The 72,089-nt window shown below is 40.1% G+C and overlaps 3 protein-coding genes across 7 annotated transcripts in view; 1 reads left to right on the top strand and 2 right to left on the bottom strand.

Annotated features, from left to right (window-relative positions):
- The window catches only part of harbi1 (harbinger transposase derived 1), an 8,009-nt gene extending 838 nt beyond the window's left edge, over positions 1 to 7,171 (bottom strand). Inside the window, exons 1-4 of the mRNA XM_061985173.2 lie at positions 6,979 to 7,171; positions 6,706 to 6,908; positions 4,868 to 5,163; positions 4,625 to 4,800 (exon numbers count right to left, since the gene is read on the bottom strand). Coding sequence (XP_061841157.1) covers positions 4,625 to 4,800; positions 4,868 to 5,163; positions 6,706 to 6,908; positions 6,979 to 7,143 — 840 coding nt within the window. The 5' untranslated portion in view covers positions 7,144 to 7,171. The remainder of the gene's footprint in view (positions 1 to 4,624; positions 4,801 to 4,867; positions 5,164 to 6,705; positions 6,909 to 6,978) is intronic.
- atg13 (ATG13 autophagy related 13 homolog (S. cerevisiae)) lies at positions 6,775 to 24,697 on the top strand. 5 transcript variants are annotated; one of them, XM_061985166.2, is made up of 18 exons: positions 6,775 to 6,923; positions 6,988 to 7,106; positions 10,516 to 10,596; positions 12,521 to 12,601; positions 12,692 to 12,811; positions 12,943 to 12,989; positions 13,094 to 13,234; positions 14,991 to 15,031; positions 15,101 to 15,197; positions 15,298 to 15,405; positions 17,786 to 17,882; positions 17,974 to 18,072; positions 18,238 to 18,312; positions 19,236 to 19,345; positions 19,402 to 19,528; positions 23,538 to 23,612; positions 23,676 to 23,783; positions 23,852 to 24,697. In XM_061985166.2, exons 3-18 carry the CDS (start codon positions 10,528 to 10,530, stop codon positions 24,119 to 24,121), a joined length of 1,665 nt encoding a protein of 554 aa, XP_061841150.1. In that variant the 5' UTR covers positions 6,775 to 6,923; positions 6,988 to 7,106; positions 10,516 to 10,527; the 3' UTR covers positions 24,122 to 24,697. The 5 variants fall into 5 exon arrangements, with proteins under 5 accessions (XP_061841150.1, XP_061841149.1, XP_061841151.1 ...); XM_061985165.1 differs by lacking the exons at positions 6,775 to 6,923; positions 6,988 to 7,106 and adding an exon at positions 7,397 to 7,553; XM_061985167.1 differs by lacking the exons at positions 6,775 to 6,923; positions 6,988 to 7,106 and having other exon boundaries at positions 10,501 to 10,596; positions 23,718 to 23,783; positions 23,852 to 23,980; positions 24,044 to 24,697.
- Positions 24,698 to 31,293: 6,596 nt separating this feature from the next.
- kpnb3 (karyopherin (importin) beta 3) lies at positions 31,294 to 67,497 on the bottom strand. Its single transcript, XM_061985174.1, has 26 exons — positions 67,331 to 67,497; positions 58,190 to 58,270; positions 57,650 to 57,842; positions 57,468 to 57,570; positions 54,680 to 54,776; positions 54,479 to 54,583; positions 47,969 to 48,091; positions 47,759 to 47,879; positions 47,593 to 47,680; positions 46,437 to 46,543; positions 46,228 to 46,352; positions 46,063 to 46,152; positions 45,820 to 45,993; positions 45,529 to 45,747; positions 41,049 to 41,132; positions 40,842 to 40,974; positions 40,652 to 40,773; positions 40,481 to 40,577; positions 39,311 to 39,483; positions 39,108 to 39,219; positions 38,976 to 39,031; positions 38,773 to 38,895; positions 35,186 to 35,405; positions 34,888 to 35,116; positions 32,236 to 32,377; positions 31,294 to 32,164 (listed from the first exon to the last, which is right to left on the bottom strand). Exons 1-26 carry the CDS (start codon positions 67,406 to 67,408, stop codon positions 32,078 to 32,080), a joined length of 3,282 nt encoding a protein of 1,093 aa, XP_061841158.1. The 5' UTR covers positions 67,409 to 67,497; the 3' UTR covers positions 31,294 to 32,077.
- Positions 67,498 to 72,089: the final 4,592 nt, after the last annotated feature.

Raw genomic sequence — 72,089 nt, 5'->3', positions numbered from 1 at the left:
GATTGCGCAATATCTCTGTGTACAAACAATTAATTTGTTTATTTTGTGTCTCACAGGCAGCAATTTTGCGCTTGCTTGCATTGAAGAGATTGAGGAAGCTGGATTCGTACCTCTTCCAAAGCGCTCCTCCCCCATCCTTTCTCGCCTCCTGTGCAAAGGCGCAGATCACGAAAGGACCTTTGCCAATGTTAATTTACTGTCTAAGACTCAGGGGTTGCCTAGAGCAGTGCCGTGGGAGATTATCTAATTTCACCTATTTTGGTTAAAAATAGTTTTTGCAAACCAGTAATTCTAGTCTGCAAATGATGTGTTGTTGTTGAGTGTCGGTGCTGTCAAGAGCTCGGCAGAATAACCGTGTAATACTCTTCCATATCAGTAGGTGGCAGCCGGTAGCTAATTGCTTTGTATATGTCGGAAACAGCGGGAGGCAGTGTGCAGCTAAAAAGCTGTCTCATGCTTAAACCAAAAATAAACAAAAGGTGAGTGCACCTAAGAAAAGGCATTGAAGCTTAGGGAAGGCTATGCAGAACGGCACTAAAACTGAACTGGCTACAAAGTAAACAAAAACAGAATGCTGGACGACAGCAAAGACTTACTGTGGAGCAAAGACGGCGTCCACAATGTACACCTGAACATGACATGACAATCAACCATGTCCCCACAAATAAGTATAAAAAACAACTGATATATTCTTGATTGCTAAAACAAAGTAGATGCGGGAAATATCGCTCAAAAGGAAGACATGAAACTGCTACAGGAAAATACCAAAAAAAAGAGAAAAAGACACCAAAATAGGAGCGCAAGACAAGAGCTAAAACACTACACACAGGAAAACAGCAAAAGTCTCAAAATTAGTCAGATGTGACAGGTCATGACAGTACACCTACTTTGAGACAAGAGCTATATTGATGCATGGTTGGTTATGGTTTAAAGTCATATCCAACAATTGCGACGACTTTTTACTGTCAACTGAGTTTCGTTTTTTCATGATTTCTGCTGGTGGTGTGCCTCCGGATTTTTTCAACGCAAAAAATGTGCCTTGGCTCAAAAAAGGTTGAAAAACACTGGCCTAGGTAACTTATGGCTCTCGAGCCAGATGTGGCTCTTTTGATGACTGCATCTGTCTCTCAGATACATTTTAGCTGACATTGCTTAATACGATAACTACCGTATTTTTCGGACTATAAGTCGCAGTTTTTTTCATAGTTTGGCCGGGCTCTAGTGCGATTTATATATGTTTTTTTCCTTTTTTATTATGCATTTTGGGCAGGTGCGACTTATACTCCGGTGCGACTTATACTCCGAAAAATACAGTAACGAATAATTCCGCTGGTAATCCCAGTGTTCAAAATAACGCTCAAAATATAAAATATTCTCATGCATTTTAATCCATCCATCCATCCGTGTTCTACCGCACCTGTTCAAGAAGTCGCATTAATGGTAAGAAGTATTTTATTTATTATTGGTTAGCTTCAGAATAACAATGTTATTATATAGAAAAAGAGACTTATTATACTCTAAAAATGTTGGTTTTACTTAAAAATGCACGCATTTAGTTGTATTCAGTGTTAAAATATATGATATGGCGCTCACGGAAATACATTTTAAAATATTTGGCTTTCATGGCTCTCTCGGTCAAAAAGGTTCCCGACCCCTGTTCTAATTGGTATTATTTTTTTTAAATGTTTATTACAACATGGTTGGTAAAGTTAAGGACTTTTGTGATTTCTGATCATTTGTGAGGGCTTGTCGTCATCGTTTTGGCTTGTTCATCACCTCCTTGTTATGTTTGTTTGATATGCGATACTCTGTAGCCCAGGGGTGCCCATTACGTCGATCGCGAGCTACCGGTCGATCGCGGAGGGTGTGTCAGTGCTCGCCAGCCAGGGATAAACATTTTTTTAAAAAGACCTAAAAATGAGCGCTCATCAATCTTCACCAATACGTCACTTTATTGACATTCACGGCACTCGAGGGTCTTGTTAAAGTTAAAGTTAAAGTACCAATGATTGTCACACACACACTAGGTGTGGCGAAATTATTCTCTGCATTTGACCCATCACCCTTGATCACCCCCTGGGAGGTGAGGGGAGCAGTGGGCAGCAGCGGTAGCTGCGCCCGGGAATCATTTTGGTGATTTAACCCCCAATTCCAACCCTTGATGCTGAGTGCCAAGCAGGGAGGTAATGGGTCCCATTTTTATAGTCTTTGGTATGACTCGGCCGGGGTTTGAACTCCCAACCTACCGATCTCAGGACGGACACTCTAACCACTAGGCCACTGAGTAGGTCTTGTGAGATTATTAAGAAAAAAATAGTTTTTATTTCAACAGACTCTCACGCCGTACCTGCCGTCAAAAACTCTAAAGACCGACTGCACAGTTCCTATCTTTACAATAAAAGCGCTGCTTCATCCTGCCTGCGCTAACAAAATAAGAGTCTCAGAAAGCTGGCGGGCACAAGCGAGCAAGACACAGAGTTTGCCGTCAATATATTTCTTGCAAAGTGTGTAAAAACGAGTATGGAAGCTGGACAAATAAGATGCCAAAAAACCAACCACTTTCATGTGGTATTTTTTTCTCTCCATTTGAAAATGTGGACGTTATCATCACCACTGTCTGATTCCAATCAATGCAAGTCATCAGAATCAGGTAATACACCAACTTATTTTCTTGTCTTCATGAAAGAAAGGAATCTATATGTGTTAAACATGCTTGTATTATCATTAAACACCTTTAACTTGTTAACAAAAACATCTCTTTCATAAATAAATAAATATAAATGATATACATGAATGAGGTAGATCCCCTCGACTTGGTCAATTGAAAAGTAGCTCGCCTGCAGAAAAAGTGTGGGCATCCATGCTGTAGCCCTTTATATTGTGTTCAAAGTGTACAAACCTAAACTAAAATGTGGACTTTTGTCGAGGCTGGAACCCATTATTCATATTTACATTGTTTATTGAGAAATTTGCTTCACTAGACACATTTTTCGAATCACGAACCCCGTTCAAAAATCATTTACGTTTGTACAAACCCCGTTTCCATATGAGTTGGGAAATTGTGTTAGATGTAAATATAAACGGAATACAATGATTTGCAAATCCTTTTCAACCCATATTCAATTGAATATGCTACAAAGACAACATATTTGATGTTCAAACTGATAAACGTTTTTTTTTTGCAAATAATCATTAACTTTAGAATTTAATGCCAGCAACACGTGACAAAGAAGTTGGGAAAGGTGGCAATAAATGCTGATAAAGTTGAGGAATGCTCATCAAACACTTATTTAGAACATCCCACAGGTGAACAGGCAAATTGGGAAAAGGTGGGTGCCATGATTGGGTATAAAAGTAGATTCCATGAAATGCTCAGTCATTCACAAACAAGGATGGGGCGAGGGTCACCACTTTGTCAACAAATGTGCGAGCAAATTGTTGAACAGTTTAAGAAAAACCTTTCTCAACCAGCTATTGCAAGGAATTTAGGGATTTCACCATCTACGCTACGTAATATCATCAAAGGGTTCAGAGAATCTGGAGAAATCACTGCACGTAAGCAGCTAAGCCCGTGACCTTCGATCCCTCAGGCTGTACTGCATCAACAAGCGACATCAGTGTGTAAAGGATATCACCACATGGGCTCAGGAACACTTCAGAAAGCCACTGTCAGTAACTACAGTTGGTCGCTACATCTGTAAGTGCAAGTTAAAACTCTCCTATGCAAGGCGAAAACCGTTTATCAACAACACCCAGAAACGCTGTCGGCTTCGCTGGGCCTGAGCTCATCTAAGATGGACTGATACAAAGTGGAAAAGTGTTCTGTGATCTGACGAGTCCACATTTTAAATTTTTTTTGGAAACTGGACGTCGTGTCCTCCGGACCAAAGAGGAAAAGAACCATCCAGATTGTTACAGGCGCAAAGTTGAAAAGCCAACATCTGTGATGGTATGGGGGTGTATTAGTGCCCAAGGAATGGGTAACTTACACATCTGTGAAGGCGCCATTAATGCTGAAAGGTACATACAGGTTTTGGAGCAACATATGTTGCCATCCAAGCAACATTACCATGGACGCCCCTGCTTATTTCAGCAAGACAATGCCAAGCCACGTGTTACATCAACGTGGTTTCATAGTAAAAGAGTGCGGGTACTAGACTGGCCTGCCTGTAGTCCAGACCTGTCTCCCATTGAAAATGTGTGGCGCATTATGAAGCCTAAAATACCACAATGGAGACCCCCGAACTGTTGAAAACAACTTAAGCTGTACATCAAGCAAGAATGGGAAAGAATTCCACCTGAGAAGCTCAAAAAATGTGTCTCCTCAGTTCCCAAATGTTTACTGAGTGTTGTTAAAAGGAAAGGCCATGTAACACAGTGGTGAACATGCCCTTTCCCAACTACTTTGGCACGTGTTGCAGCCATGAAATTCTAAGTTAATTATTATTTGCACAAAAAAAAAAGTTTATGAGTTTGAACATCGAATATCTTGTCTTTGTAGTGCATTCAATTGAATATGGGTTGAAAAGGATTTGCAAATCATTGTATTCCGTTTATATTTACATCTAACACAATTTCCCAACTCATATGGAAACGGGGTTTGTAAATTGAGGCTCCACTGTACCTGCAAGTATCCTTTGGTGCCATCTAAACATCTGAATCTGGTCTGGATGGCTCTAAACGTTCTGTCCACTATTTCGTGAGTCGCTGCGTGAGCAAGGTTATATTCAAACTCTGCAGGGGTTTGTGGACACGCCACTGGAGTCATCAACCACGTCTTCAGGGGATAACGGCTGTCACCTAACAAAGAGAAACCCTTTAGCTTCAACATATCAGGGAATTTCAACTCCACACAAACCGTGATTACCCAGCAAATAACCCTCCTGGGTTTCCTGTAGTTGTTTGTAAAGGGCAGATCTCTCCAAAACCTCCACGCCTTTCAGCCCGCCGGGCCAGTGAGTCTCGGCGCTGAGCAACAAGCCCCTGGCATCACATACTATCTGACAGCCGATGGAGTGAAAGCCCTTCTTGTTCACGTACGACGAGTCTTCGCTGTTCGGAGCTTTGATGGAGACCTGAACGCAGTCCAGCACTCCCAGGACTCCTGTCAATCCCGCCACCCTCTGGAACTCCTGGAACGTCTGCTCTCTGATGGCAGTGTCTCTGTGCAGGAAACATTGTTGATTGCGCGATAAACACATTGAATGGCTCATTTTTATTTATGGACTGAAATTACTGCCAAAACTCCACAAACACACTAAAATGTTTTTACTCCTGCCCAGAGATTTGCAAGCAAAAAAAACAATTTCCCCCAAATTAAAACTTTTGGCAGTAAGCAACTCAGAACACCTTAAATGTTAACTTACAGGTTGAGCTTGTTTCCCCTCTCTTCTGACCGCCATTTTACTCCCCACCCTGCTGCTTCTTCTTTGTTATTTTTGGCGGATGTCGAATCATGTTTTTACTTGCACAGAATTGTTTTTATACTGGATAATGTTTTTTTTTACTTGCACAAATTTATTTTTATTTTACTTGTAAATCTTTTTTTATTAAATCGTTTTTAATTGAAGAATTTTATTTTATTTTTTTCAAATTGTTTATTTAATAGAAGAAGTTTATACTTGCAAATCGTTTTTTACCTGCAGAATTTTATTTTATACCTGCGAATTGCTTTTATAATTACAGAAAATTGTTTTCATACCTGTAAAATCGTTTTTTTACTTGCAAAAAACTGTTTTTTTTACTTGCAATAAACAGGTTTTTTTTAACTTGGAAATTGTTTTTTTAATTAACGAAAATTGTTTTTATACTTACGAATCGTTTTTTTTTTTTACTTCGAAATCTTTTTTTTTTACTATCAGAAAATAGTTTTAATACTTGCGAATCTTCTTTTTTTTTTACTTGCAAAAAACATTTTTTTTACTCTGAAATAGTTTTTTTTAATTAACGAGAAAAAAAAAAGTACACTTGTGGATCATTTTGTTACTTGCAGATTTTTTTTTATTTCCTTGCAAATTATTTCTTTAATTTAAGAAAAAATTTTTTTTATTTCTTTATGGCATATATTTTAGTTACTTGAAATCATTTTTTTAATTGAAGAAAATCATTTTTATCCCTGTGAATGGATATTTTACTTGCAATTCATGTTTTTACTTGCACAACATTGTTTTTTTTACTTGTAAATTGTTTTTTTAATTGAATATTTTTTTAAATATTTGTTTTTACTTTCAAATCGTTTTTAATTGAAGAAAATGTGTTTTATTTTGGCAAATAGTTTCTTTAATAGAAGACAATTGTTTTTATACTTGCAAATCGCTTTTATAATTACAGAAAATTGTTTTCATACTTGCAAATCGTTTTTTTACTTGCAAAAAACTTTTTTTTACCTTGGAAATTGTTTTTTTAATGAACAAAAATTGCTTTTATACTTACGAATCGTTTTTTTTACTTGCAAAAAATGTTTGTTTACTATCAGAAAATTGGTTTTATACTTGCAAATCGCTTTTTTATTTGAAAACATTTTTTTTAAGGTTTTTTTTAACTTGAAAATCGTTTTTTACTTGCAGAAAATATATATTTTTTTACCTACAAATTGTTGGGCGTGATTTAAAAATGTTTTGTGTGTTTGTGAAATTTTGGCAGTCATTTCACTCCATACTTATTATCCATCCATCCATTTCTACCGCTTGTCCCTTTTGATCAGACCTGTTAAATGTGATGAACTGGGAGGCTTTCTCAACCAGAGCACTGGTTACATTGGACACACATCTGGACATGGACGCCTGGCTGATTCCGATGGTATCGCCCATGGATGTTTGAAAAGAACCTGATGTATAGAAGCCCAAGGCGGCCAGAATCTGGACTTCGGGACTGATGGCTCTGGACCTCTGTGTGGGTCTACACAGGCACTGCAACACAACATAGTAAGGATTCAGTAAGACCTGGTTCCAAATCAAGTGTGACGTCACATTGTGTTACCTCTTTGAGCAACTCCACCAAATACAGGATAAAGTGTCTGGGGAAGCCAAATTGTGCGAGGAGGAATTCGTCAGAAACCAAGTCCAGGTTGAAGCGGTCCAGGGTCTTGTGGCCCCGACCATGCAACAGTAGGTCACAATCCAGAACGGCTATTGATATCGCCATGTTGTACGTACTCCAAATGTACCTTCACTGCCAGATCAACGTTTTTCAAGGAAACTAACTCACCGCACTTGCTCGCAGATTCGCCAAATAAATTCACCATGTTTTTTTTTAATCCAGACTACTATTTTGATGAAATGTCACTATTCTATATATTGCAAATGTATTTACATATGACACAATTATCTGTGTTTATTTTATTTCCAATGCGTGTGCATTAATAACGAAAGTGCCGTTGGGAAAGTGTTGCTAGCCAAACATGCTGAGATGGGGAAGATAAACAGAGCACAGCCTCTTTTGACGTTAACATTAGAATTGGGTGTATTAACGTTGATAGAAAGTGACATTAAATGTCATATTCGTTGACCTGATTTGTACTTCACCGGAGCTGCGTTGCTGACGGGGAATCTAATGTAAGGTTTTTTTGTTTTTGCAGCAGGGGTTAAAGTGCGTGGCGTCTAGCTAGCTAGCTAGCTAGCAAGCTTACATGCTAATAATTGATCATTTTTTACGGTAGAGAAACTATTGAACGTTTTTAATATATTCACGATGTCGCTGCCTTACAATGATAACTCAGCACGACTATTGTACATAATATTGTGCTGGTCAGTGGTTTGACGTTTCCTCCACATGTCAACGTGCAATCTAATGGTGACGTGGAGGCCTCATTTGCTATCTAACGACCACAAACGCTTCTGCTTTAAATATGTTTGCAGCAATAAACGTTATAATCCTTCTTTCCAGCATTGCATTACTGCTAAAATCCATGCATTGGCAAAGTCACTGTAAAGCGGCATATGTATCTATAAATTGTTTAATACTCTTTAACAAGTATTTCTTTTTTTTTTAAATGGTAAGATAGTACCAAGTATAAACTCCGGGATGTACAATATTGCACTGTTTTTCAACCTTTTTTGAGCCAAGGCACATTTTTTTCATAAAAAAAAATACGGCGGCACACCACCAGCAGAAAAGGTTAAAAAAAACGAAACTCCAGCAGGTTGTCGTGCCTTATTTTGAGTTTGTTGTTGTTTCCTGTGTGTAGTGCTTTAGTTCCTGTCTTGCGCTGTTATTTTGGTGACACTTCCTGTTTTGTTGGTGTTCACCTGTAGCAGCTTCACGCCTTCTTTTGAGTGCTATTGCCCACAATCAAGACTATTTACGCTCTCCTTCTTTGTGGGGACATTGTTGATTGTCATGTCATGTACAGATGTACTTTGTGGACGCCATCTCTGCTCCACACGCTGTAAGTTTTTGCTGTCGTCCAGCATTCTGTTTTTGTTTACTTTGTAGCCAGTTCAGTTTTACTTTTGTTTTGCTTCAGTGCCTTTTCCTAGCAGGACTTGCCTTTTGTTCATTTTTGGTTTAAGCGTTCCTGTCTTGCGCTGTTATTTCGGTTTTGTTGGTGTTCTCCTGTAGCAGCTTCACGCTTTCCTTTGAGTGCTATTGGCCGCACCTGCTTTGTTTTTCGCAATCAAGACTACCCTATTTTTCGGACTATAAGTCGCAGTTTTTTTCATAGTTTGGCCGGGGGTGCGACTTATACTCAGGAGCGACTTATGTGTGAAATTATTAACACATTACCATAAAATATAAAATAATATTATTTAGCTCATTCACGTAAGAGACTAGACGTATAAGATTTCATGGGATTTAGCGATTAGGAGTGACAGATTGTTTGGTAAACGTATAGCATGTTCTATATGTTTTAGTTATTTGAATGACTCTTACCATAATATGTTACGTTAACATACCATGCACGTTCTCAGTTGGTTATTTATGCCTCATATAACGTACACTTATTCAGCCTGTTGTTCACTATTCTTTATTTATTTTAAATTGCCTTTCAAATGTCTATTCTTGGTATTGGGTTTTATCAAATACATTTCCCCAAAAAATGCGACTTATACTCCAGTGCGACTTATATATGTTTTTTTCCTTCTTTATTATGCATTTTCGGCCGGAGCGACTTATACTCCGAAAAATACGGTATTTAAGTTGTGCGTACGCTATCCTTCTTCGTGGGGACATTGTTGATTGTCATGTCATGTACAGATGTACTTTGTGGATGCCGTCTCTGCTCCACACGCTGTAAGTTTTTGCTGTCGTCCAGCATTCTGTTTTTGTTTACTTTGTAGCCAGTTCAGTTTTACTTTTGTTTTGCATAGCCATCCCTATGCTTCAGTGCCTTTTCCTAGCGGGACTTGCTTTTTGTTCATTTTTAGTTTAAGCGTTAGATACCTTTTTACCTGCACGCTGTCTCCTGCTGTGCTCTGCATATTGGGATCACGACAAACCATCCTTGACCCGTTCCGACTTCTACGAAGCAATGAACTACCTGCTGCCACCTACTGATATTGAGTATTACATGGTTACTCTGCCAAACTCTACACAGCACAGGCACTAGACAACGACACATTGTTATAATTATTGATTTGCAAAAAATTATTTTTTGGACCAATTAGATGAAGTTGCATAATTTCCCCCGGCACACCAGACAATATTGTGCCGTGTCACAGTGGTTGAAAAACACTGCACTAGTGCAACCATGTAATACTCCATATCAGTAGGTGGCAGCAGGTAGTTAATTGCTTTGTAGAAGTCGGAACGCTTCGAGGATGGTTTGTCGTGATCCGAATATGTAGAGTACGGCGGGAGACAGTGTACAGGTAAAAAGGTATGTAACGCTTCAACCAAAAATGAACAAAAGGCAAGTCCTGCTAGGAAAAGGCACTGAAGCATAGGGATGGCTATGCAAAACAAAAGTAAAACTGAACTGGCTACAAAATAAACAAAAACAGAATGCTGGACGACAGCAAAGACTTACAGCGTGTGGAGCAGAGACGGCGTCCACAAAGTACATCCGTACATGACATGACAATCAACAATGTCCCCACAAAGAAGGATAGCATAAATAGTCTTGATTGCAAAAAACAAAGCAGGTGTGGGCAATAGCACTCAAAGGAAGGTATGAAGCTGCTACAGGAGAACACCAACAAAACAGGAAGGGTCACCATAATAACAGCGCAAGACAGGAACTGAAGCACTACACACAGGAAACAACAACAAACTCAAAATAAGGCACGACAACCTGCTGGAGTTTCATTTTTTAACCTTTTCTGCTGGTGGTGTGCCTCCGTATTTTTTTAATGAAAAAAATGTGCCTTGGCTCAAAAAAGGTTGAAAAACACTGCATTGAACCTTTTTTTGTCAAATAGTATTTGAGTGGCTTTGTTGCATAAATTGAATACAACAATACAAGTGTTATCTTGCTACACGTTCAGATATTCATGTATATTAACTTTTTTTTACATTTTTTATAATAGCTCTTTTTCATGTGGTCTGAGCATCTTCGGTGTGTGCTCATGGTTACAGGCTCGTGTCAACATGGATAGTGACCTGAGCCTCCAGGATAAAAAGGACTTGGACAAGTTCATCAAGTTCTTTGCCTTGAAGGTGAGGAAGCAATGATATTCATCTTAAAGGGGTACTACATTCATTTGGGGGGAAATTTTGCCTATCATTCACAATCTAAATGTGAGACAAGCACACGTTTTCTTTTATTATGCATTCTAACGCGGGTTCGACCGATGTGTTTTTTTCAGGACGTATACTGATTATTAGTTGTCAAGGAGGCCGATGCGAGCCGATATTCATTTGCAGTAAAAATTATTTTGAACATGAATAATATATGTCAGTAAACAGCTGAATAAGGCTTTAAAAGGGAAACTGCACTTTGATTTTGAATCGTTCACAATCCCTATTATGAGAGACAAGAAGACAACATTTTTTTTCTTTTGGATTCTAATTTGTAAAAATCGTATCGCTCCACCTTCTGTGATCCTTACAGTGATTGTGGCCATTTTCACACTGAAGCAGGTGCGATTATGTCATCGTTAGTATGGCGGCAAAGAACAAATCTCTACCGTTACCAAATTCATATCGTTTCTACCATCATACTGTGTATGCCGCGCAGCCCTACCCAATACAGATTAAAAATAGGCCGATACCGATATACGCCAAAATGCCAAATATTGGTGCGGATAATCGGTCAATCTGTAATTTTAACACGTAAATAAATGTAAGCAACTCACAATGGAGCCAATGGGAGTAGTCGTATTCCACCTATTAAACGCTCTTAAAAACAACCAAAAACCTCCCAACATTTTATATACATGCTATGTACAGTGGTAAAAGACACGTTCCTAATAACATGTAATATTTACGCATTGTATTCATCTTAAGCATACTGTGGTGTATTTACTTTACAGACACATCAACAACGTTCACTTTTTCCTTCAACAAAACTAACACTACTAAGCATGGCAGACTTCATGAGAGACAACAATGACTACTTTAGGTCAAATGATTATCCAGAGTCTTATATTTTTGAGCCTGAATATAAGGAGAACAATTTAGAAGCTGTGGTAAACAGATGCAGCTTTGGTGGAACACTAAGCATCATGCTGCAGTATTGCCAAGTGCTAAACAGGAAATACAAACTATGAACATAACAAAATGATCATTTACTGTACAATGTCTGCTCTCACTGGGTTGCCAACTGATGGGATGTTCATAAGACCTCCTACAATCCTCTGCTTGCCTTCAATGGACTGAACTTTCACATTATCATGAATAATTTGCAATAACTGTGTCCACTTGGCATCCACTGCAGCCCGTCACCCAGGTTGTGGGTTCAGAACAGTAATGTCATTTTGGTTTGTGCAGCCCTTCAAGGCACCTGTGATTAAGGGCTATATAAATAATATTTGATTGATTGATTGATATATTATTGTGTAGATGAAGATTTAATCATAATTCACCTGTAGATAAATACAAATTTAAAAAAAAAGTGTCCGCAAACAAGCTTTTATTTGTGCCATCTGCGGGTCTTGGATGAATGTCAAAGGTTTAAGGCTAAAACCTACTATCCAAGTGAGAGGCATTATTAATAATCTCAAATTAACGTTCACCAGCTCAGAGGCGAGGCAGAAGCTCAACGGCTCTATGTCAGCACTGTAGCTGCATAAGCTAAATAGCTCTCTGTGATCACAGCACCACTAAAAGTAGTTTGGTTAATATTCAGGTCACAAGATGGAGTATCGTTGGTGGGTTTTGGATGTTTTTTGGAGGGCTTATGGGCGCAATAGAGTACTCCCATTGGCTGCATTGTTAGCCACTTAGTCCTTTCCGTATTTAATGACTTAATGACTTGTTTTTGTTCTTGTCTTACATAGGGATTGTTAATGATAAGCAAAGTTCCAAAAAAGTGCATTTCCCCTTTAAGTGACATTGTTGGGCAATTGGCGGGGAAACAAAAAAACAATCCCTTCCTCCACGTTTTATGTTTTAGTAAGTAACATTTTTTTCTTATTCATAGACCGTTCAGGTGATAGTCCAGGCTCGCCTTGGTGAGAAGATCTGCACTCGCTCTTCGTCATCTCCTACTGGTTCTGATTGGGTAAAACTTTGAGCATTGTTTTAAATGGTCATTGCTTTAATTTGAACAATTCAACATACTGCATAGATACTGAAAGGTACTTCTTTCCAGTTTAACTTAGCAATCAAAGACATCCCAGAGGTGACTCATGAAGCCAAGAAAGCACTGGCAGGTCAACTCCCAGGCGTAGGACACTCAATGTGCGTGGAGATCTCCCTCAAGACCTCAGAGGTAAAATTCTCAACATTTGTGGCGTCGATAAACCCACTGTGCCGTGTTTTTCTCTTATGTGAAATTTGAACATAAAGTGAAATCTGTAGCATTGATAAATAACTCATTGTCATCATCTACCTTTATTTTAGGGGGACTCGATGGAATTAGAGACTTGGTGCCTGGAGATGAATGAAAAGTGAGTTTTTTTGTTACAAATATGTTTGTAAGAAGATCAAGCTCGAATATGTTTGTAACATTTATTATGGTGATTGTATTCAAATGTGTTTATTTCTTTTGTAGGTGTGATAAAGACATAAAAGTGTCATACACCGTCTACAACCGACTGTCTGTCCTTCTGAAGTCTCTGCTGGCCATCACCAGAGTAACACCTGCCTATAAACTTTCCAGAAAACAGGGACATGACTATGTCATATTATACAGGTGAGTTACATTTGCATTTTATTTTAATATTTAAATCACTCAATATCAAGTAAGAATGAAACTCATAAAATTTAAATACCATGTTTTTCATCTCAGCAATTGAACTTCAAGTATTAAAACTAATATGTGATATAAACTCATTACATGAGATATGTCAAGCCTTTTATTTGTTATAATTTTGATGATCACAACTTACAGCTTTCGAAAACCCAAAATTTTCTGAGATTTTTAGTTCGAGGTTTTCACAAATTGTAAGCTAGTGGTTCTCAAACTTTTTTCACAAGGCATAACCTCAGAAAAAACTTGGCTCTCCAAGTACCACCATAATGACCAACATTAAAATGCAGTAGCGTAGTACACGTAAATATTCATTACTTTTTTTTTATTAACAAGTACATTTAATAATTTTGACCACAGTAACAGCGGGTTTGAATATAGGAAAATAAAACACTGTAATGGTACATGTACCACAGTTTGAGAATAACTGCCGTAAGCCATAAGAATCAAAATTATATCAAAAAACTATCATGGAAACCTCATGTCAGACACATTAAAACAAAATCTCCAAAAGCCTCTTAATTATAAACAAAGCAAAGCTATACCTCAATGAAAATGCACTCCGTACTCTATACTGCACCTTGGCACCCCCATACCTTACATACTGTGTTGAAGTATGGGGGAACACAATTAATCCTCTTATCATATTACAGAAAAGAGCAGTGAGGATCATTCACAATATACTCATAATCTGTTTAAGCAATCAAAGTTGCTCAAATTTGATGATCTTGTACATACATCAATAATCTTATATAAAGCATTTAACAAAGTATTACCGCCTAATCTAGGTTTTTTTTATAAGACGAGTGCAGGCTCATAACTTGAGAGGCTTTGGATATTTCTCATTGCCGAGAGCTCAAACCACGCGTAAACGTTTTTGTGTGTCTGTATGCGGAGTAAAACTATGGAACAAACTGGACTTACAATACAAGCAATACCAAACTATTAATCGATATAAACTATTATACAAACATCGGGTCTGGTTCAAATATAGAGATGAGAATCTTTCATTTGACCTGATGTTGTACTCTGTCTCAAAGTGTTATTAACATGTGCTCAATGTTTCCTTACCATTATTGCTATGCTGTCTATTACCATTGTTGGTATTTTGTCTATTACCATTGTTGGTATATTCATTCTTCCCACATTGTTGATACAAATTATTGTTAGTGTAATAATTATTGTTACATGTGGTAATGCCACTATGATACAACATTTGTATAATGCTTAAACAAAGAAACAGTGAAACTCAATGTATTAATCACTGAATTGAGAACTGGGGGTGGGATTGAATAAATTATCTTCTTCCCACTCCCTTTCAGGCAAAACTGGACCATCATGCTCACATACTGTACATTACCTTTTGTATTATACTAATTTATATTATTGCGTGTTGTCAACCTTGTACTTTTTTTTATGTCATTGCCTGAAATAAATGAATAAATGAAAGAAGAAAAAAAAAGAAAAAAGGTTAGAAATATCTTGAGTTGCATGTTATTAGCCTATGTTTTATGTTAGTTTTACCTTGTAAATCTAATTGCTGGAATTAACGAACCTTTGCACAATAAACACATTTTTTGACTTTCACTTGAACATAAATATAATTACATTTAGATCTACATCTGTATGTATAAGTCTTGAGTGTTTACTGTGTAAACAACCAGTCAGCTTATTGTTTCTGCATGTCTTTTGCGTCTAGGATCTACTTTGGGGAAGTTCAGATGAGCGGATTTGGAGAAGGTAGTTATGATTTTTCCGTGTAGTCTGTGCAGCAGTTGGTGAGCTTGTTAAATACCGATGTTTGTTTAGGTTTCCAGACGGTGCGTGTTGGTGTTGTGGGCACACCTGTTGGTACCATCACGCTTTCCTGTGCTTATCGCACCAACCTGGCTTTTATGTCCAACAGGTAACACACAAAGAGTATTTGCTGTTCAAATTCTAAATCATACAGTTGTCTTTATAGACTACACCTCATTGATTCCAACAAACATCTTGTTGGCTTGCAGGCAGTTTGAGCGATCTGCCCCTATCATGGGGATCATTGTGGACCACTTTGTGGATCCTCCCTGTGGTGGCCAGCGAGCTGCAAACATGGGTCAGCCTTGCAACTACAGGTACTGACATTAAACGGGCTTTGACTTGGGATGAATGATGAATCGCACACACATTAGTGCTGCATCCTTTGCTAGCTAGCTTGGCACGCTTACTGGCAAGTGTGTTAATGTAACCCAGGGTCTTGTAAAGATGATTGCGGACGTTCTGAAAGTTGAACATGAAGGAAAATAAACGCATTTAACATTTCAGTATTAAGGGGGAAATATTGCAATTACATTAATTTCCAAAATAAGGAGCAGGATTGCATAAGATCTGCTTCTTCTTACTCCCTTTTAGACATGTTTGAATGTGAAACTGTAAATATGTGATGTCATTATCACTTTCATTCAGCGCTAACTTATATTGTGGTTATTGTCATAAGTTTTCCTTGCTACTGATGATTGTCACAATCTTCTCCAGCTCTTCACCTCTGTTAGCTCTGTACACCTGTGTTCCTGTGTACTTGTACTTCTACTGGGTGTTAGCTCTGTACTAATGTGTTCCTGTGTACTTTTATTTCTACTGGGTATTAGCTCTGTACTCATGTGTTCCTGTTTACTTACTACTTCTACTGGGTATTAGCTCTGTACTAATGTGTTCCTGTGAACTTCTACTTCTACTGGGTATTAGCTCTGTACTCGTGTGTTCCTGTTTACTTACTACTTCTACTGGATATTAGCTCTGTACTCATGTGTTCCTGTGTACTTCTACTTCTACTGAGTATTAGCTCTGTACTCATGTGTTCCTGTTTACTTACTACTTCTATTGGGTATTAGCTCTGTACCGTATTTTCCGCACTATAAGGCGCACCTAAAAACCACAATTTTTCTCAAAAGCTGACAGTGCGCCTAATAACCCGGTGCGCTTTATTACGATTCATTTTCATAAAGTTTCGGTCTCGCAACTTCGGTAAACAGCCGCCATCTTTTTTCCCGGTAGAACAGGAAGCGCTTCTTCTTCTACGCAAGCAACCGCCAAGGAAAGCACCCGCCCCCATAGAACAGGAAGCGCTTCACCCGCCCCCATAGAAAAGGAAGCGCTTCACCCGCCCCCGGAAGAAGAAGAAAAAACGCGCGGATATCACCGTACGTTTCATTTCCTGTTTACATCTGTAAAGACCACAAAATGGCTCCTAATAAGCGATCCGGTTCATAAAAAGACGCAATCTCTCCATCCGCACACGGATTACTACCGTATTTCACAGCAACTGAACCGCACTGTGGAACGGGAGCACGTACGGTGAATATTCGCTCCACAGGGAATGAAGTCATCCTTCACTGTGGTTCTAGCTTGCCATGCTAACTTCCACTCATGGTGATATTCAAAAGGAAGACCTTGCCAAAAGAGACCTTTCCAGCCGGCGTCATCATAAAAGCTAACTCGAAGGGATGGATGGATGAAGAAAAGATGAGCGAGTGGTTAAGGGAAGTTTACGCGAAGAGGCCGGGTGGCTTTTTTCACACAGCTCCGAAGGCGAACACACCTTCACTAAGACGGGCAGACAGCCTCGGACGACATACGCCAACATCTGCCAGTGGATCGTAAATGCTTGGGCAGATATTTCGGTCACAACTGTGGTCCGAGCTTTCCGGAAGGCAGGATTCACAGAACAACAGCGACACTGACTCCCGATGACTTCTACGAGACGGAACCGGCCATTTTGGATCCCGTATTCGCCCAACTTTTCAATTCGGACACCGAAGACGAAGAATTCGAAGGATTTACGAATGAAGAATAACTTCAGAAGGTGAGCGCTATGTTTATTTTGTGTGTTGTGACATTAACGTTAAAGCAACATTATGTTGCTATTGTTCTACACCATTTTGAATTTTACTATGTTTGTGATTGCACATTTGCGTACATTTTGGGACAGAGTTGTTAGAACGCTGGTTTTCAATATATTATTAAAGTTTGACTGAACTATCTGACTGTTTTTTTGACATTCACTTTAGCGCAGCGTTTTTTTTGACATTCACTTTAGCGCAGCGTAGGCGCGGCTTTTAGTCCGGGGCGGCTTATTGGTGGACAAAATTATGAAATATGTAATTCATAGAAGGTGCGGCTAATAATCCGGTGCGCCTTATAGTGCGGAAAATACGGTACTTATGTGTTCCTGTGTACTAACCACTCCCAATGGGTATTAGCTCTGTATGTACACGTTTTCCTGCGTACTTACTTCCTTTACAGGGTATAACCGTGAGCTTGTTGATTAGACTGAACCATGCTGCCCCCTACATGTAGGCTGATGTATCGTTCTAACATGAATATAAGCATACGGACACACATATTGAACATTTCCCCGGCTTTTCACAACCCACTCTGATACGTCTCTGTACGCTCCCAGGTGGTCCTGGCCCACTATTTGAGAAACAAAACATTCTATTTTTTTTCTCCCACCAGACCACCAGATGATGATGATGATGGAGTCCAGTTCTCCGGCGTCCAGGATTCGCAGGAGGTCTGCACGACTTCCTTCTCCACTTCTCCTCCCTCTCAGGTAAAAATACACTCCTCAATTTCTTTACTCTCCCTTTGCCTCCGCTTTCTTACTTGCTTATTCTCCTTCCTGTCATCTGACTGCTGTACAGTGTGTCTGTACACTGAGTCCTTCTCCTTCCAAGCTGTCTAAAGCGCTCCCTCTGGACAGTCCACAGATCCCATTGGTTCCTGGACTTGTCACTCACACTGTGAGTCTACACTTGCTTATTTTCTTTTATTTGGCTTCTTTCTTAATTCTGCTGGTTGAATTCACAGAGGTATCTTGTTCTCTTCCTCCTCATTAGTTATCTAACACAACATCTCCATATTGACCCACAAATGAATTGAATGTACTATTTTGTGTGCACATGTAGCTGTACGCCTCCAGGTTGTGCTACCAGCCTCCTGGAACTCCTGACCTTTGTCGCACTGCTGCCAATTCAAACCAGGTAGTAATTCTTTCATTTACTAAGAAACCAGTGATGACCGAAGAGTTAAGTTACATTAAGGAACATCACAAAGTTACATTTGCACAATTGATTCAACATGTCCAAAAAGTACAAGAAATGATTATACTTTATTTAATCCTACATTTTCTCTGTGTCTAATTACTGACTATTTTTACAAGTTGACACTTTTATGTATTAATTTTTGTTGTTTGTGGTGTTATTAATTTGCTAAATATATAACATACTCCAAACCCTCTTATACACGCCAACATTACCCCCGTAGTCACACAGCTAAATGTATTTTACTTTCTACAAGAGCTAAGATGTTGGATATAAATATGTCCCAGTGAATATCTTCAACAATTAAGTATGAATGTCTTGAATAGAAATGTAAATGTCAGCCATAGTACAATCATAACACTGTATCGGTAAGCAGTATCACTAATAATCTAAATCCTGGTCAAATAGGAGCAGCACAGTCAGCACAGCAAATAGTTAATTGTTTGTCAAAAATTATAAACACATAAAAAAGTCACCTAATTATTTGTGTGTTTATCGAAATAATTAAAAAGGCTTCCAATATTAAAAAATATATATTTTCAGAACCATGTAATTTAATAACATGTTTTTTTCTCTAGTTTTTTTCATTCTAAAACATATCTCTTACCCAATATTTTACATGTTTATTGCATTAATTGTATTATTTACAATATGTAATATATACTATTCTAAAATGTGTTCCCTTATCATCCAAAGGAAAGAAAGGAAGGTGTTTGAAAAAATGTAATTGTGTAAAGTGTTCAGTGTAAAGGGAAAGACAGGAATACAAATGCAGATGCCTTCAAGTTACGTTACATATCTCGTCCACCAGAGGGCACTGCTTTGCTCCAGACGTGATACACTTGTAAACCTGTTTTCCTCAGACGTTGCATGCCGGGAAGGAGGATGGGGTGGTGTTGCATCCAGCAAAGCCTCACCGTGGTGCGGATGCCCACCTGACAGTAGAGACGATCGGCAACACGACTGGGAGCAGGTACTTGTCTTCATAAAGTTGATGTGTTCTCCCGTACTAACGGCATCTCTTCCCAGCGGCGACGACGACATCTTGTCCCATACCGGCGAGGGAAGGAGGAGCGCTTCTCCCTCCGACCCGCTCCAGTCTCTTAACGCGTTCACAAGGAAAGTGGGAGCGTTTGTCAATAAACCCAACGCACAGGTAATTACTGTTTTTTTTTTTTAATTTCAACGTACAACAGTAATTCCATTTTTGTTAGTTTGTAGTTCATAAAAAGGTTGTCCGTAGACCAAGCAATTTTTTTAGTTTGTTAGGGACCGTGCACAGAAAACATTAGACAGACAGAGATAGGGCTGGGTGTTAAAACAATGTCAATATATACCACGATAGACACGTAAAAATATGTTCGAGAGAAAAATTTGATATACACTGTATTTTACGGACTATAGAGCTCACCGGTATACAAGCCGCACCCACTAAATTTTAAAAGAAAAATATATTCTTCTATATATTAGCCGCACCGGACTAGAACCAACAGATGTACCGTATTTTTCGGAGTATAAGTCGCTCCGGAGTATAAGCCGCACCGGCCGAAAATGCATAATAAAGAAGGGAAAAAACATATATAAGTCGCACTGGAGTATAAGTCGCACTGGAGTATAAGTCGCATTTTTTGGGGAAATTTATTTGATAAAACCCAACACCAAGAATAGACATTTGAAAGGCAATTTAAAATAAATAAAGAATAGTGAACAACAGGCTGAATAAGTGTACGTTATATGAGGCATAAATAACCAACTGAGAACGTGCCTGGTATGTTAACGTAACATATTATGGTAAGAGTCATTCAAATAACTATAACATATAGAACATGCTATAGGTTTACCAAACAATCTGTCACTCCTAATCGCTAAATCCCATGAAATCTTATACGTCTAGTCTCTTACGTGAATGAGCTAAATAATATTATTTGATATTTTACGGTAATGTGTTAATAATTTCACACATAAGTCGCTCCTGAGTATAAGTCGCACCCCCGGCCAAACTCTGAAAAAAACTGCAACTTATAGTCCGAAAAATACGGTACTCCAAACTTTCTTTCTGCTGCACGATTGTCGTTTTCTGCTGCATATTTCCAGCTTGTAACCTGCAGTATATGATTTCCTTTTCGGTGCCATTTTTGTTCAGCCCTTCTCAGTTTTTATAAGTTACCGCCAATGTTGAAATGATCAATTTTCATAGGTACGGAAGTAGTAGCCGTTAGCATCTTTTTTTTCCACAATGCACTTCTGCCATGACCCGTCCCCGCCAAATTTTTATTGGTTGACGTGTGTGTGTGACGATTGCTGATATACGTCTAGTCTCTTACGTGAATTAGATAAATAATATTATTTGATATTTTACGGTAATGTGTTAATAATTTCACACATAAGTCGCTCCTGAGTATAAATCGCACCCCCGGCCAAACTATGAAAAAAACTGCTACTTATAATCCGAAAAATACGGTACCTTAATTGTATGTAAATATGTAAATTGTACGGCAGTAAAACGGCTGATCAAACAAAACAAAAGTCATCGTCATGGACCCACTAGCTGTGGAAACTAGCTCTGCGATCAGCTAAACAGACTCAATAACTCCACGGTGACGTTTTGGTGAATTTACAGAGAAATATGTGAAACTGAAACAATACAAAACAAAATGCCATTGTGAGCATATTAGCTAATGCTAACATCTCTAGCTTCATTACATTACGATAGCACGTAAAAATATGCATGAAAACACTCTTACAGACTTCACATCTGTGACGGTTTAGTAAGTATGAATTGTTTTAGGTATATTGTAAAATTGACAAATGTTGCTTGGAGTGATGAACAGAGAATACTTTCGATTAGAAACGCTATGGACCGTTCTACTTCCGGTTTAAAGCATTAAAACAGGAAATACATAATCAACCTGCAGTGAACAAACTCGTCCAGAAGATGGCACCATAGCACAAACACAGTTTCAGTGTTTCTGCGTGTGTTTAATGAAAACATTACGGCCGTTAGCGAAGAAAAATACTTAAATTAGCCGCACGGTTTTATAAGCTGCAGGGTTTGAAGCGTTGGAAAGAGTAGCGGCTTATAGTACTGAATTTACGGTATATTTTTTCTTCCTTGGAATAAAAACCGGAAGATGCAATGCAAGGTTGGTTGCATGCACAAAGGCACTCGCTCTCTAGTGACCAAGCAACGCAGGAAGTGAACACTGATCAGTGGGAGTGATGTGTTAGAGATGGAACATGTTAAAAACTAGATACTACCAAGTAGATTAAAATTTCAATTCATTTTCTACCACTTGTCCCTCATCATTTTGACTAAATAATAGAATGGGAAATGACACAATATGTTACTGCATGTGTCAGCAGCCAAATTAGACGCCTTTTTAACCTGTTTGCTTAAAAACAAGTTGTCTAGTATGTTAATTTTTTGTTGCTTAATTGTTCTTCAAATGCGATAAGAAACATGTTTAATGTATCATAAGAGTTTCTTTAGGTTTAAATAAAGCCAATAATAAAAAAATGTGGCTCCATTTATTTTGAAATACATTTTGGTACCAGTACCAAACTGTTGGTAGCAGGACATCACTACAAGAGACAAATACGTGATTACCAGTAACTATGCTGAAATTCAATAGTTTTTTCACCTTCGTTATCAAAGTGCTGCCACTCGCAACTTTCATTGACCCCATGGTGGCTTATCTCGCAGTCATACTTCATAATAAAAGCAGCACTGAGACTAACTCACCAGCGCGTGGTATTAGAATAGAATAAAATAGAAAGTACTTTATTGATCCATGGGGGGAATTCAGCACCCCAGTTCGCTCACAATAAACAATAAACACTTAGGTATTTTTTACATGTGAATAATATAAATACAATCTATTATACGGCATTATTCACATGTGAATAATATAAATATAGTCTATTATACATCATTATTTACATGTGAATTATATAAATACAGTCTATTATACAGCATTATAATAATACAAATAGTCTATTATACAGCATTATTCACATGTGAATAATTCTGTCAGTCTGTTATACAGCATTATAATAATATAAATACAGTCTATTATACAGCATTATAATAATATAAATAGTCTATTATACAGCATTATTCACATGTGAATAATTCTGTCAGTCTGTTATACAGCATTATAATAATATAAATACAATCTATTATACAGCATTATAATAATATAAATAGTCTATTATACAGCATTATTCACATGTGAATAATGCTGTCATTCTATTATACAGCATTATTCACATGTGAATAATGCTGAATAATAGACTGTATTTATATTATTCACATGTGAATAATGCTGTCAGTCTATTATACAGCATTATAATAATATAAATACAGTCTATTATACAGCATTATTCACATGTGAATAATGCTGTATAATAGACTGTATTTATATTATTCACATGTGAATAATGCTGTATAATAGACTATGTATATTATTCACATGTGAATAATGCTGTATAATAGACTGTATTTATATTATTCACATGTGAATAATGCTGTATAATAGATTATTTATATCATTCACATGTGAATAATGTTGTCAGTCTATTATACAGCATTATAATAATATAAATACAGTCTATTATACAGCATTATAATAATATAAATAGTCTATTATACAGCATTATTCATATGTGAATAATGCTGTCAGTCTATTATACAGCATTATAATATAAATACCGTCTATTATACAGCATTATAATAATATAAATAGTCTATTATACAACATTATTCACATGTGAATAATGCTGTCAGTCTATTATACAGCATTATAATAATATAAATACAGTCTATTATACAGCGTTATTCACATGTGATCAATGCTGTATAATAGACTATTTATATCATTCGCATGTGAATAATGCTGTATAATAGACTGTATTTATATTATTCACATGTAAAAAAATACCGAAGTGTTTATTGTTTATTGTGAGACAATTCTTTGTCTGAGCACTCGATTCTGCGGAATGATCTGTGGGCAAACGGATTCGTCTCCATGTTTAACTGCACTCCTAGGGAAAATGTTCAAAATGGATGAAATATAGCAGCACTGAAGAATGAATGAAAGATTTCACGTTGGCGAAAACGTTGAAAAGTGAAGAGGATTTCATCTAAGCCTTTTTGTTTTGTGCAGCTAACCGCCGCCATGGACTTGCCGTTTGCCGCGTTTGCTCCCAGAGGTTTGGACTCTGAGGACAACGACCCGATGGTCAGTGTGGATGCTGACGTGTTTCTTCACCAGCTGTATTCAGAAGTGTGTTTGCGTGTTTAGGTGCACCCTCCAGACTCTCCCACCTGCATGTCGCCCCTGCAGGCCAGCCTCCACTCGCAGGACTCCGAGGGCTCGGCGCAGCACGACGACTTCGTCATGGTGGACTTTGTACGTGCTCGCGTCCTTTTCATCGGCCGTGGCAGAATCTTTCTTCTCACGCCTTCTTTCACCCTCAGCGGCCGGCGTTCTCCAAGGACGACTTGTTGCCCATGGACCTGGGAACTTTCTACCGGGAGTTCCAAAACCCTCCCCAGCTGGCCAGCCTCTCGCTGCACATCAGCTCGCAGTCCATGGCCGACGATCTGGTAGGTTTCTCCTCGACGTCCTGCTGGACCCAACATGAAGTTGTTGTTGTTTTCTCCACGCAGGACTCGCTGCCAGAGAAACTGGCCATCTACGAGAAAAACATCGATGAGTTTGACGCTTTTGTGGATATGCTGCAGTAGAAGACGGCAACAAGACGTTGGAGTCGGAAACATTCGACAGACTAATTAACTTCAGTAACTGGCAAAGAATGATGTCAAGTGCGACGGTTAGTGACTGTAAATAATAGCAACACTGGTCCTGCTTCAAGTATTCACTTTTAAACACTCAAAGCCATTTCAACATGAAGAGTCTGCTGGCATGAACAAAAAAACTTGCACACATGCATTATATGCTGAGTCTAAAGTAAAAACACAAATAGTTCTCAGCTGGTCTGAGGATATCGCTTGCAAACAGCCCAAGACTTATTTGAAGTGTATGTAAAGTCTTGTAAATACACAGCCGCCCTAAAGGAAGTGTGTAGGTCGCTTTCCCCCTCAGTCCCACGCTTGTACACACAAAAACTGCTGTTTGTCGAGTCGTACGTCAATATTTTTACACTTCACATAGCTGCCAAACATTCAATCATTTGTAGGACTTTAAAACCATTAAATGTCAGTTCATGTGAAGCTTGTCATTATTTATTACAAAAGACACAAGGGTAGTTATTTTCCATATAATAAATTATTAGGGGGGGGGGGGGATATGTCACCTTTGTGTCAAAAAAGCAGCGTTGACTTCCATTAAAAATACTTTGTTTCATTCAAAAAGCATGTATCTTGTATTTCTGTTTGAATTAAAAAAGTGTTGTTTTTTTTAAAATTATTTTAACTAACAAACAGATTCAACCCTTTTTGATTATTCATAACGCATGCATGGAGTGTGTCTGTGCTTTCTTGTACTTCTACCCTTCTTGAGACAGGGAAAAGTGCCTTCCATATGAGGAGCGGTGAACAAGTTAAGACATAAATCATGCTCCCAATCAACGTCCCCTCTAAGGTGCGCGCCTGTGCAATTGCGCACTGCTCAAGCGTCCTCTGCGCACGGCAAATCTATGCCACGCACAAAATCAAATAAAAAAAATAAGCGCATAACAATTTTCGACACGACAGAGAAAACAGTTTTCGTCATCATTGTTCAAATATTGTAACGTCTGTCGAGGCGCTTTGAGGACATGAATTCCATCCATCACTTTACTGAGCAAAACTCTTTATTGTCGGCCATAAACACATCACCAAAACATTAGTAAAAAAAATATCTAGCAAAACTGGTCATTTTCTGCAATACAAACCAGACCAAAAGCAACTTTGTTATATCAACAGCAGCCACTTGCTCTTTCTCACTTGCGCCAACACATGCACATATGGCACTTAGTCAGTGATGCGTTTACAGCCACACAAAAAGTCGGACAACTCCAACACCACACATAAAGTGTCATTTTAGGTCGTTACACTATGATTTTCCAATCAAATGTGTGCTTATTCTAGTGTCATTTATTAGGAATCTTAATTTATAAATATGAATCATGAAATGCTGTTAGTATATTAAATAAATACTAATAAAAATAATTTTTTTATAAACAGTAAGTTGCAGGAATGTACACATGATCGATCCCCTGCTTACATCTCATTGTGCAACATGTGAATGTTTTAATGGGAACTAAATGCAATGTCTGAAAGGGGTACAAATTATTTCCAAAGCAGGACCTCCATCCAGACAAACAATACAAGTACACAGTTCATGAAAAACAATATTTGTTGTTATTGTCATTGTAAGTGGGCCTAAACACTTATATTAGAAAATAACCTCATGGAAATGACTGCTGTCATTTGATTATAATAATAAGAGAATGTTGTCTGTCTATCTGTGTTGGCCCTGCGATGAGTTGGCGACTTGTCCAGGGTGTACCCCGCCTTCCACCCGAATGCAGCTGAGATAGGCTCCAGCACCCCCAGCAACCCCGAAAGGGACAAGCGGTAGAAAATGGATGGAGATTGAACTTATTTAGTCAGGTTTGGGACAGGTGTGCTGCTGGTGTAGCCACAGTGTGCACGTCTGATGTTGCTCACATGTGCTCCACTGAATGCTCAGGGAGTTTTTGCGTTTGCTCACACACATGAAAAATTAGAGGGAACATTGGTCCCAATACAGAAAAGCATTGCATCTAATAGAGAATGTGTCATTTGCACCCCCTGGTGGTGAAATCTATCAAAATTAGGGTGGTCCCAAAAAGGAGGGATTTTTCAAATTGACTGTCGCTTTTAAAAGTGCTCCCCCGCTGGTCCACATATGAAATAAGTGTGTAAAAATTTGAAGTGCTCCCCCTCTGGCCAGCATATGTAATAACAAGTGTGTAAGAAATTGAAATGCGCCCTCTTTGGCCAAAACTAATATTTTTATAGAGACATACTTTAATAACTTGAAGTAAATGAAGATTAAAAACCATTTATTAAAAAAAAACAACTAAAAGCTTACCTTTTTTATATTTGCATAGTATGTATATATTATTAATGTTGTAAATACAAATCTTTATATATCTAGAAAGGGTGGTCCTAAAGAGGTAGGCCTTTTTCGGTCTCAAGAAGGCAACAAATACAAGAATGTGTGTGTGTGTGTGTGTGTGTGTGTGTGTGTGTGTGTGTGTGAGACACCATGCACTTATTGAAGGGGTCAATGTAAGTTTATCTTGAGCGATTCAAGTAAAGTCGTATTCTTCTTGCTCCTCTGTGGTTTTGCGCTACAACAACTGACATGAAAAGCTGTTTTAGAACCGTTAATGCGGCTGTTGCCAACTTGTTCACAATTACATTAAAAAAAAAAAAATCAAAAAAAAATCGGCTAGCTTGTGTTACCATAGAACAACATAACAGAACATGTAACAGAAAATATTAAAACTATATTTTTCACGATTACTAAGTTTGGGTAACAACTTTTTTTTTTTTTTTTTTAACCGGCCCGAATAAAATGATTGACGTCGCCCTGTCTCGTCAACACGTACGTGCAGAGAGCGCGTGCACATATACAAAAGCAGTGACGTCATTGTAGCATTAGCTCTCATTCCATGTATATGTCAACTATCCACATCGCTATTATTAGCCAACAACACCCAAAGCTAACGCGCGTGCATGTGTGACGTCATAGAAGCAAGATGAGGTCGGGATTTAATGCTAAAAAATTACATTGGAAAGTTAGCGTCTAAATGTTGTGAACAGCCCCTTTAATGAGTCATTGGCGGCACCTTTGACGGAATGAAAAAGGACAAAAGTGTACTTTCAGTAAACACGTGGCTTGCAGCTTGGTCACGTGATACAGTGGACAGTCCATATATGGGCATGTCCGCCCTTTAGCGGCCTGAAAGACTATTACTATATGAGTGAATGAACCATGGAGCTAAAGGGAAGATTCCCTAGTGTGTGAATGTTGTCTGTGTTGGCCCTGCGATGAGGTGGCGACTTGTCCAGGGTGTACCCCGCCCGTACTTGCCAACCTTGAGACCTCCGAATTCGGGAGATTGGGCCGGGGGGCGGGGTTAAGGAGTATATTTATAGCTAGAATTCCCTGACATTCAAGTATTTCTTTATATACATATATCTATATATAATAAAATAAATATATAGCTAGAATGCACTGAAAGTCAAGTATTTATTTTATTTATATATATCGGCGTGGCGCAGTGGAAGAGTGGCCGTGCGCGAGCCGAGGGTCCCTGGTTCAATCCCCACCTAGTACCAACCTTGTCATGTCCGTTGTGTCCTGAGCAAGACACTTCACCCTTGCTCCTGATGGCTGCTGGTTAGCGCCTTGCATGGCAGCTCCCTCCATCAGTGTGTGAATGTGTGTGTGAATGGGTAAATGTGGAAGTAGTGTCAAAGCGCTTTGAGTACCTTGAAGGTAGAAAAGCGCTATACAAGTACAACCCATTTATCATTTATTTATATACAGGTAAAAGCCAGTAAATTAGAATATTTTGAAAAACTTGATTTATTTCAGTAATTGCATTCAAAAGGTGTAACTTGTACATTATATTTATTCATTGCACACAGACTGATGCATTCAAATGTTTATTTCATTGAATTTTGATGATTTGAAGTGGCAACAAATGAAAATCCAAAATTCCGTGTCTCACAAAATTAGAATATTACTTAAGGCTAATACAAAAAAGGGATTTTTAGAAATGTTGGCCAACTGAAAAGTATGAAAATGAAAAATGTGAGCATGTACAATACTCAATACTTGGTTGGAGCTCCTTTTGCCTCAATTACTGCGTTAATGCGGCGTGGCATGGAGTCGAAGAGTTTCAGGTTGCTCTGATAGTGGCCTTCAACTCTTCTGCGTTTTTGGGTCTGGCATTCTGCATCTTCCTTTTCACAATACCCCACAGATTTTCTATGGGGCTAAGGTCAGGGGAGTTGGCGGGCCAATTTAGAACACAAATACCATGGTCCGTAAACCAGGCACGGGTAGATTTTGCGCTGTGTGCAGGCGCCAAGTCCTGTTGGAACTTGAAATCTCCATCTCCATAGAGCAGGTCAGCAGCAGGAAGCATGAAGTGCTCTAAAACTTGCTGGTAGACGGCTGCGTTGACCCTGGATCTCAGGAAACAGAGTGGACCGACACCAGCAGATGACATGGCACCCCAAACCATCACCCAACCATGCAAATTTTGCATTTCCTTTGGAAATCGAGGTCCCAGAGTCTGGAGGAAGACAGGAGAGGCACAGGATCCACGTTGCCTGAAGTCTAGTGTAAAGTTTCCACCATCAGTGATGGTTTGGGGTGCCATGTCATCTGCTGGTGTCGGTCCACTCTGTTTCCTGAGATCCAGGGTCAACGCAGCCGTCTACCAGCAAGTTTTAGAGCACTTCATGCTTCCTGCTGCTGACCTGCTCTATGGAGATGGAGATTTCAAGTTCCAACAGGACTTGGCGCCTGCACACAGCGCAAAATCTACCCGTGCCTGGTTTACGGACCATGGTATTTCTGTTCTAAATTGGCCCGCCAACTCCCCTGACCTTAGCCCCATAGAAAATCTGTGGGGTATTGTGAAAAGGAAGATGCAGAATGCCAGACCCAAAAACGCAGAAGAGTTGAAGGCCACTATCAGAGCAACCTGGGCTCTCATAACACCTGAGCAGTGCCAGAAACTCATCGACTCCATGCCACGCCGCATTAACGCAGTAATTGAGGCAAAAGGAGCTCCAACCAAGTATTGAGTATTGTACATGCTCATATTTTTCATTTTCATACTTTTCAGTTGGCCAACATTTCTAAAAATCCCTTTTTTGTATTAGCCTTAAGTAATATTCTAATTTTGTGACACACGGAATTTTGGATTTTCATTTGTTGCCACTTCAAATCATCAAAATTAAATGAAATAAACATTTGAATGCATCAGTCTGTGTGCAATGAATAAATATAATGTACAAGTTACACCTTTTGAATGCAATTACTGAAATAAATCAACTTTTTCAAAATATTCTAATTTACTGGCTTTTACCTGTATGTATATATATATATATATATATATATATATATATATATATATATATAAATAAATACTTGACTATTATACAGCATATATATATATATATACATATATATATATATATACTCAGTGGCCTAGTGGTTAGTGTCCGCCCTGAGATCGGTAGGTTGTGAGTTCAAACCCCGGCCGAGTCATACCAAAGACTATAAAAATGGGACCCATTACCTCCCTGCTTGGCACTCAGCATCAAGGGTTGGAATTGGGGGTTAAATCACCAAAAATGATTCCCGGGCGCGGCCACCGCTGCTGCCCACTGCTCCCCTCACCTCCCAGGGGGTGATCAAGGGTGATGGGTTAAATGCAGAGAATAATCTCGCCACACCTAGTGTGTGTGTGACAATCATTGGTACTTTAACTTTAACTTTATATATAAAAAATAAATACTTGACTTTCAGTGCATTCTAGCTATATATTTATTTTATTATATATATATATATATATATATATAAATAAAATACTTGAATTTCAGTGTTCATTTATTTACACATATACCCACACACACACACAACACTCTACTCATTGTTGTATTTGAAAGTGCAATGCTTTGCAGCCAGTAGCACAGCCTTTGCAGGAGCATAGGTATGGGCAGCATCTGTGAAATTTAATTTGCAGGAAAGGAGCGAGTTTAGGGTTGAATTGTCCATCCTTGTTCTATTCTCTGTCACTATCTTTCTAACCATGCTGAGCACCCTCTCTGAAGATGCATTGCTGGTTGAGGTGGGCGGGGTTGGGGTGTATATTGGAAGCACTAACCGGAAGAGTTAGTGCTGCAAGGGATTCTGGGTATTTGTTCTGTTGTATTTTTGTTGCGTTACGGTGCGAATGTTCTCCCGAAATGTGTTTGTCATTCTTGTTTGGTGTGGGTTCACAGTGTGGTGCATATTTGTAACGGTGTTAAAGTTGTTTATACGGCCACCCTCAGTGTGACCTGTATGGCTGTTGACCAAGTATGCATTGCATTTACTTGTGAGTGTGTAAAAGCCGTATATATTATGTGTCTGGGCCGGCACGCCGTTTGTATGGAGGAAAAGCGGCCATGACGACAGTTTGTAGAGGACGCTAAAGGCAGTGCCCTTAAGGCACGCCCCCGATATTGTCGTCTGGGTGGAAATCGGGAGATAAGGTTGCCCCGGGAGATTTTTGGGAGGGGCACTGAAATTCGGGAGTCTCCCGGGAAAATCGGGAGGGTTGGCAAGTATGGACCCCGCCTTCCGCCCGAATGCCGCTGGGATAGGCTTCAGCACCCGCCACCACCCTGAGAGGGACAACGAATGCCGCTGGGATAGGCTTCAGCACCCGCCACCACCCTGAGAGGGACAACGAATGCCGCTGGGATAGGCTTCAGCACCCGCCACCACCCTGAGAGGGACAAGCGGGAGAAAATGGATGGATGGATGTTCGCCAAATTGCAAAACTTTTTTCCATCCTCTTAAAAATAAATCAACTGGATGTAATTTTTTCTTTTTTTTTTTTTTTATACATGGTGCGGTGGATTTTATGCTTTAGGGCAGTTTTTGTGTGCAATTTAACATGACTGAACAATTCATCAGGTGATCAAGACAATGCATAAAGTAGGAAGAAAATAAACTGCAAAGCAGCTAAAATAGCCACTAAACAAAATGTAGAAAATGTCTGAGGCTGGCAAAAGGATTTAAATAATCTCTTCTGGATTGTCTGGTTGTAATAAGTCATGTCCACCAAGTGTATTACCGTCAAATGTAAAAGCCAAACAAGCTGCAAACTCTTCAATTAAAAAAAATAATAAACCTCTCAATGTTTTGCACTTTTATTGTTTGTAGTTTTTGAAACGCCATCACATCCCTGCCGCACGGTCAAGGTCACAGCATACAATCGCGCATATAATCGCACGCTCACGAACTCTACAAGTCTTTATCCTCCGACCATGATATTTTTTTTTACCCATCGCTACCTACAAGTGAGGCTTACTGGTTCAGACAAAAATCCTCTGATCGAATTGGAAGGCTATGGAAAAAAGCTGCTTAAAAGTCACCATTGAATCTTCCCCCCCCCCAGGAAGTATATTCACTAGTTAGCCACTTAAACATGCCGTTACTCCGCAAACATCTCCTCTGGCGGAGGCCATCTACCCTCAGGTTGGGAGCAAAAAAAAAAAAAAAAAAAGAAAAATGATAAAATTCACAGGAGACAGGCAGTGTTTGCCCAGTGTGCATCGTCACCTCATTCATGAATCATGTGTGCAGTCCAAAACCACGTCCTGTACCCTTCCTCCCAAAAATATCACCCCCTCCCATCCCAATTGGTGAGTTTGTGTCTCTTGACGGGACAAGTCACATTGAGGGGAATGGTTGGAAACAAACATCTAGCTAAGGGGGATGAGACTATGATGTCATCAGGGTCTCCTCCGTGTTTGCACCCTCCAGTCTGTTGAGTGTGGGATGTACATTGGGCCAGGCGGGTGGGAGAGGGGAGGGGGGGCCAGTGTCCATACGCACTCTGCAGGTCGAGAGGAGGAGTGTATGAAGTCAACTTTACTTCAGGGGCTTTGTGAAGGTCGGGGGTGTGACCAGAAGGTTCATGCAGCATTCAGTAGATCCTGTATGGCTTTCTGCTGACTCTCATTCAGTGTTGATATGCACTGGGACCACAGCCCCCCCGACACCTGTTGCACAACGACGACCACGTCACACATCGAGCAGTGGGTTAAGACGTGTAAGGTCACCTGACGCTCACCTGCACTTGACGGATGACGCTGGCCAGACGTTTGCTGCAGGCGTCTTCGCTCTTCACCGACTCGTTCACTACGCCGTCGGCGATGATGAGGAAGAGTCGGGGCAGGTTGGAGTTGTCTGGTCCGAGGACGATGGGATTGTTGCTGCGGGCGACAAACACTTGCAGTTCAGCACAAAGAACAGGGATCAGAGACATGGCTGGGCGAGAAAACTATCAATATATATATCGTGACCAGTGACGTGCAGTCAGGGGAGGCAGGTGAGGCGGGGCCTCACGTGCCATCATGGAAAGAAAAAAAATGTAAAAGGGAAAAAAATAAATTAAATTGTTATATGTATCCAGTGATTATACTATAAAGTTATTTTCCATTTAACTTCACCAGTTTTAGATTATTTTTATTCAAAATCGCTGAATTTTCACATTTGCCGTTCAAATACTGAGAAGAGACTTGCGGTGATCAGCAGCCAGTTGAGCCTCACCATGGATTACGCAATGACTCGGCTAACTGCTGGTCTGCTGTGCAGTGAGACCGTATTGCTATATGAACTATATTATAAATTTCCATAGTTTAGTTAGCTGAGGTATATAATGTACAGTGTATTTTGTCTACAACTGTATGTGTGTAACGTATTTCTTGTGCTGAGCAATCATAAAATGGCTGCGGAGACGCACTGGCTGAGGCTCGCAGTAATCCCGCCTCCTGGTGGTAGAGGGCGCTAGTGATCCCAGAGATCATTCTTGCGACTACTCGGCTGCAGAAGAAGTGACAACAAGCAGTAACAGTTAGCAGCGATCGTTTATTTTTTCCTCTCGCCTGGACTATTAACATGGAGGATTACATATCTAAAATAAAACAGTTTTCTAAACTGGACTTTCAATCGAAGCAGGAGGTAATAATTAAAGGAAGATCTCCAACGAGACAGAGACTTTTAAAACTGAAGAAAGATAAGGAAGACTTCTATAAACAAGTTACCGATGCTTTTGTTCAAAAGGAGCGGCGCATGGACTTCATTTATACTGCAAGTAAAAGGTAAGACCATAATAACGTTTTTTTATTAAATGTGCTTTTTTGTGTACTACAGTTTGTATGTGTAAAGTTAAAGTTAAGTTAAAGTACCAATGATTGTCACACACACACTAGGTGTGGTGAAATTTGTCCTCTGCATTTGACCCATCCCCTTGATCACCCCCTGGGAGGTGAGGGGAGCAGTGGGCAGCAGCGGCGCCGCGCTCGGGAATCATTTTTGGTGATTTAACCCCCAATTCCAACCCTTGATGCTGAGTGCCAAGCACGGAAGAATGCTGGTATGAGCTTTTAAACATAACCCGTTAACTGCTGCCAATCAAATGGTGAATAAGATACTCTTTAGGGTTCATATGTTTGTAAATCTGACTGTGATGAAGTCAGTGCCTCACCAGCCATGAACATCACCGCACGTCACTGATCGTGGCACACGTAATCAATACCAATAAAAATGCCTCAGATGTCTCTTTGATGTATCTGATAGTGACGCCCCGCCTCAACAAAATATATGCCGCCCCGCCTTAACAATGAGGCTTTAATTAATTTCCTTAATTAAAAAAAACAAACACTTTTTAACTTTTATTGCCAATCTTATGTTAACAATGAGCCCAATTCCAACACGTATTCCCTCCTGCGCGCACACGTCTGTCCGTGTTTCACTCCTGGACAAACACTTCATTCTCTGCCAACATGGTGTGTTCACAGACCATGGGAAAAATGATCATCGTAACTCACTAATATACACATTAGCACCAGCAAGTAGTTACAGTATGAATTAATATACATAGGTCATTATTTGCGCACTATTGACTAATGATGTATTGGAAATTCAGCCGCAGAAAATAGACTGATGGGCGAACCTGGATGTTGTGACGACGCAAGCAAGACAGGTCACACTGAGGGTGGCCGTATAAACAACTTTAACACTGTTACAAATATGCGCCACACTGTGAACCCACACCAAACAAGAATGACAAACACATTTCGGGAGAACATCCGCACCGTAACAACAAACACAACAGAAAAAAAATACACAGAACCCCTTGCAGCACTAACTCTTCCGGGACGCTACAATATACACCCCCCACTAAACTCTACCCCCCTGCCCCCACCTTAACCTCCTCATGCTCTCTCAGGGAGAGCATGTCCCAAATTCCAAGCTGCTGTTTTGAGGCATGTTAAAAAAAATAATGCACTTTGTGACTTCAATAGTAAAATATGGCAGTGCCATGTTGGCATTTTTTTCCATAACTTGAGTTGATTTATTTTGGAAAACCTTGTTACATTGTTTAATGCATCCAGCGGGGCATCACAACAAAATTAGGCATAATAATGTGTTAATTCCACGACTGTATATATCGGTATCGGTAATTAAGAGTTGGACAATATCGGAATATCGGATATCGGCAAAAAAGCCATTATCGGACATATCTAATTGATGGTTGTGTTGACATTTATTTTCCTTTCTGCCTTGATAGCTGAAGGGATATAATCAGAGGAATTTAAATAAAAATGTTTCCACTTGTCATAATTTTTCCTGGTCCTTATGTTCGATAATAAACACTAATATGGTGATAGTTTTCAGCCCCAGTCAAGAACGAGTCAGCAGGTGAAACGGCCTTTCTTACCTTTCAATGAGGTCACACAGGAAGTCAAAGGTGTGCACGGCCTCCTCTTTGTCCTCGTTGAGAGGTAACCATGTGATCCAGTGAGGAAGGATTTCATTGACGTTCGCACACTCGGGCCGGAACCTCATCACCTTTCCGACGGCAGAGATGCAGTTTTCTGTGGCGTTGACGTTCTCCTTCAGGCGCGAGTCGGCCGCCTGGATGACCCGGACCAGCAAGGGGATGGCCTCTAGAGCGGGACGACACATATCAGTGCGTAAGCATCGACGCAAACTTCATCACAAGTAGTTTTCAGCACCTGTGCAGAACGGGCGGTAGCTCTCTCCGCCGTATTGCGCCATAACGCCGACGCCGTAGGCGGCCGCTTGCCGAACCTCGGGGCTGTTGTCGCACAGAGATTGCAACATGGGCTGCAGGAAATACTCGGCATATTTGAAGGAAGACGGGCTGCAGTGCTCCACCACGTCATCAAATATACACAACCCCCACTGACGGTCAGCCCACGGCCTGTTTGGACACTGCAGGACACAAAGCAGGAAGTGACGTTAAAACACAGGAAGTGGAATTGGCCTCAAACTACTTTCACTACTGTGCTTCACAACCTCCTTCACATTTAACAGAGGGCGGCGTGAAATATTTTCTTCTTCAAAAGGGGCGTAACAGAAAATAATTAAGCACTGCCTAACCTATTTATTGTTAACAGTATAGAATGGACTTATGTGGTCTTTTAAGTTGGAGTGGTATTTGGCGACACCTAGTGGTCACAACAAATCATTAAAGGGGTTGTTTGCAAGTTGCTCAAAAATGACATGCTTCAAATCAAAAAATATAAGACTACTGGCTAGCTTACGTTCAGGGAAGTGAGCACGCTTTGGGGGGAAAAGGGGAATTTTTCTATTGCAGACAAAATTTTGAATCAAGACTGCATTTACTGCAATTAGGTGCATTTCTAGATTATACTGTATCTTTTACCTTTAGATTTATTCCCATCTACCAACCTCTTTTGGCTGTCATTTTGACACTTAGATGTCCCATGTAACGTACAACATAATGTAATGTAACACAATGTTTAAAAAAAAAAAAAAGTAGATAATTTACTAACATCATTATTAGGGATGTCCGATAATATCGGACTGCCGATAAATGCTTTAAAATGTAATATCTAAAATTATCGGTATTATCAAATGCCGCTGTGTACACGGACATAGGTAGAGGTACAGAGCGCCAATAAACCTTAAAGGCACTTCCTTTGCGTGCCGGCCCAGTCACATAATATCTACGGCTTTTCACACACACACGTGAATGCAATACATACTTGGTCAACAGCCATACAGGTCACACTGAGGGTGGCCGTATAAACAACTTTAACACCGTTACAAATATGCGCCACACTGTGAACCCACACCAAATAAGAATGACAAACACATTTTGGGAGAACATCCGCACCGTAACACAACAGAACAAATACCCAGAACCCCTTGCAGCACTAACTCTTTCGGGAGGCTACAATATACACCCCCCGCTAGGCATTAGGCATAATAATGTGTTAATATTCATTCCACGACTGTATATATCGGTAGATATCGGAATCGGTAATTAAGAGTTGGACAATATCGGAATATCGGATAACGGCAAAAAAGCCATTATCGGACATCTCTAATCATTATCATTGAAAATGTAAAGTACAATTCTATAACATGCATGCAAAGAACTCAGAAAAAACGTTTCCCATTTGGCAACTTTATACTGTAGCCACGCCCCCTCGAGTAACAAATTTCCGGTGTTGTGACCCGTTTACATCAGTCATGTCAAAAATATACCTTCTCGCTGGTTACTGATAAACACTATAGAACTACAATGGGCTCAAAACTAACAGTGTTTGGATTGTAATCATCCAAATATGACAAGCAGCAAAGTAGGCAGCCGTCAACGTTGTGGCTCAAAGAGCGACCGCAGGAAACAACAAGTAAGCGAGCTAGATGGTTAGATAACTAGCGAACTTGTCTCCCTGTCCTGCAACTCAGTGCAGCGTTTAGGCAACAGGAACAGCAAATACTTGTGTCTGAGGCTAGGGTTGAACAAATTTTGTTTAAAACTTTTTTTTTTTAATTGAAAGCTCATTAAAAAACAAAAAACGCTGAAGTGATATTTTGACGCGAACATAACTTTTTTTGAAACAGCTTTTAGCTGAAAAAACATGCCTGTATGTTACAATTAATGGTTTGGCATAACATACACTACATATAAATATATATCATAATATACAAATATTAATCATATAATAAAATATATTGCTCGCCGGCCCGAGGACTTTGTGTGGAGTTCAGTCTGGCCACACGTACACACAGGGAGTGCGTGCACATACACAAAAGTAGCCCGAGAAGCTAACAACAAAGTCTTGTTACAATGGAATATACTTTTAGTCAAACAATAGCTATTCAAATCGCCATCAACACACAAACTTAATGTGTGTGTTGCCTACGTATGTCTTTATGTGCTGAAAGTAAGGGTTGTATATAAAGTTTACAGAATTTCTAAGAGTTAGTGCCCTCTATGCATCTGCATAAACAGACCTTTTAAGTTATATTCATGAGGGGGACGGCGTGGCGCGGTTGGAAGAGTGGCCGTGCCAGCAACCTGAGGGTTCCTGGTTCAATCCCCACCTTCTACCAACCTCGTCACGTCCGTTGTGTCCTTGGGCAAGACACTTCACCCTTGCTTCTGATGGGTCGTGGTTCGGGCCTTGCATGGCAGCTCCAACCATCAGTGTGTGAATGTGAATGTGTGTGTGAATGGGTGAATGTGGAAATAGTGTCAAAGCGCTTTGAGTACCTTGAAGGTAGAAAAGCGCTATACAAGTATAACCCATTTATCATTTATTTATGATGCAGTAAGTCAAATGATGCAAACACGTTTTAATACACTTCTACCTTGGAGACTTTGTATCTGTAAATATGCAACTTTTTACTTGTTTACTTTGACAAACAAGTGAAATAAGTCAAACAATTGGTAGTAATAAATAGGTTAGTGTTTTTCATAGCTAACTGTCTGGAAATAACGTATGCTGTCTTTAGGTTGAAGTGGAGTAATAATTGGTTTATGGCGCCAACTAGTGGCCCCAAAAAATGTATTTAGTTAATCTTATGACACAGTACCGGTAAGTGGAATGATGCAGACACATTTGTTACTGCATAGTTTTGAATACACTTTTGCCTTGGAGACCTTGCAACTATAATTGATGCTTGTTTATATTGACAAATCTATTGTCTTAGACTGCAATATTGTTTAATTAATGACTTATGTCCAGCTTGCATGCTATTGTGTGTTTAGCTGTTGTGCAGCTGCTAGCTCCTTGCAGCCTTTAGCCTACCATGTTTACTTTTTGTAAAAGACTACAAGAAAAAACAAAAAACATTGTGTGCTAATTGGAGGACATTTTGATGTTAACTGGGACTGGACCCCAGGAAGAATAGTTTCCACTGCGGTGTAGACTAATGGGGATCCTTAATAAACTAAACTAAAGATCTGCTTTTATCCAAGATTTTTAGATGGGAGTCGATATACTTGTTTTTGCCGATGTTGGACCAATATCAATATCGGATCAGGACACTCCTTGCAAAATGAACTATAAGATTGAACAGTGGGTACAAGTTATAATGCATTTCACGTTTGTTCTGAAAGTCGAATACACCTACCCCAAACAATTGTATGTAATAGAAGAATGGTTTAAATATAACCAAACTTAAAAAATAAAATTAAAAAAAAGTAAACGTAAAAATGTGATTGATAAACCAATCTCAGTATCAACAGCTGATGGGAACATCTCTAGCGGAAAGCCATTTCATTCCTTCATTAAAAATTTAGCATTAAAAAAAGAACACTTACTATCAACTGGACAATGAGCTGCAGCAGCTGCTCAAACCAAGGTAGCACCTTCTCTTTGTAACTACTGAACACAGAGTGCAGGATGTCCGACACTTTGGTGAGGATGTACACGTCGTTCTCATCCTGAGACCAGGAAGGAGACATTATGATCAGCAGTGAACTTTCCAGGTTTTAAGTGTTTCATGTAGCTGTAAAATATTTACCTCATCTTGCAAGGATTCCTCCACCTGCTCGTCGTAGTCCTCATCCTGTCTCTTGGCTGCGAACAAAGTGAAAGTAAGACCAATAATGCAGGAGCACAGTGGTACCGGGGCCATGTGCTGGTGAAGCCTCACCTTGCCTCAGCTCCTGGTTCTTAAAATGCTCCTCAAGCTTCCCTTTCAAAATGCCACCCAGCTCCTCAAAATGCTCGTTGTTCAGACATCCATCTCCCATCAGCTCGATGCACTGAGACACAAGCGGACCACAAACTGCTACAAATCTTCTCCATGCACAAAATCTCAGGCGCCATTTAATTTACCAGGAAGTAGTTTATTACCTTGGCAAAAGAATGCATGATCTCAGAGCGGACGTCCAAGTCTGGCTCGGTACCGATGGCCTTGATGAGGGCGTCGCACATGAAGAGCCACATTTGAGTGAGGTACTCGGGGCCTCGAACCCGCGCACACTCCAACAGCAGCGGCATGGACTCTGCTGCTGCCACCCGCACACGTGAGGCAGTTCAGGAAAAAGCTTTGATCGTTACATCGAGTTACTGAGAGGAAATATGAAAGTATGGATGGGCAATATGGCCTAAAATCTGTATCACGATATATATCATATTATTTGGCATGTAAATGATAATAGAACATTAGAAAATGGGTTACAAAGGCTCCATATCTAGCTGCTAACATTATGTCATTTCTGGTTTTAATATTTTCTAAAAAAAATATTTTTTAAATCTACTTGGTAATATCTGGTAACTTTCTGTTGTAACATGGTTCTATCCAAACTTCTGTTCAAATTTAATCAACACTTCTTATTGGATATTTTACATTAGTTTTGGGCAATGATCCGATACCAAGTAGCTCCAAGGGCAGTATCGATTATACCAATGCTGATACTGCAAATTTTCAAGATCACATGATTATATTTTTGATCACAATTCTAATCAGACAAAAACACAGGATGGTGGTGGAACATTAACAATGAAATATTTTAATTTCCTACCATTGGGTTTGGTTTAAATAATTTGGTTTTTGCTCTTAGTCTTCCTGTGCTCAGTGACTTTTAGTCAGAGTATGTAAATAATTACAAAGAGAACTACATGTTTTTGAATAAAAAAAGAAAATCAAACAACTGTAGTATTAACAATATAATCATATTATACTTGGCATTACTGTCGATATTTGTATCGGTCTGCCCACCTTTATTTACATGAACAAGCTCTAGCTAGCGGTTAGCATATCCTTCTACGGTGTGTAGTGTAGCATGTTTAGTTATTCCTGGTCTTCCAGGGATAATACTTGTAAGAAACTTAGTTTATTTGCTGCCATTAAAGAGAGGATCGCTGACTTCAGTGTCGCTAGTCACGGTCAAATTTGCGGAACACAGAATGGGTCATCAACATGCATTATAACAATGGGTGTTAAACGGTATTAAAAGCTGTATTGTTGGCCAAATGTATATCATTTATATTGTGCAACAATATGCGATAGGACAAGGATATCATCATGGAAGTAGAACTTCAGCAGAGGAACCATCAGCTTCACCACCTGCTCCGTGTACTCCACAAAACCCTCCTTAAGCTCTTTGGCATAACACACCTGCAACACAACAGTGACTGTGCTCAGTGTCCAGAAAGGCCAAAGTCTTAGTTTGTTGAGCGTGAGATAATCACCAGCATCTGGCAGGCAGTGGACTTCTCTTCCAAGCCGGCAGTCTTGATGCCAAAACTCTGCTGATCTCCAAGGTTGACAAACTCCCAGCCGTCATCCTCTGAAATGTTCTCCATATCCTGGGCTGCAAGACATCTTTTTTGCAGTCAACTTTTACAAGCAGAAATCCACCTGGTGGGCACAAAAACTTACTGTCAAGGAGCGCCACCTCAGGTTTGATGGAGGCGGTCTTCATCAAAGGGCCCATTACCACCGGTAGATACTGCTGGAACTCCTTCCCCAAGATCTTGCACATCCTGGCCCAGGCTGAGATCATGTAGGAGATCTTTAAGAAGGGAAAAACAGTTAACTCGTTCAAACCCCACAGACGGCCTGAGATGGTCCACCAAGCCTACTTACCTGCGGATCGTCGTCATCCAAATCATTAAAGTCGGTCTGAGTTTTGAGAAGCAGCTGCATGACCGCAGAGGCGTCTGGCATGAACTGGCAAGAGCAAGAAAACAAAAGGAAAAAACAAACACCTTTTAATCAGCCATTAGAGTTGGGCATCGTGCATCAATAGGAACCAGGACAAACTTGCATTGAATTGTTAAAATGTTGTCATTTCGATTACTATTGTCAATACCCAACTGGAAGAAGTTTCTGCAGCCAAACAAAAATAATATGAAATAGCCACCGCCATCAAGCGTTGCGCAAAATAGATATAATAATATGAATGATATCAATTTGGCCGACAATAGACCCTTTAATACGATCGTGATAATGCATATTGATGACACATTATAGTGGTGTCCCACCAATTTATAGCGACAAGCAAACGAGCGCATCCTCAACACAATATAGTGTTCCTTGCTAGCAGCTAACATCCTTCCACAGTGCAAAGCCACTTCTCGTTTCGTCGAAGGCAAATAAACTAAGTTTCTTACAAGTATCATCCCAGCAGGACCAGGAATACCTAAACATTCTACATGCTGACCGCAAGCTAGAGCTCTTGAATGTAACCAAAGGTGGGTGGCTCGATACAAATAGACAGTCACAATACGAAGTGTAGTTCGTATCGGTATATGTGCGACACTACAGTGGTTGGATAGATATTTATTATTAACAAATATTCTGTCATTTTTGTTAAGAAGCTCAGGATATAAAACTGAGGACACAATAGTAGGGGATAATTTAAAAAATGTATATTGTTAAAGTTAGTTACACTGATATACTGTGTGTTTGATATTAAAGGTAATCAAATATGGAATCATTCAATGATCTGGAAAATTGTAATTATGAACATTGATGACCAATATTGCCCCTGTAGCTATCTGGTATTGGATCTGAACCCAAATTTATAGTATCGTCCGAAACTAATGTTAAGTATCCAAACAACTAAATGCTTATATTATGTTTACCAAAGTGTAGACAGAACCATGTTATAACAGAAACAAGTGATTAACCGTATATTAGCTAGATTAAAAATTGTTTAGAAAAATGAAAAATAAAAAAGACGCAATGTTACCACGTCGGTTAAATTACCGTATTTTCCGCACTATAAGGCGCATCGGATTATAAGGCGCACCTTCAATGAATGGCATATTTCAAAACTTTGTTCATATATAAGGCGCACCGGATTATAAGGCGCACCTATGTCAACAAAACAGTCAGATAGGTCAGTCAAACTTTATTACCGTATTTTCCGCACTATAAGGCGCACCTAAAAACCACAAATTTTCTCAAAAGCTAACAGTGCGCCTTATAACCCGGTGCGCTTTATTACGATTCAATTTCATAAAGTTTCGATCTCGCAACTTCGGTAAACAGCCGCCATCTTTTTTCCCGGTAGAACAGGAAGCGCTTCTTCTTCTACGCAAGCAACCGCCAAGGTAAGCACCCGCCCCCATAGAACAGGAAGCGCTTCTTCTTCTACTGTAAGCTACCGCCCGCCCCCGGAAGAAGAAGAAAAAACGCGCGGATATCACCGTACGTTTCATTTCCTGTTTACATCTGTAAAGACCACAAAATGGCTCCTACTAAACGAAAAGGATCCGGTTCATAAAAAGACGCAATCTCTCCATCCGCACACGGATTACTACCGTATTTCACAGCAACTGATATTCCTGTGAACCGCACTGTGGAACGGGAGCACGTACGGTGAATATTCGCACCACAGGGAATGAGAAGTCATCCTTCACTGTGGTTCTAGCTTGCCATGCTAACTTCCACCCATGGTGATATTCAAAAGGAAGACCTTGCCAAAAGAGACCTTTCCAGCCGGCGTCATCATAAAAGCTAACTCGAAGGGATGGATGGATGAAGAAAAGATGAGCGAGTGGTTAAGGGAAGTTTACGCGAAGAGGCCGGGTGGCTTTTTTCACACAGCTCCGAAGGCGAACACACCTTCACTAAGACGGGCAGACAGCGCTGGACGACATACGCCAACATTTGCCAGTGGATCGTAAATGCCTGGGCAGATATTTCGGTCACAACTGTGGTCCGAGCTTTCCGGAAGGCAGGATTCACAGAACAACAGCGACACTGACTCCCGATGACTTCGACGAGACGGAACCGGCCATTTTGGATACCACGCTTGCGCAACTTTTCAATTCGGACACCGAAGACGAAGAATTCGAAGGATTTACGAATGAAGAATAACTTCAGAAGGTGAGCGCTATGTTTATTTTGTGTGTTGTGACATTAACGTTCGAGCAACATTATGTTACTATTGCTCTACACCATTTTGAATTTTACTATGTTTGTGATTGCACATTTGCGTACATTTTGGGACAGAGTTGTTAGAACGCTGGTTTTCAATATATTATTAAAGTTTGACTGAACTATCTGACTGTTTTTTTGACATTCACTTTAGCGCAGCGTTTTTTTGACATTCACTTTAGCGCAGCGTAGGCGCGGCTTATAGTCCGGGGCGGCTTATTGGTGGACAAAATTATGAAATATGTAATTCATAGAAGGTGCGGCTAATAATCCGGTGCGCCTTATAGTGCGGAAAATACGGTAATAGATAACAAACCAGCGTTCTGACAACTCCGTTCACTCCCAAAATGAATAAACAGCTGATTTACTCGTGTTACGTAAATCAAACGTGCAATCACAATATAGTAACACGTGAAATAGTGCAGAGCAATAACAATATATCAATAACTCAACGTTGCTCAAACGTTAATGTCACACAACACAACACACTAAATAAAAATGTAAAGCTCACTTTATGAAGTTATAGCTCATTCACAAATCCCTCGAATTCTTCTTCTTTAGTGTCCGAATTAAACAGTTGAGCGAATACGGCATCCAACATGGCCGGCTCCGTCTCGTCGAAGTCGTCATTAATGGAGTCAGTGTCGTTGCCGTTTATTAGTTCAGTGACAATTCCTGCCTTCCTGAAAGCTCGGACCACAGATGAGACTGAATCAGCCCAGGCATTTACGATCCACTGGCAGATAGTGGCGTATGTCGTCTGGCGCTGTCTCCCTGTCTTGGTGAACGTCACGTGTGTTCGCCTTCTGTCATCCACTGTTCCCACGCAGTTAGCAGTCTAGCTTCGAATGCCCTGTTGACACCAATATCTAGCGGCTGGAGGTCTTTTGTCAAACCACCCGGAATGACGGCGAGTATTGAATTAAGCGCGTAAGCGTGTCTCTTAATGTGATGTTATGAGCTAGCAAATATAACAACTACACTACCCAGCATGCAACGATAGTGACGAGCATGCGCGGTAGCCCTGAGAAGCGTTGTTGTATGCTGGCAGTTAGAATGTGGTTATGAGCACGCTGTGAGTAAACGTTGAGAACTCAGTTAACACGCCTCGTCTGCATTATTTATAATTAGACAGACAACACACTTAATAGGAGCCATTTTGGGGTCTTTACATAAACACACAAATGGAAATGAAACGTCACATATCCCAGCATGCACCGCGCGCTTCTTCTTCTTCTACGGGGAAAAAAGATGGCGGCTGTTTACCGTAGTTGCGAGACCGAAACTTTATGAAAATTAATATTAACCCATATATAAGGCGCACCGGATTATAAGGCGCACGGTCAGCTTTTGAGAAAATTTGTGGTTTTTAGGTGCGCCTTATAGTGCGGAAAATACGGTAGTAGCCTTCGTAACTCATTTTGAAATGGATTTATCATTCATATATAAAATTATATATCTCGTTATCGCAAGAGTCTGTAATATATATCGTGATATAGATTTTAGGCCATCCCTACCACTACTGAGGCAGCAGCAGGTCTCATGATCAAAAGTACTACAGGTGTTCAGAAGTGCTCAGAACTTAACTTTTATCTTTGTTGAAAAAGGGCTGTTTATTAGGTGCAAAGAACAATGGACGACAAATACAATACACTTTTGAATTCATCCATTCATGATGTGAAAAGTGAAGAGTACTCCTTCTTTGACATGTCTATTTCACGCCAGCATCGAGGCAGCAAACACATGATACCAGTGCTACACAAGTCAAATATTAGCAGTCTAACACAAATAGAATATTTGTAAATGTTTTTCATGAGGTGGCAATAACATGAACACCAAAACACCCCAGAGAAAAGAAACTAAGTATATAATTAATATTGCGCAATGATCTTTCTAATTTTAGTTTGAGATATTAGACCCATTTGTGGATATTTTCCTGGTCAGGTTATAACGCAGGTCAGTAATTCATATTTTTAGTTTCCCATTTTTAAAAAGCGGACATGTTTGTCTATTTAATAAAGGGGACATTTTATCCAACCCCCCCAAGTTAGCACCCTCATTTAAACCATGCAAACCTTTGAAGACCCTGCCTATTTAATAACGGAGAATTGTTCAAATTCAAACGATGTCCAGCTCCATGAGTCATGTGATCCACCGCATTCTGGCGCTCTTGACATACCTTCTCCTTGCCGACAGCGAGGCCGATGAGGCTGATGCACTCGATGGTCTTGCCTCGGAGCAGTCGCAGCTCCTTCTGCACAGCGTTTTCCACGATGTGCTTGAGTGAGGGCATGAACAGGTCGTAGTACGGGACAAACTTCTCTTCTGCCGTGTCTGCCACGGACGCAATGGAGGTCACCACCTGTTCCAGGACCAGTTTGGTGCCCTTCTGGATCAACTGAGGAGGGACAACAACAGACATTGAGGACAACTAACCCCCCCCCAAAAAAGGCTTTTTGTTTGTTTTTACCTCTTGCAGCTTGGCCACCATGATGACGTGAAGGTGCTGCACCAAGTTGTCCAGATAAGGGATAAGCAAAGATTTGGGGCAGTCTTCTGTGAAATTAATGAGGGCTGCAGCAGCGTGCGCCTGAACTCGGGGGTTACTTTGGTCCTCCATGGTCTGAAGCAGTGCTGAAATCACCTAGAAAAAAAAAAGATTTTAGTCAACAGAATCTTTGAATTTGTGCAGCCAATTGTAAACTGGACTGACCTTATCATGGAACTTCTTTTGGAAGGTTGGTGCGAAGTCTGTGGCCATTTGTCCAATAGCATTGCAGGCAGCGTACCGCACCCTTGGATGCTGCGCAAATGTGTATTTTTTTTTTTAATAAGTACACCACAAGAAATAAATATTCAACTATAAAAAGGCTCTTACTGGGTCAGCACAGAATAGAAGTACAACGCCAACAATCTCATTAAGGGTAGCCTCCATCTGCTGGTGGCAGCCTTCACCAATGGCCGACAACGCCATCAGTCCAGCATGACGGTACTTCCAGTCAGCTAGAAATCACCAGTGAGACGATTTCAGGAGAAAATCTAAACGTGATACATTTGTTGCTCGTTAGGGCTTGTGTGTTTACTTACTGTTCTGGAGCATCTGCATGATGTGCTGCTTAATAAGGGGCAAAATAATCTTGTCTCCCAGACCACAGGCAATTCTGTCCAGGGCACTTTCTCCTGCTACAGCATTACTGTTGGGTGACAAATAGGGATAGACGATATGGGCCTAAATATATACAACGTGATACTATTTGGGATATAGATGACAATAGAACCACCTCAAAACAGGTTACAAAGGCTTCTACATTTAGCTGCTGATGTATGCAATAACATATTGCTTAATTTTTAGTTGTGTCATTTTCTCAAAGCTATTATTTTACTTGTTAATTTACTGTTCATTGATGGTTACTTTCGGTTGTGACATTTCTATCTGCACAAACACAACAATACTTTAAAACCTTGCTAAAAGCACCCCAAATTTAGGTATCAATCCAATACCAAGTAGTTAGTTACATATTTATGCGCATAATACCCATTTTTAGGATTATTAAAATGATCACATTTTTTATCACAACGGTAAACCAACAATATCAATATATATTCAAATGTTTCCTTATTCCTTTCATTACATACATTAATATTAAAGTCAACAGTGCAAAATAAAAGCACAAAATTACTTACTGGCCCTTGTTTCCCCGAGTTTGTCAACAGTAACAAAAAACCAACAAATATTTGTGGTAATCAAAAATCTCAATCTAATCACTGTAGTATCGACCATATGCTGATACTATACTTGGTATCATTACAGTCGATATTTGTATCGAGTCGCTCACCGCTATTTACATTCAAGAGCTCTAGCTTAGCGGCTAGCTATATTTTTAGTATCTTACGGTGCGGTATAGCATGTTTTGCTAGTCTTTGTCCTCTAGTCCGACATGGAGAGAGGATTAGTGATTCATAAGCTGCACTGTAGAGGAACATTAGCTGCTAGCTCGGGAGAAGGGATGCTACTTCCCGTTGATGCCTTTGTTCACTTGACGCTGTCATATTTGCGGGACACAGCTAGAATGTCACCATACAGTAGCACAATATAACCAAAAGTCATAAAAGCTACGGTAATACAAGTAGAAGTACTTTGCAGTATTTAAAGCTTTATTGTCTGCTAAATGTATATGATTTAAATTGTTGTTTATCGCGCAACCGTAGTGACATGCAGTTTTCTTGCAATATTAAACATTACCTGTCAAAGTCATCATCTTCCAGCTCATCAGCCATGGCCCAGTCATCATCATCCTCCAAGTCCACCATCATAGCCAGCATCTGGGGCACTAAACACACAGACTCATCAAAGCGGCTTCCTCAATCATTTCTAGCACAATAAGCAGCATCATAAAACACTCACTCACCGCTCTGAGCTACGAGTGTGGTGTGTTTCCTCAGCATGGCCGCTGCAGTCTCTGATAAAGTGACGATGACTTCCAAAGCCAATTGTCTCTGCATATTCGTCAAGTTGGTATCTGCACAAAGCTGAAGAGGTGCATCGAAGTATAGCAGAGTTGAATAAGTATAGTATGGAGTGTAGTGCAATATTAATGTTGCATGGTTTTCCAACCCACCTTCAGGCTGAGCTGCAGAGTGGCCTCCAAGTGAGGTCTCAGATATTTCGGTGCTGTGTCTGCAATCTCCACCAACGATTTGAGGACAGAGTCGTCTCCTTGGTAGCTGGACTCATTTACAGCCTGATCAGAACCAGGAATGTCAGGTGTTAATGACAATTCACCATGTATTCAAGTAACCATGTTCCCTCACAGGACGTTACGACATTCTGTGGTTGATAAATTAATAACACTGTACAAAAAGAAAAGGAGAACAAGATACACAAGTGTGTCGCAAGAAGACAAAGGCAGAGTTATATGTAGGGATGTCACGGTATGAACATTTCTTATCACGGTTATTGTGACCAAATGTATCATGGTATCTTTTAAATGTGCACATTTTTTTTTAAAGTACTTATACTGAAATCTTTCAACCCAGTTTTCCATCCATCCATTTTCTACCGCTTATTCCCTTCGGGGTCGCGGGGGGTGCTGGAGCCTATCTCAGCTACAATCGGGCGGAAGGCGGGGTACAACCCAGTTTTATTGGGGAAAAAAAACAAAAATCAAAATTATATCCTTTGAAGAAACCCTATTGTAGATAACACTGTACTTGTACCTCAAGTAAAAATGGAATGTGAATATTAAAACACAAGCATTATAATAGCAATATGGCAAAAACAAAATAACATAAGTAAAATATAAATGTGAAATTGTGCAAGAAATCACCTTAAGGACATGAGATAAACAAATAAAAACAAATGTAAGAATTTTGCAAGATGGCACCTGATGGCCATAAGACGTTACTGCACCATATAAATAAAAATAGTGTTCATATATGAGATCTGATCTTATACGAAGGGCTGCACGATTATGGACAAAATATTAAGATTTGTAATAATAGTGAAATCACGATTATTAAATTCATTATTCAGTGTTTGAGTGTGAACGTGAGGCCGTCATGTAATTTGTAATGTCTAATAAAAAGGCTACAAATAAACATTATTTAAAGACAAATATTTGTATTTTTGTAAAATAGTATCAACATTAGGGATGTCCCGATCCAGGTTTTTGCACTTCCGATCAGATACCGATATTGTTTTTGCATTTCCGATCCGATACCGATACTGACCGATACTGGCCTATCCGAGCATGTATTAAAGTTTAAAGTTATTTAGCCTACTTAGTTGTCAGAATCATGTTGAAAAGGGTTTTAGTACTCTTGATAACAACTAGCCAGCTGAATTAGGGGAGTTTGAATAATACACAATGGTTGGTAACAAGAAACTGACCTGTTTATTCAAGGATAAACACAAAATAGACAAAATTATACATGACAAACAGAAATGGCATCATTGAACTAGGGCTGGGCGATATGGCCTTTTTTAATATTCCGATATTTTAAGGCCATATTGCGATACACAATATGTATCTCGATATTTTGCCTTAGCCTTGAATGAACACTTGATGCATATAATCACAGCAGTATGATGATTCTATGTGTTTTGATTGATTGAGACTTTTATTAGTAGGTTGCACAGTGAAGTACATATTCCGTACAATTGACCACTAAATGGTAACACCCGAATAAGTTTTTCAACTTGTTTAAGTCGGGGTCCACTTAAATTGATTCATGATACAGATATATACTATCAGATATATACTATCATCATAATACAGTCATCACACAAGATAATCACATTGAATTATTTACATTATTTATAATCCAGGGTGTGGAGGGGGGCGCCGGATGTAAGTGTCAAAAAGACAGCAAAAAGAGTTTGATATGAGAATAAATCTAAAGTTAAAATATAGGGTAGAAATGCACCCATTTGCAAGAAATGTAGTCTTGATTTTCAAAATTTTCTTTCAAGGCTTGCATGTCTACATTAAAACATTATTCTTCATACTGCATTAATATATGCTACTTTTAAACTTTCATGCAGAGATTTTTTTTTAAATGTCTCAAAAAAAAAATCAGTGTTGACAGCTAGATTTTTGTGGACATGTTCCATAAATATTGATGTTAAAGATTTATTTTTTTGTGAATAAATGTTTGGAATTAAGTTCATGAATCCAGATGGATCTCTATTACAATCCCCAAAGAGGGCACTTTAAGTTGATGATTACCGTATTTTCCGCACTATAAGGCGCACCTAAAAACCACAAATTTTCTCAAAAGCTGACAGTGCGCCTTATAACCCGGTGCGCTTTATATATGGATAAATATTAAGATTCATTTTCATAAAGTTTAGGTCTCGCAACTACGGTAAACAGCCGTCATCTTTTTTCCCCGTAGAAGAAGCGCGCGGTGCATGCTGGGATATGTGACGTTTCATTTCCATTTGTGTGTTTATGTAAAGACCCCAAAATGGCTCCTATTAAGTGTGTTGTCTGTCTAATTATAAATAATGCAGACGAGGCGTGTTAACTGAGTTCTCAACGTTTACTCACAGCGTGCTAACTGCCAGCATACAACGCTTCTCAGGGCTACCGCGCATGCTCGTAACTATCGTTGCATGCTGGGTAGTGTAGTTGTTATATTTGCTAGCTCATAACAGCACATTGAGAGACACGCTTACGCGCTTAATTCAATACTCGCCGTCATTCCGGGTGGATTGACAAAAGACCTCCAGCCGCTAGATATTGGTGTCAACAGGGCATTCGAAGCTAGACTGCTAACTGCGTGGGAACAATGGATGACAGAAGGCGAACACACCTTCACTAAGACGAGGAGGCAGCGCCAGACGACGCCAACATCTGCCAGTGGATCGTAAATTTGCCCAACTTTTCACTTCGGACACCGAAGACGAAGGATTTACGAATGAAGAATAACTTCAGAAAGTGAGCGCTATGTTTATTTTGTGTGTTGTGACATTAACGTTCGAGCAACATTATGTTGCTATTGCTCTGCACTATTTTGAATTTTACTATGTTTATGATTGCACATTTGCGTACATTTTGGGAGTGAACAGAGTTGTTAGAACGCTGGTTTTTAATATACCGTATTTTCCGCACTATAAGGCGCACCTAAAAACCACAAATTTTCTCAAAAGCTAACAGTGCGCCTTATAACCCGGTGCGCTTTATTACGATTCATTTTCATAAAGTTTAGGTCTCGCAACTACGGTAAACAGCCGCCATCTTTTTTCCCCGTAGAAGAAGCGCGCGGTGCATGCTGGGATATGTGACGTTTCATTTCCATTTGTGTGTTTATGTAAAGACCCCAAATGGCTCCTATTAAGTGTGTTGTCTGTCTAATTATAAATAATGCAGACGAGGCGTGTTAACTGAGTTCTCAACGTTTTCTCACAGCGTGCTCATAACCACATTCGAACTCCCAGCATACAACATCGCTTCTCAGGGCTACTGCGCATGCTCGTAACTATCGTTGCATGCTGGGTAGTGTAGTTGTTATATTTGCTAGCTCATAACAGCACATTGAGAGACACGCTGACACGCTTAATTCAATACTCGCCGTCATTCCGGGTGGATTGACAAAAGACCTCCAGCCGCTAGATATTGCTGTCAACAGGGCATTCGAAGCTAGACTGCTAACTGCGTGGGAACTTCTCAGGGCTACCGCGCATGCTTGTAACTATCGTTGCATGCTGGGTAGTGTAGTTGTTATATTTGCTAGCTCATAACAGCACATTGAGAGACACGCTGACACGCTTAATTCAATACTCGCCGTCATTCCGGGTGGATTGACAAAAGACCTCCAGCCGCTAGATATTGGTGTCAACAGGGCATTCGAAGCTAGACTGCTAACTGCGTGGGAACAATGGAAGACAGAAGGCGAACACACCTTCACTAAGACGAGGAGGCAGCGCCAGACGACGCCAACATCTGCCAGTGGATCGTAAATTTGCCCAACTTTTCACTTCGGACACCGAAGACGAAGGATTTACGAATGAAGAATAACTTCAGAAAGTAAGCGCTATGTTTATTTTGTGTGTTGTGACATTAACGTTCGAGCAACATTATGTTGCTATTGCGCTGCACTATTTTGAATTTTACTATGTTTGTGATTGCACATTTGCGTACATTTTGGGAGTGAACAGAGTTGTTAGAACGCTGGTTTTTAATATATTATTAAAGTTTGACTGACCTATCTGACTGTTTTTTTGACATTCCCTTTAGCGCAGCGTAGGCGCGGCTTATAGTCCGGGGCGGCTTATTGGTGGACAAAATTATGAAATATGTAATTCATAGAAGGTGCGGCTAATAATCCGGTGCGCCTTATAGTGCGGAAAATACGGTATTATTAAAGTTTGACTGACCTATCTGACTGTTTTTTTGACATTCCCTTTAGCGCAGCGTAGGCGCGGCTTATAGTCCGGGGCGGCTTATTGGTGGACAAAGTTATGAAATATGCCATTCATTGAAGGTGCGGCTAATAATCCGGTGCGCCTTATAGTGCGGAAAATACGGTACTTCTATGTGTAGAAATCTTTATTTATAATTGAATCACTTGTTTATTTTTCAACAAGTTTTTAGTTATTTTTATATCTTTTTTTCCAAATAGTTCAAGAAAGACCACAACAAATGAGCAATATTTTACACTGTTATACAATTTAATAAATCAGAAACTGATGACATAGTGCTGTATTTTACTTCTTTATCTCTTTTTTTCAACCAAAAATGCTTTGTTCTGATTAGGGGGTACTTGAATTAAAAAAATGTTCACAGGGGTACATCACTGAAAAAAGGTTGAGAACCACTGCCTTAGAGGGAGCGTTGCTCGCACGGATGCGCTAGCATGACAGCTAACGTTAGCCATGCTGCTACCTCTCTGCTCGGGGAGGACGTATACGTATGTGACGTATGACGTGACAGTATGTGACGTGTGTAAGAAGGTGCGCTTGCTGTCTGTGAGAAGCACAGACACAGGAAAGAGTGAGAAGAGCCTGTCGTGTAATGACAGCAGCTAAAAGCAACTGCGTAAGAATTCAGACCAGTGGATGTGTTGAAGGTGTGCTGGAAAATGCGGAGCGGAAATTAAGGAGCAGCAGAAAAGTGGAATTATTATTTAAATCAGTGCGTTGGAAAACACGGATCTGGATCGGCATTTTCCCATGCCTTGCCGATACGCAATTTTTGGCAAATATCGGCAGCCGATCCGATCCAAATATCGGATCATCCCTAATCAACATGTCAGCTTTTTCCTCAATACATTATGCCTTTATCTCTAGTTTTATAAAACCCACAAAATGTAAAACATGGCGTTTACTTTTTGATATCAATATTAAACACAAAGAATTTTGGTTAATAAAGATAAAGTCTAATAAACAAGCTTTGTTCTTCAACAACCCCATGTGTTTCAGGGCAACAGTTTGGCCAACAAAAATAAACACGAGTGATACCTTTCACATCTAATACACAATCTTCACAGCCTGCGTTTAATTCAAAGAGATGACAAACATTTTAGCTAGTGTCAATGCTATCGGAACACCGACAAAATTAGCAATTAAAGGACGAGTGAGCATCCCAGTAAACAAACAGCAAGACTTTATAAACAAGTTGTAGCAATGTTTACGTTCCCTCCACATCGCCTGCTGCATCCTCACGTCATTAAACGCTCAGTCACAGCAGCAGGACAGTGTGTTGAGAAAATAAAAGCAACGTCAAATATTTTACTCCTCCACGGTATACTTCTAGCTTGGGACAAATGCATCGGTCCCCGAAATTGTCTACACCTGTCATCTAATAGCAGCATTGCGCTCTTAAACGCACGCTGACTACAAGGAAATGAAGGGAGGGAAAATTAAGTTAAATGAAGCGCTTGGCTCAGTTTACTCTACGGAGCAAAGTCTGCGTCGTGTCTCTCTCAGTCATGTGTCAAGTCAACCCACGCTGCTGTGACTCTGTTTCCAGGAAGTAAGCAGTGTTGGCTTAAGTGCATTAATAAATGACGTTTTTTGTAATTAAAAATTGTAACTGTGTTCTAACTGTCTGAAATGTTGCTGCGGTTTGTCATCATTAAACCGTTTACCGGTACATCCCTAGTTTTATGTAGTGCATCATTACACTAATGGGACAATAATACTGTTCTTTACAGTTCCCGGTTTTACAGCCGAGGCTCCAAACAATCGCGTGCGTCTTGCCTACGGTTGTGAAAAGTTTTTTAGTGGCCAGATTTTCTGTGCATCACCAGTCAACAGTGCATAAATAGGTTATATATCATTTCATACAATGTATTACCGTTTTCATGTAAAAGACCTTCATTTTTAAAGTTGTAGCAGCTTTTATTACACCGTGGCGGTGGGCCACGATCAAAGAACATATGTGGAAACTCTGCTTATTTGTTTGGATAGTTAACTTTAGTTCTGAGTAATATTACACATTTGGGTATCGATCCAATACCAAGTAGTTACAGGGGCAGTACTGGTCATACCAATGTTTAAAATTTTCAAGAGCATTGAATGATTAATTTTTCTGATTATAAGACAAAAACACAAAAATCATGCAAAATACTCCCGTTAAATCCAGCATACAAAGTTGGCGGAAAAAAATGGAAAAGCTCCAAACCTGCAGTATGCCTGGCAGTAGGTCAGCAAAATGCTTCAGCAGGGCTGTGTTGCTTTCATTAGACAGAACAAAGGAGGCAGCAGCTCGGGCTGCCAGTGTGCGGATCTGAAAGATGACGCAGAAAAAACATTCATAAATCAGGAACGATTTAAGCATCAAAATGACTGACCTGGCCTATATTTTAATCATTATTTTTTTTACCTGTGGGTTTGCTTGGTCCTGCATGCACTGAACAAGCATGCGCTTGATGACGTCCATGTAATGCTGTTGCTGGTTGCCGAAGATCCCCGGGAAGTTCCTAGAAAAAATGAAGAGACAGATAATTACCGTATTTTCCGCACTATTAGCCGCACCTAAAAACCACAAATTTTCTCAAAAGCTGACAGTGCGCCTTTTAACCCGGTGCGCTTTATATATGGATAAATATTAAGATTCATTTTCATAAAGTTTAGGTCTCGCAACTACGGTAAACAGCCGCCATCTTTTTTCCCCGTAGAAGAAGCGCGCGGTGCATGCTGGGATATGTGACGTTTCATTTCCATTTGTGTGTTTATGTAAAGACCCCAAAATGGCTCCTATTAAGTGTGTTGTCTGTCTAATTATAAATAATGCAGACGAGGCGTGTTAACTGAGTTCTCAATGTTTACTCACAGCGTGCTCATAACCACATTCTAACTGCCAGCATACAACAACGCTTCTCAGGGCTACCGCGCATGCTCGTCACTATCGTTGCATGCTGGGTAGTGTAGTTGTTATATTTGCTAGCTCATAACATCACATTAAGAGACACGCTTACGCGCTTAATTCAATACTCGCCGTCATTCCGGGTGGATTGACAAAAGACCTCCAGCCGCTAGATATTGGTGTCAACAGGGCATTCGAAGCTAGACTGCTAACTGCGTGGGAACAGTGGATGACGAAGAAGCGCGCGGTGCATGCTGGGATATGTGACGTTTCATTTCTATTTGTGTGTTTATGTAAAGACCCCAAAATGGCTCCTATTAAGTGTGTTGTCTGTCTAATTATAAATAATGCAGACGAGGCGTGTTAACTGAGTTCTCAACGTTTACTCACAGCGTGCTCATAACCACATTCTAACTGCCAGCACATACAACAACGCTTCTCAGGGCTACCGCGCATGCTCGTCACTATCGTTGCATGCTGGGTAGTGTAGTTATATTTGCTAGCTCATAACATCACATTAAGAGACACGCTTACGCGCTTAATTCAATACTCGCCGTCATTCCGGGTGGATTGACAAAAGACCTCCAGCCGCTGGATATTGGTGTCAACAGGGCATTCAAATCACGACTGCGAACGGCGTGGGAACAATGGATGACCGAAGGCGAACACACCTTCACTAAGACAGGGAGACAGCGCCGGACGACATACGCCAACATCTGCCAGTGGATCGTAAATGCCTGGGCAGATATTTCGGTCACAACTGTGGTCCGAGCTTTCCGGAAGGCAGGATTCACAGAACTGCTGGACAACAGTGACACTGACTCCGATGACTTCGACGAGACGGAACCGGCCATTTTGGATCCCACATTTGCCCAACTTTTCAATTCGGACACCGAAGACGAAGAATTCGAAGGATTTACGAATGAAGAATAACTTCAGAAAGTGAGCGCTATGTTTATTTTGTGTGTTGTGACATTAACGTTCGAGCAACATTATGTTGCTATTGCTCTGCACTATTTTGAATTTTACTATGTTTGTGATTGCACATTTGCGTACATTTTGGGACAGAGTTGTTAGAACGCTGGTTTTTAATATATTATTAAAGTTTGACTGACCTATCTGACTGTTTTTTTGACATTCCCTTTAGCGCAGCGTAGGCGCGGCTTATAGTCCGGGGCGGCTTATAGGTGGACAAAGTTTTGAAATATGCCATTCATTGAAGGTGCGGCTAATAACCCGGGGCGGCTTATAGTGCGGAAAATACGGTAGGTATTCCAAAAGCCACAGTTCAAGTCAAACTAACTGTACCCAGTTTGTCAGCTCGATGAGCATCAAAGTGTTAACCATTTCACTGGAACTTATTCCAGTAGAATCAGAGGCTTCCACAAGATGTTAAGAATAAAGTGGGTAGAATGAGAACATAAGATGGAAGCTAGTCATGTGGACTCACATTTAAAGCAGCATGTGCTGATTTGAAAAGTTAGAGGTTTCATTCCGAAAATGCCTGTACAGTTAAAAGGAAAACTTCCCTTTTTTGGAATTTTGCACCATCATTTACAATCCTAAAACAAGAACACACATCTTTCTCTTCTGTAAATTCTAGATTGCAAAAAACTGCTAGCATGAGGTGGCTAACAATGTGAGTAAAGAGCGGTCATCTCTAAAAACAGAAAAACAAAACACCACTAACGCTTCATTTACATGTCGTGACCTGCATAGGCTATTTTCAGCATGGTTATTGCAAGAGCAAACCCAAAGGAACAACTTTTCTGGAATAAAGAGACAGCGCCATGCTCAAACTGCTCCTCCGGCTACTAACGACAGGTAAGCTCGCCACAGTGCTTCTGCTGTATCACCTTTGAGTTCAGAAAAGCCAATGCTGTACTATAAGTCATGCTTCTCACCTCTACAGTAGAAGGCTGTGGCACCAAGCCGAGAGGTTAGTCAACTTTGAAATTCCACCTTGATGCTAAAAATGTGCAACGACTGAAGCAGTGGATACTATGGCTCTCAACAAATGGAACACAGCAGAAAACCCGACAACCTCGCTAGGAAGACTTTAGCAAGATGCGCTTGTGCTCCCAGTATTTTCTATGTAAGGAGCGAGCAAAAAAATGTGCTGAAAGATACAGCCACCCTATCAATCAGCAACCCAGTGAGAGCGGCCACTATAAGTGACTGTTTTGTTCTTATTTGAGTCATAGTGCTACATGATAGTGCTATCATAAAGTCAGCCATGACTAGTGGTCGCAAACACACTATGTTGATGGAAGTAGTGTTCAAACAAACGGTCACATGACCCTACCAGAAAATGTGTAAGGCAGCTTCTCGCAGGCCAACGTTGTCAGAGTTAACCGAGTCAAACAGAAATTTGAGTGCCTCAGGCCACTGGTTGTTCCCGTCGTCATCTGGATTAAACGACAAACATGTTATCTACATGCGATCTGTAAAATTGTATGATAAAAAAAAAGAAAAAAGTATTATTACCAATAAGGTTGCGGGACAACTCTGCTGCAATGTCGCAGACTTTCTTGCGGATGTTGGGCGAAGTCTCCTGTTGGATGCTGGCCAGAAGCTCTGTTTTGATGGCAGTCTGCATCTCCAGTGTTAGGCCTGGGTAGATGTCTTCAAAGGAGGATGACAGGAGCCGTCGCAGGAGCACTGCTGCCATCTGTCGGACCTGAAAAACAAAACATTACGTCAAGCTTTTTGCACGTGAAGTCATGACGTAATGAACCAGACCATCCGTAGATTTGTTGCTTTTTCACAATCTACATAGCCAAACCAGCAGCAACATCACCACCCCTGGAGTGTATTCATCTCTGCCTGCTCCCATTTCAAGCCTAAAAATATCAGCCTCGAGGTAAAGAGAAGGCCTGAGGGACCAAGCAGCTGGTGGATTCCGGATAAACACAAGGGCCCTAATACCAAAGCAGTGACTCATGGCAAACAGTTGTTAGGGCCGACGTGTTTGCCACAGAAGTATTTCACACTTGCAGGTAAGATTGTTAAGTGATGTGGACGCACCTCCTCTGCAGCAGTCGGCTCTCTGATAGCCTGGAGCAGGAACGTGATCTTTGTCTGACCAGGGATGGTGTCATAAGTCTCCTGCAAACACATAATGCACAGTGGTTAGAAGGACATTTTTAGTGAATGACAACAGACTCATGGGAGGTAAATCTCAACTGGTAGAGGAACACACAAATAGAAATATGTGCATCTAAATAATAGTTTCACACATTCACACCCAACATGTGCAACCTTGAGGAAATGGCAAAAATGGATAGTTTAGTCTGAATGAAAGAGTTATCACAAAACACTGGATCCATGGTAATGTCCACAACAAAGTTTTTGTGTGTTTTGGCCTTTAAATGGTGAACTGCACTTTTTTTTGCCCATCATCTAATCCAGAAGTCGGGAACCTTTTTTGCTGAGAGAGCCATGAAAGCCAAATATTTTAAAATGTATTTCCATGAGAGCCATGTAATATTTTTTTAACACTGAATACAACTAAATGCGTGCATTTTTAAGTAAGACCAACATTTTTAGAGTATAATAAGTCTCTCATTCTTTTTAATAACATTGTTATTCTGAAGCTAACCAATAATAAATCAAATACTTCTGACCATTAATGCGACTTCTTGAACAGGTGCGGTAGAAAATGGATGGATGGATTAAAATGCATGAGAATGTTTTATATTTTGAACGTTATTTTTAACACTGTGATAACCAGCGGAATTATTCAGTACTTATCCAGTTAAGTAATGTCAGCTAAGATTTATCTGAGAGCCAGATGCAGTCATCAAAAGAGCCACATCTGGCTCTAGGGCCATAGGTTCCCTACCCCCGATCTAATCATTCTGAATGACACGACGACGGAGCATAAAAAAAAAGCTTCCAAAATAGTAAATAAATGTGAACAAAAGTCTGCTTACAATGGAGCCTGTGGGAGCCGCTCGATTATGCCTATAAAGCTCTTTAAAAACATCCAAACATCTCCATTAAGGTTTAATATACATGATGTCAATATATATATGTAATGTAGTAATGGGCACATTTATAATAACATTTAATATTTATGTATTTTGATCATTTTAAGCACATGCAGCGTATTAATTTAAAAAACATGTGCTTCCCCCCACAACATCACGGATTACTACTCACTGCAGACTTCATGAAAGCCAACAAACATAATAAAAATATCACTTAGTTTAAGGTCTGCTGTCATTAAGATACCAACTAATAAATATTGTTATAGTCCCGTTTAAATAAATAATGACTCATAATTCTCGCGAAGAAAAGGGGCGTGGGACCAAGCGTCTTTTCGTGTCGTTCTTGCCATTCCCAGGTCTAAATTGGCTGTCAAAGTAAAAAGGACCACCCACGGGCACGGTTGTAAGCAGACTTTTAAAACATTAAACAAAATACATCCGCTGTCATGTCTTTCAGAATTATTATGAATGATAAGCAAAATTCCCAAAAAGGGCCGTTCTCCTTAAAAAAAAAAACATGGCTTTTAGATACCGTACTCAGAGTTTGTGTGTGGACAGGTAAACGTAACTTTTAGGCTTGTCATAAAAATAAAAAAAAAGCGTGACATCATCATTATTAAAGAGGCCACGAGTGTTGACGTTATTGTTGGTTTTATTTCATGCAGCAGTTTTTGGAGTACATGTAAGAGGGAGCTGATTTTAAAAAGATAATGTATTTGTGTTTCCAATGCTGTTATTTGTGGCAGCCCGCTACAAAGATTTGGTGCTACCAGTCAGCCCTTGCTCATAAACACATAATGGGACTGCCTGTGAACAGTGCATGTCGTGTCAACTTTATAAAGTAGATGGCATTGTAACACTATTCCTTACACCTGGTCGGCCAGAGAATAAGATGACACAGCAGGAAAAATCAGTGTGGCCAGCATAGCAACCTATTACTATATTTTGGGGATGCATGATCTTTTTTATTAAAAAGGCGACAGTTGTTTGGTTTTATGCTCACTTATAGTCTCTCCCACAGCACTCATAAAGATTATATGCGTCATGGCCAAGAATGCAAATTAGATTACGACATCATCTCGCACCCCACCCTCCCCTCACTGCCACAAATAGATTAGATGAGCATAATAGGTGTTGTAACACACAACCAGGTCTCCCATTTATATATTTCATGTAGACTTTATTTTTTATAACTCCACTAATGTTAATTGACATATTTAGTGGTGAAAATGTGAATTTTGGAAAATAGCCATGTCTGCTGGCAACACCGACAATAAATGTCCCCCCCTCTAAAGACACTGTCAAACCTTAGAGCAGTGTTTTTCAACCTTTTTTGAGCCAAGGCACATTTTTTCCATTGAAAAATATCAGCAGGCACACCACCAGCAGAAATCATTAAAAAATGTAACTCTATATTGACAATAAAAAGTCGTCGTCGCAATTGTTGAATATGAATTTAAACCATAACCAACCATGCATCCCTATACTTGTCTCAAAGTACTGTCACGAATTGTTACATCATGCCGTGACTTATTTTAAGTTTTTGGTGTTTTCCTGTGTGTAGTGTCTTGCGCTCCTATTTTAGTGGCTTTTCCTGTTACAGTTTGATGTCTTCCTTTGAGCGCTATACCCCACACCTGCTTTGTTTTAGCAATCAAGATTTTTTCAGTTGTTGCTATCCTTCTTTGTGTGAACATTGTTGTCATGTATGGATATACTTTGTGGACGCCATCCCTGCTCCACACGCTGCAAGTCTTTGCTGTCCAGCATTCTGTTTTTCTTTACCTTGTAGCCAGTTCAGTTGTAGTTTCGTTCTGCATAGCCATCCCTAAGCTTCAATGCCTTTTTATTTTTTAGGGGCACTCACCTTTTGTTTATTTTTGGTTTTAAGCATTAGATACCTTTTTACCTGCACACTGCCTCCCGCTGTCGTCTTCATGACAAACAATGTTCCCGACGCCTACAATGCAATTAGCTACCTGCTGCCACCTACTAATATGGAAGAGAATAACACGGTTACTGCGCCGAGCTCTAGACAGCACTGACACTCAACGGCACATTAATTACTGGTTTGCAAAAAAATATTTTTAACCCAAATAGCTGAAATGACAATCTCCCACGGCACACCAGACTGTATCGCACGGCGGGGCACAGTGGTTGAAAAACACTGCGCTTTGAGAATACATTCTATGATCAATGTCTTTGAGTGATTCAGGCAACAAAAGGAAACCTGAATTGCTGCTTGATAAAAGGGACCAGGTGACCATTCAAGTTTGAAATCTGCATTTTACATCCATTTGCATGAAAATAAAAGCACGTGCAGCAGGGAACGAAACCAAACACAGCACATGTCAACAAAAGACACTTCCTGTTTTGACATGCTTTATTACTGTTAGTCATATAATAACTGCTTTGTAGTTCTTTGCAAAGGATTACCAGCACTCATCATGTAGTGAAGACAGAACATGTTACATTAAGTAAGTTAAGTACCACTGATAGTCACGCACACACTAAGTGTGGTGAAGTTACCCTCTGCATTTGACCCATCCCCCTTGTTCCACCACCTGGGAGGTGAGGGGAGCAGTGAGCAGCAGCGGTGGCCGCGCTCGGAAATCATTTTGGTGATTTAACCCCCAATTCCAACCCTTGATGCTGAGTGCCAAGCAGGGAGGTAATGGGTCCCGTTTTTATATTCTTTGCTATGACTCGGTTGGGGTTTGAACTCACGACCTACCGATCTCAGGGCGGACACTGAGCAGGCAGACAGCCAGCGTTTAATAAATGTAATGGCGCGGTAGGACTAGGGCTGGGCGATATATCGATTTACTCGATATGTCGCGGGTTTGACTCTGTGCGATATAGAAAATGACTATATTGTGATATTCGAGTATACATTCTCACGCAGTTGCTTTTAGCTGCGGGGCATTAAACTGCATGCGTTTCTCACTCTTTCCTGTCTCTCCTTCTCACAAAGACTAAAACAAGCGCACCTTCTTACATAGTGTCACGTGAGCAACGTCACACGCTCCCAGACAGGTAGCGACATGGTAACGTTAGCTGTGATGCTAACAGCTAACGGTGTGGTTTGAGTGGTAATACGAGAGAAAGAAGGTGCGAATCTGGTAACAAATGGAGGAATAATTAATTCCCAAAAAAAACAGCACGGGGTCCATCGTTTGACGGTGGTTTGGCTTCAAGCGGGAATATGTCTTTACATGTCAACATCTCCGTTCGGTGCCACACCAACTAAATGCCGAAGCAACTATTTCTACATCAACACCGTAGGACATATACTATTTGATATGCAGCTCATTTTTATGTGACACTTATTGAAATATCTTGTGTGTCATCATGCACTTATAACTTGTTTTAAAATGTCTGACAATCTTGCACTTTCTGTTTTGGAAATTACATGAATGTTTGTGCCACTGCTTAATAAATACAGTTTTGCTAAATTGACTTACCGTATTTTCCGCACTATAAGGCGCACCCAAAAACCTCAAATTTTGTCAAAAGCTGACAGTGCGCTTTACAATCCGGTGCGCCTTATATATGGACCAATATTGAGCCACAATAAGCAGCCGCCAACTTCTTTTTCCCCCGTAGAAGAAGTTCATCTACGGTAAGCAGCCGCCCCCGTAGAAGAAGCGCGCGGTGCATGCTGGGATATATGACTGTGAGGCGTGCCGTTTTGATTTCCACTTGTTTGTTTATGTAAAGACCCCAAAATGGCTCCTATTAAGAGACACGCTTACGACGCAGAGTTTAAACTTAAGACGATCAGTCACGCAGTAGAACACGGGAATAGAGCAGCAGCGACACTGACACGATTAATGACGACTTGGACGAGACGGACATGTTGGATGCCGTATCCGCCCAACTGTTTAATTCAGACACTGAAGAAGAAGAATGTGAGGGATTCGTGGATGAGGAATAACTTCATAAAGTGAGCTTTACATGTTTATTTTGTGTTGTGTGACATTAACGTTTGAGCAACGTTGAGTTATTGATATATTGTTATTGCTCTGCACTATTTCGAGTGTTACTATATTGTGATTGCACTAACGTTTGATTTACCGTAACAGTATCACTGTTTTTTATGTGTTTGTTGAATCAGGCAAAAGTTCCCCTCCACTATGTGATATAAATGTTGCACTACATGTTATACCTTGCTGTTAAAAGATAAACAAAACACCACGTCACTGACTTTACCTCGGGGAAAATAATAAAACAGCTGTTTATTCATTTTGGGAGTGAACAGAGTTGTCAGAACGCTGGTTTGTAATCTATTAATAAAGTTTGACTGACCTGACTGTTTTGTTGACATTCCCTTTAGCGCAGCTCCATCTAATGAATGCACAGGTGCGCCTTATAATCCGGTGCGCCTTATATATGAACAACGTTTCGAAATATGCCATTCATTGAAGGTGCGCCTTATAATCCGGAAAATACGGTAGTTGTGATTTCCCTCTCTGCATGAAAGTTTAAAATGAGCATATATTAATGCAGTATGAACAAGAATGTTTTAATGTAGACACATAGAATCATCATACTGCTGTGATTATATGCATCAAGTGTTCATTCAAGACTAAGGCAAAAATATCGAGATATATATCGTGTATCGCGATATGGCCTAAAAATATCGAGATATTAGTGATGGGTCCGGCAAAACCGATGCATTGGCGCATGCGTCAAGCTCATAGAGCAAAACCCTGCACGTACCGCTTTTAGAAAGTCACGTCACCGATCATGAGCTGTTTCGGTCACGTGACCGATGCGCAAACTGTGTCGCACTCCCGCCTCCTGTGTGCCCTGTGAGCGGATCTTTTCTACAGCCGGAGAAATAATAACTAAGAAGAGACGACTGAAGTGTTGATACCAACCAAACCTAACCCCCCCCCAGATTGTAAATAATGTAGATGATTCAATGCATATACTCTGATGATTATCTTGTGTGATGACTGTATTATGATGATAGTATATATCTGTATCATGAATCAATTTAAGTGGACACCGACTTAAACAAGTTCAAAAACTTATTCGGCTGTTACCATTTAGTGGTCAATTGTACGGAATATGTACTTCACTGTGCAATCTACTAATACAAGTTTCAATCAATCAATCAAAGAAATAGTCTAAAATTGAATACGCTGGAAAAACTGTTTTTTTTTTAAATAAAAATGTGTAAAAAATAAAATACAATTTCAGTCCACAAGCATCCTCATTCACAACACGTTCTCTTAGATTTCCATGTTATGATACATGTTCAAAGTATTTATTGACTGTATCTAAAAAAGATTAAAATATATTTTTATTTAAATGAAGATATGAAATAATCCTAAATGAAATACAATGACTTGGTTTATATTATTGTACATACTAAGTCAGTGGTTCTCAAATGGGGATACGCGTACCCCTGGGGGTACTTGAAGGCATGCCAAGGGGTATGTGAGATTTTTTTAAATATTCTAAAAATAGCAGCAATTCAAAAATCCTTTATAAATATATTTTTTGAATAATACTTCAACAAAATATGAATGTAAGTTCATAAACTGAACATCAAATCAAGTAGGCTATTCCATTCATTACAATGCAACAATGCAATATTCAGTGTTGACAGCTAGATTTTTTGTGAACATTTTCCAAAAATATTGATGTTAAAGATTTCTTTTTTTGTGAAGAAATGTTTAGAATTAAGTTTATGAATCCAGATGGATCTCTATTACAATACCCAAAGTGGGCACTTTAAGTTGATGATAACTTCTATGTGTAGAAATCTTTATTTATAATTGAATCACTTGTTTATTTTTCAACAAGTTTTTAATTATTTTTATATCTTTTTCCCCCCGAATAGTTCAAGAAAGAACACAACAAATGAGCAATATTTTGCACTGTTATACAATTTAATAAATCAGAAACTGATGACATAGTGCTGTATTTTACTTCTTTATCTCTTTTTTTTTCAACCAAAAATGCTTTGCTCTGATTAGAGGGTACCGTATTTTCCGCACTATAAGGCGCACCTAAAAACCACAAATTTTCTCAAAAGCTAACAGTGCGCCTTATAACCCGGTGCGCTTTATTACGATTCATTTTCATAAAGTTTCGATCTCGCAACTTCGGTAAACAGCCGCCATCTTTTTTCCCGGTAGAACAGGAAGCGCTTCTTCTTCTACGCAAGCAACCGCCAAGGTAAGCACCCGCCCCCATAGAACAGGAAGCGCTTCTTCTTCTACTGTAAGCTACCGCCCGCCCCCGGAAGAAGAAGAAAAAACGCGCGGATATCACCGTACGTTTCATTTCCTGTTTACATCTGTAAAGACCACAAAATGGCTCCTACTAAGCGAAAAGGATCCGGTTCATAAAAAGACGCAATCTCTCCATCCGCACACGGATTACTACCGTATTTCACAGCAACTGATATTCCTGTGAACCGCACTGTGGAACGGGAGCACGTACGGTGAATATTCGCACCACAGGGAATGAGAAGTCATCCTTCACTGTGGTTCTAGCTTGCCATGCTAACTTCCACCCATGGTGATATTCAAAAGGAAGACCTTGCCAAAAGAGACCTTTCCAGCCGGCGTCATCATAAAAGCTAACTCGAAGGGATGGATGGATGAAGAAAAGATGAGCGAGTGGTTAAGGGAAGTTTACGCGAAGAGGCCGGGTGGCTTTTTTCACACAGCTCCGAAGGCGAACACACCTTCACTAAGACGGGCAGACAGCGCCGGACGACATACGCCAACATTTGCCAGTGGATCGTAAATGCCTGGGCAGATATTTCGGTCACAACTGTGGTCCGAGCTTTCCGGAAGGCAGGATTCACAGAACAACAGCGACACTGACTCCGATGACTTCGACGAGACGGAACCGGCCATTTTGGATACCACGCTTGCGCAACTTTTCAATTCGGACACCGAAGACGAAGAATTCGAAGGATTTACGAATGAAGAATAACTTCAGAAGGTGAGCGCTATGTTTATTTTGTGTGTTGTGACATTAACGTTCGAGCAACATTATGTTGCTATTGCTCTACACCATTTTGAATTTTACTATGTTTGTGATTGCACATTTGCGTACATTTTGAGACAGAGTTGTTAGAACGCTGGTTTTCAATATATTATTAAAGTTTGACTGAACTATCTGACTGTTTTTTTGACATTCCCTTTAGCGCAGCGTAGGCGCGGCTTATAATCCGGGGCGGCTTATTGGTGGACAAAGTTATGAAATATGTAATTCATTGAAGGTGCGGCTAATAATCCGGTGCGCCTTATAGTGCGGAAAATACGGTACTTGAATTAAAAAAATGTTCACAGGGGGTACATCACTGAAAAAAGGTTGAGAATTACTGTACTAGGTCATAAAATCAGTGTCAGTTGAGTCGGTCCATATGTTGCCTGTGGGGATATTTAGTGACACAGTATCGACACAGTTTTGCAATGTGTCGAAACGTTTCATGACGCCTCATCAACCCATCACTACGAGATATTAAAAAAAAGGCCATATCGCCCAGCCCTAGAGGTAGTCACATCCAACCAAAATTCAGGTGTTGGAGAGGTCAGGATTTGTAACAAAGCTTTGGCGCGACAAGCGGGTCATCATGGTTCTGAGATGAGTGCATAGGCCTTATCATTCAAACCTCGACAAACCGGTCGAGATACGCGGATCCGGTTATAGTAGATCGTCGGACGTGGGTTTGTTTTGATGAATGAGACTATGACTCAACGTCTTTATTATTTTATCAAACAACTGCTCCCTGCAAACACAGTACGCTCCTAATAGACAATTTCCGTGTAGATATTAAGTAAGTTGCGCCATGCTACTTCCGGTACTCCCTTAGCTAGACGCCTAGCTTCACAATCAGCTGGAGAATTTAGCCATAATTTACCAGTGTCGAGACGCTGTACTTCCACGCGAAACGACCGGCTGTGGCAACGATAGATGCGTACGTGCACACATTTACGAGTGACATGAGGACAATTGTTGTTTTGAAGCCGGGCCGAGCCCACATAAGTACGCAACACGGTCCAGTTGGCTAGCCTGTTAGCTCGAGCTAACTCCTAACCTGTGTTGGCGCCCATTGCACGTGGGCTGTGTGCCTTAGCAGGGCGGTTAGCTTCGGCCAACAAACCCCGCGCCGCTTGGTTACGAGCCAAACACTCAACGGTCTTACCTCGGATTGCTTTCTGACATTATTGTCAGGGTTGATCAGGTTGCCCAGCAAGATGAAGAACTGCTGCTGTTCCGCCATTGCAGACGTCCAAAAAAGACCAGCCGGGTGGAGAAGCGGCGGATTGAGCCCGGTAGTCCGCTGCTTTAGTCACACAGTGCTCCTCGCCTCCCATTGGTTTACTTTACCAACTGGGCTCAACGCCCATTGGCTGTAAGATCCTGCGTAGACACACGCTATTGGCTATCATCAAGGCGTATTTATCATTGGCTGACGTAAAGGCAAAAAAGCGAATGTCTCCTTCCTATTGGCTAATTCTGTATTGCCAAATCGCGGGAAAATGTTAGCTAATACAGCACCAGCAATAATAACGCAGAACAACACACTAACTGCACACAAAAACAAAACAGAACAACAATTTTATTAATGAACACAACTGTATGTATATATATGTTGTAGTAACACGTTTTACTTGACACCATTAGCTTTGATTTTTTTTTATGGCGTGTTGACAATACAGTAAACATGAGATGAAACAGGTGTTAACAATGACGTGTGACGAAAAGTCAACATAAATTACACAATCGAGTTTCAAAGGTTTGATAATTTCTCGTTGATTAACTAGGTTGCTTATTCCCTGTATCAATATAACCTTAAACACATTTGACTGTAATATTTGGTAAATTACACTATTCGAGAATGGACAACAAAGTCGCTTTTGTACGCGCACGTTTTATAGAAGCTTCTTTATGACAACAAACATGTTAGCAGTGGGACGTTGACCACATTTGTCCACTAGATGGCACTCTAACTCGAATACAGCTCAACTGAACTTGATCCCTCAACGTCACTGGGAAATAGTTCAAATACAGGAATTACACAATAGCACCCTTAAAAATACCAACACCAAAAGTAGCCCTGGTACTGAATGCTGTTGTTGTTGTTGATGAGTTAACCACTAGAACACAACAAAGCATACACGTATAATAATTTCTAACAGGCAGCATAAACACTATGCACTAGAATTACCACAAGTCCCTGAATGCATCACTGACGTGTTTTCACGTTGTAGTCCCTCCTCCCTCTGTTGGCATTGACATTATGAATTAGTTTGATTTAGGTCAACTTGTGAATCATTTTGATATATATGTATTTTTTTGTCCTGTCCAGCTACTCAGGCAAATCATATAGTTGATGTACAAACCCCGTTTCCATACGAGTTGGGAAATTGTGTTAGATGTAAATATAAACGGAATACAATGATTTGCAAATCCTTTTCAACCCATATTCAATTGAATGCACTACAAAGACAAGATATTTGATGTTCAAACTCATAAACTCAATTTTTTTTTTTGCAAATAATAATTAACTTAGAATTTCATGGCTGCGACACGTGCCAAAGTAAATGGGAAAGGGCATGTTCACCACTGTGTTACATGGCCTTTCCTTTTAACAACACTCAATAAACGATTGGGAACTGAGGAAACTAATTGTTGAAGCTATGAAAGTGGAATTCTTTCTCATTCTTGTTTTATGTAGCGCTTTAGTCGTTCAACAGTCCGGGGTCTCCGCTGTCGTATATTACGCTTCATAATGCGCCACACATTTTCGATGGGAGACAGGTCTGGACTGCAGGCGGGCCAGGAAAGTACCCTCACTCTTATTTTACGAAGCCATGCTGTTGTAACACGTGCTGAATGTGGCTTGGCATTGTCTTGCTGAAATAAGCAGGGGCGTCCATGAAAAGGACGGCGCTTAGATGGCAACATATGTTGTTCCAAAAGCTGTATGTACCTTTCAGCATTAATGGTGCCTTCACAGATGTGTAAGTTACCCATGCCTTGGGCACTAATGCACCCCCATACCATCACAGATGCTGGCTTTTCAACTTTGCGTCGATAACAGTCTGGATGGTTCGCTTCCCCTATGGTCCGGATGACACGATGTCGAATATTTCCAAAAACAATTTGAAATGTGGACTCGTCAGAGGACAGAACAGAAGACAGAACACTTTTCCACTTTGCATGAGTCCAGTCCATCTTAGATGATCTCGGGCCCAGAGAAGCCGGCGGCATTTCTGGATGTTGTTGATAAATGGCTTTCGCTTTGTATAGTAGAGCTTTAACTTGCACTTACAGATGTAGCGACAAACTGTATTTAGTGACAGTGGTTTTCTGAAGTGTTCCTGAGACCATGTGGTGATATCCTTTAGAGATTGATGTCGGTTTTTGATACAGTGCCGTCTGAGAGATCGAAGGTCACGGTCATTCAATGTTGGTTTCCGGCCATGCCGCTTACGTGGAGTGATTTCTCCAGATACTCTGAACCTTTTGATGATATTATGGACCGTAGATGTTGAAATCCCTAAATTTCTTGCAATTGCACTTTGAGAAACGTTGTTCTTAAACTGTTTGACTATTTGCTCACACAGTTGTGGACAAAGGGGTGTACCTCGCCCCATCCTTTCTTGTGAAAGACTGAGCATTTTTGGGAAGCTGTTTTTATACCCAATCATGGCACCCACCTGTTCTCAATTAGCCTGCACACCTGTGGGATGTTCCAAATAAGTGTTTGATGAACATTCCTCAACTTTATCAGTATTTATTGCCACCTTTCCCAACTTCTTTGTCCCGTGTTGCTGGCATCAAATTCTCAAGTTAATGATTATTTGCAAAAAAAAAAAAGTTTATCAGTTTGAACATCAAATATGTTGTCTTTGTAGCATATTCAACTGAATATGGGTTGAAAATGATTTGCAAATCATTGTATTCCGTTTATATTTACATCTAACACAATTTCCCAACTCATATGGAAACGGGATTTGTCGATGCCCATGTCGGCTGGACCTAAAGAGAAAGTAAAAATATCCTGTAATCTTTTCAAAAACTGCCCAACAATGGCGCTGCAAACTGAAAATATTTATTTTTACCACAGTCAGGTAAAGTAGCATATCACAGTAGTCAACAATGATATGCAGTACAAATACAAATCTGAGACAAATAAAAAGGTTTGAAAAAAAATCCGGAGATAAAAATTACAAATGGAAAAAAATGTATAGCTTTAGCACCCACTTGAACGCTGTATTTTCAATGTATCACCTGTGTGTCTTTACACCTGGTGGATGTGATTATCCAATGTGTTCAATTGTGTGGTCGTTGGCAAGCCAGCCCTTTGGATTGACCAGGAAGTAACTTCACGATCCTTATCTTTCTGTCAGGTGTAAAGATGTGTGAATCACAATCGTTATCTGCTTGCGAGATGGGAAGGTGTGTGTAAAGAATTGTGTGTAATATTTCGCAAAAAATGTGAAGCAGAGTCTATGCCTAATATTAGGCAAATCTGCGCAGTGGTTTTGTTTACTGTGTGTAGAATTTTGTTAACTGTGTGAAAATGTAAAATTTAGTGTGTAGGCAATTGGAAAAAAACTGTAAACAGCCAAAAACAACACGACCACGAATACATCACAAAATCAGCAATTTCAATACATTCAAACTTTGTTGTCCAGTCGCTGTAAAAAGTCAGATTTTCTGGATTAAATAAATAATTTAATTAAAAGATTTGGCGGGGCCGGATGTGGCCCGCGGGCTGCCAGTTAAGTAGATAGAAAGATAGATAGATAGATACAGTAGGTCTTTATTGTCATTGCACAAGTACAAGGAAGCTTTGTTTTCAGCACAAACCCGTTCAAGATTAGACAAACAAACAGTGTACAGGGTTACAGAACAGGAACGCTGATGGGCCGCCACAAGGCGCCCCGTAAAAGATGGGAAAAAGGTAAAACGCTGGGGAAGGATGAGTAAAAAAATACAATCTAGACTGGGCTCCTAAGGGGGCCCAGTCTGGAGTGGGAAGAAACCTCCATAGCAAAGCACATATACATATTACAACGTACATCTCGAGATATCTAGCAATAGAGGGAAGGGAGTGCGAGGTCATGATGGTAGGCCGCAGCTCTCAGGCGATGACCATCCATTCATCACCCCTATGGGATTTGCGTCGAGGGTGTTGGGTTGGGGGGGTGGGGTGTGTATGTGTGGCATATATTTTTGTGGTTGCATGTGTGTGTGTAAGCCCGTAGTGTGTCTCTGTTCCGCAGCCTTGATCTTGTGCAGTCGCTAGTCCAAAGTCAACAATAACAGGTGTGTGTCCATGAGAGACAAGAAGGGAGTTTGTTGTGTCTTCGCCGCACTGTCCTTCGGTAGAGTCTCGACGCCAGGGAAACAATCCAAGTTAGAATGTTTTGTATGCGAGTGAAAATAAAATTTGCTTTTCCCTCTAAATTGTCTATGACTGGTCCTCAAAAACTGCGGGGCAAACAGTCCGATGTGATCCAAAATCACAAGAGTGTCCACAGTTCTTCCCGCATCCTCCAATCATTTGTGGCAGCTTTGGGCTACTTTGAAGACTGCCAGCAACTTCCAATTTGTGGACAAACCAGAGCAACGCTTACTCCAATCAGCAGATGTCCTGTTGTCATAATTCCGAATAGGTGGATATCTTCACGTCCTCGACAGAAAAGGCCTGACCTACATGCACACCAGACCTTTGGATTGGGCGTCATTTATTGTAATTTATTGGTATTCCTCCAAACATCTCATTAAGTCATTTAGGAGGATGTTTGAAAGTGTTCCCCACAAACCTCCTCAGTTGCAGTCGAGGTCAGCAGGCTGAAGTGGAAAAGTAAAAAAAAAAAAAAGTTTATAAAAGCAAGTTTAGTGCTTCGGATCTGATGGACAGGCGGCAAAATGTAAATATATATTCA

This window comes from Nerophis lumbriciformis, linkage group LG23 (assembly GCF_033978685.3).
Source record: "Nerophis lumbriciformis linkage group LG23, RoL_Nlum_v2.1, whole genome shotgun sequence".
Taxonomy (NCBI): domain Eukaryota; kingdom Metazoa; phylum Chordata; class Actinopteri; order Syngnathiformes; family Syngnathidae; genus Nerophis; species Nerophis lumbriciformis.
Note: the sequence above shows the minus strand (reverse complement) of the source record. Positions and strands in the feature narration are given on the sequence as shown.

What these genes read in the sequence shown, in the direction of transcription:
- kpnb3 (XM_061985174.1), bottom strand. Translation starts at nt 67,408, where the DNA reads ATGGCGGAACAGCAGCAGTTCTTCATCTTGCTGGGCAACCTGATCAAC. An exon ending in CTCTGCAGCTCAGCCTGAAG is followed by an intron (nt 47,880 to 47,968) that starts GTGGGTTGGAAA and finishes GCACCTCTTCAG; the next exon opens with CTTTGTGCAGATACCAACTT. An exon ending in GAACCAGGAGCTGAGGCAAG is followed by an intron (nt 39,032 to 39,107) that starts GTGAGGCTTCAC and finishes CTTTGTTCGCAG; the next exon opens with CCAAGAGACAGGATGAGGAC.
- atg13 (XM_061985166.2), top strand. Translation starts at nt 10,528, where the DNA reads ATGGATAGTGACCTGAGCCTCCAGGATAAAAAGGACTTGGACAAGTTC. An exon ending in GATGAGCGGATTTGGAGAAG is followed by an intron (nt 15,032 to 15,100) that starts GTAGTTATGATT and finishes ATGTTTGTTTAG; the next exon opens with GTTTCCAGACGGTGCGTGTT. An exon ending in CTGCTGCCAATTCAAACCAG is followed by an intron (nt 18,313 to 19,235) that starts GTAGTAATTCTT and finishes TGTTTTCCTCAG; the next exon opens with ACGTTGCATGCCGGGAAGGA.